We start from the raw sequence: 72,089 nt of genomic DNA, 5'->3' as shown, positions 1-72,089 counted from the left end.
GAGGGAGTGAAAGAAGAAAGGAAGAAGAGGTGCCGTAGTAAAGGGCTCCGGAATAATTTCGACCACCTGGGGATCTTTAACGTGCACTGACATCGCACAGCACACGGGCGCCTTAGCGTTTTTCTTCCATAAAAACGCAGCCGCCGCGGTCGGGTTCGAACCCGGGAACTCCGGATCAGTAGTCGAGCGGTCCGGTTGGGCCAAGGTTAAATTTCAGTGGTGGCCCGGGTCAAACTTTTGGAAATGACCCGGGCCAAGTTGAGAGGTCGCCGTATAGTATTGGGCACAGTCAGTTGTAGTTGGACATCCCTTTTGGTCCGAATCGGCCAAGGGCAAATTCCGGAGGTGGCCCGGGCCAAGTTTTGGCACTGGCTCGGACCGTATTTGGAGGTTGCCATCGGGTTGGGAACGATGAAATTCGTGGTTGGCCGGGCCAAATTGGAGGCAACCATGTGTTTTTGTGCTTCATTTCTCTTAACCTGGCGTCGCTGTTGCTAGGAAGCGGCACAAGAACGAACGTACGTACAGTGGTGACAAGATTCTTGCTCGGTGTTGGCGAGCGCATGACTGTTTTCGCGCTAATATGAGCACTTTTGATCTGGCAGCTCCGATAATAATTGGTTTTTGGGGAAAGGAAATGTCGCAGTATCTGTCTCATATATCGTTGGACACCGGAACCGCGCCGTAAGGGAAGGGATAAATGAGGGAGTGAAAGAAGAAGGGAAGAAGGAGGTGCCGTAGTGGAGGGCTCCGGAATAATTTCGACCACCTGGGGATCTTTAACGTGCACTGACATCGCACAGCACACGTGCGCCTTAGCGTTTTTCCTCCATAAAAACGCAGCCGCCGATGACGGGAGTAAGGAGGGAGAATCCGGGCTACGCCTTGTTTACTGGAATGTATGAAATGCATTGGCGCATTCCTTTATTGAGTAGAGTACACTCTCGTTGTACTTCCCTTAGCGGAGCTCTTACAGAAGCCAATGTGTCCATCGAGAAAAAGGAAGGCAAGAAAAAGGAAGTTGGGCTAGGGCGCCGCAGTGCGAGCAGCGCAATAATAATAATAAAAAACAGTTTGAACCTCAACGCTGTCGGAGCTGGTTCTACTTCGACTTAGCTCCGACAAGTCCAAATGAAGTCATAAAACTGATTTCATGCATTAAACTGTCAAGCCAGCTTAACCACACCACCTGGTGGGGTGGCAATCTTCTCCCAGCTTACCCAGTTTGTGCGGGGTCACTGTTTATAAGTGACCTCCACATCTTCCTGTCCTGGCCCGACTCCAATGTCAGCTTCTACCGAGGCTCCACCACCGGCAGTTCCCTCAACATCCTCTGCGGTCGTCTGTGTGCGCTGCTCCCTTTGATGTGCATCCCTGACACTTCTTCCGACATGCCCTTCATCAATTCTCATGGCGGCAACTCTGTGCGGTGCAAATAGTGTGTGCCCGAAACTTAAGGACGCGGCAGGTAAATATCGAGGACACCATAGAAATTCTGCACACTTGCTATCACCACAGGGTGAATTGTGTCCCCTAATCGCGAAGCGCCGCGGCGGCATGTCCTCCACAGACCCAATCGTTCATGAGGCACCTGTAATCATGAAGCTGTAATTCATTATTCGCAGAAAAAAGGGGCGGAAAGTCTGCAAGCTTTTCTGGAAAAGAGCCCAACCCTCTTTAACAGCACAGTTGCCTATTGGAGCTGCCCCCTCATTCTCCCCTTGTTCTTCGAATTCCAGAATCGATGAAAAACCCTTGTTGCCGGGATTTATCTGTGTATTACCAACAGTGAGATGTGGTAAACGCGCAAACTTACTTATCATCGCTGTAGTACGGGCAGTAGGCACAGCAGTACTTTCCCTGTGGGCTCTCGGGGTGCTTCTGCAGCCGGTGCTCCAACAAGAGGTCTTTCGTGGAGAATAGCTCGCCGCATGACTCGCAGTAGAGGGCTCGGTGTGGTACAGGCGCGCTGTCTTCAAGCTCTGAGAGCGGACAGAGCAGAGAAAAGCGTCTTTTAGAACAAACGCTTCGCTTTCGGCCCAGCGTGCCCTCTCAACTATAGGTTATCACAAGCAGAAAACAACAGATTATGAGCAATAGTTACGTAGCTGCCTTGTTTCTCTTTTTGTTCTTTGTTGTTTTGTTTTCACGAGGTATCGTCAGAGCAAATCTGTACTACTGTATTTACTTGCGTATAATGAAGACACTTTTTCCGAAAAAATGTGATTTTATGTAGGGGGGGGGGGGGTGCGTTTTTTATGTGGGGTAAATATTTACAAAAATTGTACTTTTGAGAACAATATTTATTTATTTTTATTTATTTATACAGAATACCCCTAAGGGCCCTCGAGAGGGTATTACATGGGGGGGGGGGGACACAGGCAAATGAACAGAATAAAACAAAACCACAAATATGAAACAACAAAAGCAAAAATAGGACACTTCGCATGACATAAGTAAGCAAAAGAATCAAAAGAATGGCAGCGCGGCAAAGAACGAAGATTACTGCAGTATTAAAATTATACAAACAGAACACTAATGCAATGAATCATTTAATAACATACCCTGCAATAACATACCATGAAAAAATAACAATGTATGCGAAGAGTTAAGCTGTATAGTTATTGAAGATATAAGATTAAAATATTTATCAGGATCAGTGGTGGTTGCGATATGTGAAGGCAGAGTGTTCCAGTCAGATATTGTGCGTGGTAAGAATGAATGCGCATAGTTAAATGTTCTGCACGTGAAACGCCTAACTTTAAAGGGGGGGGGGGGTGCGTTCATTACTTGATTGCGGTGACTGCGCGAGTAAATACGGTAGTAAGGACAAGCCATTACCGAGCAGGTCAGAAAAAACTTTAAAACCCTACTCCTCCCTCTAAACAAGCTTTAGCCTTCTAAGGTCACAACTAAGGAATTGCACTGTCCGTGTTCTGTCTCTTGAATGTTTACCATCACACCCCGGCAGTCCTACATCAGTAACCCTACACAAAGAAATGCAAAATACCTCCGCTCGCTTGATACTATCCAGTTACAACGAGACATTAATGGAGGGTTTGAAAATTTTCAGCACCGGCTACTCGTCGCAGAATAACTCACTTTTTTCTTTCTTACAGATTTGCAATAATTGCCGTCCAAACCTATTCATACATATTCCCCCACTCGTACAGTTTTAATGGGCCCCAGTGAAAACAGGAAAACTTCTCATCCATTCATGTTCGTTCTTTCCCGGGCCGATTCTTCGCAGGAATCGCCTACCACGGGCACCAGCTACAATCCCTGTGGATTGGGTTCTAATAACTTTCCTACGAGTGGCTGCCTTGCGTTTGTGATGTTTTGTTTTTTTCGTGTGACTTGTTATTTTATCGTGCTCCTAAAGACTGTTGCAGTCCAAGAACGAAGCAGCAAGCGCCCCTCGAAGGATGCCCTCAGCCAAAGGCGTCCACCTATTTTCATGACGTTGTGATTAATGGTGAAAAAGAGCACAAACTAAACGAAAACACAAGAGAAGGAAGACACCGCACACGTCGTGAATAATGCCCTTGGATCTGGTGGCAGGGCATCGCAGGGGGTGGCTTAATATGATCAATCGCGGCATCTTGAAAATCGGTCGACGCCATTGGCTGGAGGGCCTTGCCCCTTCGTTCTTGAGTAGTACCCGACTGTAGTTGCACTGGCGCTCTTTCTTATCACCTTTTGCGTGCTTGCTTGCTGGTTGAAGAAAGAAAACCTGCTTCAAATAGACTTGACCTTTATGTTACACTTTTGATTTAGGTGACGCGATTTTTAACAATAATTCAACCGACCATTCACATGTTTCAGAGATGCTTACATATGGTCAGAAAATGCACTCCGACTTCGTGAAACTACTCCAGATCAAAAGATATTGTATAAGTGAACCTTCTGGATTTCAGCACAATGTTTTGTTGATCACTGGACTCACGTGCTGGGCTCACTTCAAGACTTGCGCACTTTTTGTTGAGTATTGTTCTATTTCTCCAGAGGTTCTCTCAGTGCACCTCAAGAAAACTAAAGAAAACGCTTATTTGAAATCTGATAACACGTGTTTGCAGATAATAGATGGTTTTTCTTGAGCTTTGCTATGAAAACTTCAGCTCAAATTGTTCACGAACAGTTTTATTTTTAGTCTGATTACTTGCTGCCCTCCGAGGAATGAATTGTTTGCTGCCATAATATTAAACACAGACCAATGGTCCTTCAAGTTTGTATGAAATGGCTATTCCTACTATTATTGTCTAAACGAGCATATGGACAGATACATGTGGAAGGAAATAGAATCAATACGGGCATCCCGTTGAAACTGCACTAACGATGTGAACAGGGACAAGGATTGTATGCAAAAAATGATCGAAAACAAAGAAATTGTACAGCAGGCAGTTTGTCACAGTGAAACAATGAAAAGTTGTTCACACCACCAACAGTTAAATGGTATATCGTCAGAAATTTGCACATTGCATTTCATGCGTTGCACTTGAAAAACTTTGGTAATACAGCCAAGACAACAAAGTTGAAACAATCAAACATAGCATCTCTCTTGGGTGTCTGAAAACAGAAAAACAGCTTTTGTGCGGTACACGTACAGTTCAATCAGGATAGATAAGCTCGGTGGTGAACGCTATAATCGAAAGCCTAACACTGGTTTCTTGGATCGGTAAATGTTCACACAAACTAACCCACTGAGATGATCTTTTTGTTCTTGGTCTCTCCTAGACTAAAGTGACTGCATGCAAGAAGAACCAGCATCCATAGTAGTTAGCAGCTAGTGTGAGCTGATGAGTATATGTGCAGTGGTATGATGACACAAAAGTAGTACAAGCATACATTGCTCCAAATACATCACAAGACCGCATAAAACAGCTTCTTCATATAAGTGTGTGTGGATTAGGATGTACAGCCTTTCTCAAAACCATTCAGCCCGCGAGGTTTGCCCGTGGGCCTTGTTGTATGGTTGAACTTTTGTCCTCACCACTTCGAAGCTTATGCCTGCCAAGGCCGCTAGAGAGCTCCGCAACACGTCTCAGAAGTAAACCCTTTGGGCCGCATAGTTTTGTCGAAGGGTGTACTATGAAACAAATTCTAGTCAGGTGGTTCTTTTTTTTTTACAGCAACTACTCTTATTAATGGAAAATTCCCTGCTCTGCAAAAACGTGACGCACCACGTGAATAATGTCTCAGAGAACGCGACACTGACTTCTTTTTCCTGGATTATAACTAGTGCAGTCGTCACACAAGCAGACATTTCGTTGATTACGATAACGAGAGAAATTTCGGTGTGATATAAATTCGTTCATGTTTCTAACAGACAGAGAGTGCACAGAAAAAACACAATGAGACTACAGACATGTAATAAAGGAGTAATTATTCATTGGCATCCACCCAAGCGCAGCCACACGGCTACAAAGGAAAGCTATACAGCTTTCTCAGAAACTTTGCAGTTAAAGAAAAAAACAATCTGGTCCGGGGTTCGAACCCGGGACCACCGCTTCACCGGAGCAGTCGCTCTACACACTGAGCTAACCAGGACGGCAAGCTTATGGCAGCGCGAGAGCGACTTGATCAGAAACTCGAAGACGGAACAGTGTTGATGAAATGTTTAGGATAATCCCCCAATATGTAGCAGATTTGTAATAAGGGAGTACGGGTGCGCTTGGGTGGATGCCAATGAGTAATTACTCCCTTATTACAAATATACTCCACCTTGGGGAATCTGACCCACCAGACTACAGACATATTACTCTCGACAAAAATCCTACTTCTTAACCATATTCAATACACAACCACTTGGAGTAAAAGTCATCAGAATGAGTACGTTGCCCCAAATACCTGGGCAAGAACATACATGTATAGTGCCAACAGAGGTAGCAGTCGGAATTATAGGACGCTCTGTCGTAAACAACCAACTTGCACATGTTCTTGCGCTGAGAAAAGGTACTGTAATAAAAGTTCTGGCTGCTGTAGCATTAGTAGAGTCCTGCAAAATTTTTGTCTGGAACAGCTTTGGTGTAGTTATGGCCGAGAGAACATCTCGTTTCCCGCTCTGAAATGTTAAAACATTTTTTTTTGCCCACAGCGACCAGAGTTATGCAAGGTGCAAGAGCTTGTGGCCACTGAATTTAATAAACTGTCAACTGCCCAGTCAATGTTCATGACACAAACTGGTACATCAGGCAACCATGCTTTCAGCGGAGTGCCGCTGAAGCGGTCTGACGAGCAGGGCTGACGTAGTTATCTGAAATGCCAAAAGTACAGCTGCAGTTAATCAACAGTCCCTGTAATGCCCGTGTGTAATGCCAAATGACCCTGAGGGTATTAATAAATGAAATAAAATTTTTAATAGCACATGATGCAGAGTATTCAGCTACCTGGTGGCAAGCTTCAAAAAACCACAACGCGTTCTACAAGGAATCGACTAGTGCAAAGTTGTAGGCAAACTTCTTGACAGGTCAAAACATCATTTAACTGAGGCTGAATTGGCAATTAACAAAGATAAATTTCCTCTCCTTTTACTATTAACTTCAGTAAAAATTCTCGGTGTAAAAGGTTTACAGCTTGTTCAAAAATGTCCATTTTGTTCAAAGTAACTGTAGCGCGGTTACTTTTTTTTTAGCTTAAAATGAAACCGACAACTTAAAAAAATTTCACTTAACTATGCGCTTTCGCGTTAAAGACCCCCAGGTGGTCGAAATTATTCCGGAGCCCTCCATTACGGCGCCTCTTTCTTCCTTTCTCCTTTCACTCCCTCGTTTATCCCTTCCCTTACGGCGCGGTTCAGGTGTCCAACGATATACGAGACAGATACTGCGCCATTTCCTTTCCCCCCAAGAAACCAACCAACCAGTCAGTGTTGACGATGGAACGGGACGAGTGGACATCTTCTACGGTTTAGAGTCATTAACCAGAGGTCACGCCACCAGTGGACGCGATTAAGGACCTTCTGGGGGGCCATTTGATCGAAACAATACAGTAAGTTACATTCATAGATGCTAATTTTGCATGATAAATGAAATGATAGATCAATAACGGACTGAGTATAGATCCCTGCAGGACGCCTGATGTTACAGGGAGCGGTTGAGCTGTGAATAATTGAAACGAAGTGAGAGTGGTTAGTTTGGAATTCTTTAATCTATTCCAGAATATTAGGATGTAAGTTTTAAAGGACAGATTTTAATAATAGGCCTTCGCAAAGTCTTAAATTAATGCCTCGGCCTGCAGGTTACGGTACAGGTTAGCATTATCATCATCAGCCTGACTAGGCCCACTGCAAGGCAAATGCCTCTCCCATGTCTCTCCAATTAACCTTTGTTTTTTGCCAGCTGCGGCCACCGTATCCTTGCACACTTCCTAATCTCATCCGCCCACATAACTTTCTGCCACCCCCTGCGACGCTTGCCTTCTCTTGGAATTTAATCCGTTACTATTAATGACCAACGGTTACCTTGCCTTCGCATTACATGCCTTGCCCAAGCCCATTCCTTCCTCTTGATTTCGACTAGGACGTCATTAACCCGCGTTTGTTCTCTCGCCCACTCTGCCCGCTTCCGGTCTCTTAACGTTACACCTGCCATTTTCCTTTCCATGGCTCGCTGCGTTGTCCTTAACTTCAGCTGAACCCTTTTTGTTAGCCTCCACGTCTCTGCCGCGTAGGTCAGTACCGATAAGATACAACTGTTGTATACTTTTCTCTTGAGGAATACTGGTAAACTGCCATTCATGCAAATTGTTAGTGAAACGTCCATTGGGTTTCGGAGCAGAGCTCACTACGAACTGCATGTTGAGCCGTATGAAGGAAGTTGTTGAAATTAGAAAGTTTATGACATGGGAGTAGATGACTTTTTCCATGATTTTGAAAGACACGCTGGTTAAGGAGATGCAAGACCATAACCACTGTGCCACCGTGGCGGCCTGAAAGCCCCTTTCTTTTTGAAACAAGACAGTTTCACTATTATCGCTCAGTGATTATGGCACTTTGCTGCTGAACCGAAAGACGCGGGTGCGATCCCGGCTGCGTCGGTCGCATTTCGATGGAGGCGAAATGCTAGAGGCCCGTGTACTGTGCGATGTCAGTGCCCGTTAAAGAACCCAAGGTGGTCAAAATTTCCAGAGCCCTCCATTACGGCGTTCCTCATAGCCTGAATCGATTTGGGACGTTAAACCCCACAAAAACAAAAACAAAAACCTTTGCCCAAGGAAGGTATAGAGGAGGGAGGGAAAGAAGAACGAGAAAACTGATAATTGAATAATAATAATAATAATTGGTTTTTTGGGGAAAGGAAATGGCGCAGTATCTGTCTCATATATCGTTGGACACCTGAACCGCGCCGTAAGGGAAGGGATAAAGGAGGGAGTGAAAGAAGAAAGGGAGAAAGAGGTGCCGTAGTGGAGGGCTCCGGAATAATTTCGACCGCCTGGTGATCTTTAACGTGCACTGACATCGATTGCACAGCACACGGGCGCCTTAGCGTTTTTTCTCCATAAAAACGCAGCCGCCGCGGACGGGTTCAAAGTGACGTCTGAGTCACCTTGTGACCTTACATTCGCAATTTTGTGACGTTTTAATCACTCTTCCAAACCGTCGCTCCACGTTTGACGTCATTACCATTTCGACCAATCCGCATCTTCTCGCATGGAGAGCGCCGGCTTTGAATAGGAGCCCTCACGCTTTAGCTATTGTTACAGCTAATACTGCTTCCCTCTAGCAACAGCCAGACCCGTGGTCTATTCGTTTCAGCGCGTCGGGGCAAACAGCCGACGTAGCAGGATACCACTTTCCGCCGGTGCTTATCTCCTTATCGCCGGCGAGCTGGGGGCGAAAGTGATAGGTCACCACTCTCTCTCAACATCTCGCGAGCCCCGCCTTTATCTCCGCCAGCAGCCCCTTTCCCTTTTCCTTCCCTCTCACTCTCTTGTTCCGGCGCCGCGACCGCAGTCTTGGGTTTCACAAGAACGACACGTGCACGCTCGCTCTCCTGTGCTGATCTCGTGTTCGCTGTTTGTAGCGTGCGACTCCGGCGGCGAATAATCGGGGTGAGTACGAAGATGCAGCGAAGAAAAACAGATCTTGCTTCCCTGTTTTTTTTTTTTTCATTTAGTTTCCGAGACGCTTTGCTTGAAGGGGTAGTAATCGCTGGCTGCTCACGCTTGCCTCGCCTTAGTGCAGGGGGCGGTAATGGTTGATTCATGAACGCGGACGATAACCTGATCCTTCTCTACGGAACCGCAGTATTTACGCCAAATCTGATCGTGTGCAAACCAACGACAGCGTAGGTTCAAGTCGGGCTTGCCTTGGTGGCGATCTCGATTTTTTTGCGCACGGTGTGCTGCACAAACTTCAACGCCGACGAAGACGCACGCAGACAGGAGAGGAATGTATGCGTGTAATTAGTCTTTCACTCAATACACGTCTTTATCGACTAGGGGGCAATGCAGCGCTGAGATTAACGATGTCTTTATCTTGCTTAGCTGCGGTGTCTATCAGCTCTTTCAATCTGGATAATACTGCTCTGCGACCGGATATGCGAGCCGTGGCGTCAAGGCAGCATACGTCTGCAGTGTTGGAGCCGGTTAATTCTGAGACGAGACCAATATGACAAGGCCACGCCCCTTCGCAGAAGCCAGCATTTACAACTGCGCAGACCTTCGGGCCATCAGCTCTGCCTTTCTTGGCTTAGTGAACGAGTATGATGATCATGATACAAGAGGAAAAACAGCACAGGTGCTGTCATGCATGTTGTGTAATCGAAAAGGGTGTACAGTAGGAGAGAATGGGCTTGACTGCCGAAAAAAATTGTAAGGACGATTACGAGTCATCCCTAATGCGATGATGTGATATGCATAACTTCGCTGTGGTGCCTAGGGATGTCATTGGAAAGGCAGTGCTTGAAGCATCATGGTGTCCACTCCCACTCTTTTCTTTAGGACATGTAAACAAGAAAGTGTTTGAGGTATGCGTGAGAAGAGATGAAAGTTTAATGTTCTTTTTCCTTTTTTTTTGCATAGATGTGAAATGGATAAAATCAGTGTACAAAAAAAAAGGAGTGGGCAACGCATACTATCCAAAGCTGGCATTCCCTCCAGCATTAGACCAGATACCCATTTTCCTCCTGGTCATTGGGGTCCTGAAATCAGGACTCCACCCAAAATCTTTATTTTCGCCTCTCTATCCTAACTTTTTTGGAATAAATGTTTTCTACTACTAGTACTGCATTTTCCTCCTCTTGAACAGGCGCCTGGCTCGAGCAAATAAGCCGTGAATTCATTCCGAAGAAAGGAAAGTTAGCAAATGTAACTCTGTGGACACCTCAACCACGCCGTGAGAGGAGTGATGGAGGGAGGGAAAAAAATAAGCGGGAGCTCAGTGGTTAGAGCGCTCGGCTACTGATCCGGAGTTCCCGGGTTCGAACCCGACCGTGGCGGCTGCGTTTCGATGGAGGCGAACGCTAAGGCACCCGTGTGCTGTGCGATGTCAGTGCACGTTAAAGATCCACAGGTGGTCGAAATTATTCCGGAGCCCTCCACTACGGCACCTCTTTCTTCTCTCAGTTCCTCCTTTATTTTTTCCCTTACGGTGCGGTTCAGGTGTCCGCTGATATGTGAGACAGATACTGCGCCATTTCCTTTCCCCAAAAACTAATTTTCATTTTTTTTTTCTATTGCGAAATTTGAGCGCAGTTCTGTAGGTGTCTCAAGATCTGTAGGCTCACTGTTTTGCTTTGCAGGGTGGTCGACACTTCTAGCGACGATATTCGTTCAATAGTAGTATTAGTTGAAGATGACAACGAGAATAAGAAACACAAGGCATGAGTTCACGAACAACCCGATATTTATTTCGCACATAGCGGAACGTACAGGCGATTGAAGACAGGAAATCCTGCGAGGGAACGGGAAGGAAGCTTGCAAGTTCGCAGTGAAATATTGTCAGCTTTCCTTTTCGCTCTTTGCACAGGCGAAGGTCTCGGTGCAGGAGGCTCTCGGCGTTCTTTCTTCTCCTGCTCTTCCTTGGGAGGTGTGGATTTAGCTTGCGCCGCTCTGTCGTTGTTGCGCCGGGACCATATGTTCCAGCCATGGCTGTTGTCGTCCTTCGGGAGATCCGCGTCTACCGAGTCTCAAGAATTTTCCATACAAAGTCATCATCCGACCTAAAACCACGGTGGATCTGCAATCTGTGGCTCCACGCTCCTACGATCTCGAATTAGGGATCCAAGCAGCCCTCAACACCCCTTTACAAGAAAAGCCAACGCTGCGCGTTGTTAGCCAGCAGAACATTATAATGGTGTGTACTCACTGTGAGGAAGACGCGTTCCGTCTCGCCAAGCTTAATTGTCTGTACCTCGACGGCAAGAGTATAACGATCACCGCCTACGTTGCCTTGCCAGAGGATGTTTGCAGGGGTGTAATACATAATATCAAGCCTGAAGTGAGTAATGACTCTATCTTCCAAGACGTCTCCTCACCCAGCCATACAATCCTGGGAGCGCGCCGACTGGGCAAGACTACGTCGGCAGTCATCGTCTTCGCCGGGCAGAAGGTTCCCTTCACGGTCAACTACGGGTGGTCAGAGCGCCGCTGCTACATCTACCGTAAAACGAGGGCTGCTTGTATCAACTGTGGAACGCCAGGTCACCGAGCAGACGTCTGCCCGAAACCCAATTGGGCTGCTTGCCAAACCTGTGGAACGCCGAGTCCAGATGAGACGCACGAGTGTACACCCGTTTGCGCGCTGTGCAAGGGTCCACACAAGACTTACGCAAAAGACTGCAAGGAGAAATTCCAGAGACCGCTGAACAAGAACACTAGTACCGCGTCATCAAACGCGTCATCAACAACAAAACTTGAAGATCAAGAAGGCAGGAGCAGGACGAGGCAGAAGAGGCAGCCTACATCGCGACGGCGAGGAGTGTCGTCATCAGTCTCCCACTCTCGTTCCGCCTCTCGCGGCCGTTCGAGCTCAAGACGCCGGGCAACAGGCTCCAACCAGAACGCCACTCAAGTGGAGGCGGGTAAAGAACAAGGGCAGGAGAACCTCAACAAGCCCATCGGGGCGCTGAAGAAGACGTCCTCGGGCCAGCTTTCAGATTCGAAGGTGAGCTTTGCAGAATGGCCTCCCCTTCCCTCCTCCTCCCCTCAGAATAACACGGAGTTAGCAGCACTCAAAAACGAGATAGAAAGTCTGAAAAAACAAGTGACCGCTTTAACAATCCAAAACCAAGAGCTTAAGCGAGCAACTACTAACGCAATAACGCCGGTAGCTCAGCCGACTCCTGAAAACCAAAAACAGCAGGCAGTACCTAGCTCCCAGCCTGCCTTAGGCGAGGTCTACCAACAAATCATCCAAGAACTGAGGTCCTTCAAGGAGGAGTTTCAAGCTTTTCCAATTTATGTGAACGCTCAATTCCAAGACATTCGAAATCAGATTGCAAACAACCGACGATACACGGAGACGGCAATTTCTGGACTTCGGAAGGAACCTGCGTATAAAAGGCATAAGTCGAAATTCGCTCGTACAATGCACGTGGACGAACCATCCGATACGGATTCAACATGCCAGCCAAACCTAGAGTAAAGATCTGGCAGTGGAACTGCCGGGGATACAGGAGAAAGCAGGCTGCTCTTAATCTCCTTCTATCTCAGGAATCTGACCCACCGGCAGCTATCCTAATTCAAGAACCCCCCCTAATGCCTATGAAGCTCCAAGACTATGTGACTTATCAGCACGACCAGTTAACTGCCACGTTAGTGCACAAATTATACACTGCCATATTGCACGACACTTTCGAGCCGGATGTTGCGCACTGCTATATAACTATTCTTCCTCTCCAGAGAGGAGCGGCAAGCACGCACGTATTGAATGTATACAGCCCTCCAAAAGACAGGAACGCAAAATTGGGTTCCCTCATAAAGAAATTTCTGACCTTAGCGGGCCATGCCCCCTGCGTGATTGGAGGCGACTTCAACGCACCACACCCTTCATGGGGCTACCCGGCGGCGACACCGAAAGGCAGAAAACTAGAAGAAGTAGTGGCGCAAGAGGGGTTATCGATCCTCACCGATCCCACTTACCCTACGAGGCTGGGAAACAGTGTCAGTAGAGATACATGTCCTGACCTGACGTTCACCAAGAACATACCAAACGCCATTTGGAAGAATACCGAACAGCACCTGGGAAGCGATCACTTCATACTCTCTCTGGAGATAAGCACAAACGCGTGCAAGCGCAAAATAGGTATCGCAAGAGTTACGAACTGGGACAGGTGGAGAAAGGCCCAGGCATCTACTGCAAATACTATTACCGACCTAGAGGAATGGGTTAAAGATGAGGTGCACTCTTTGAAAGCCTTTACAAAAGAGGTCTGCACGACAGAAGATTGCCCAGCGGTCGATCCGCACCTTCTACATTTATGGGAAGCGAGGCACTCATTGACAAAGAGATGGCGCAGACAACGGCTTAACCGCAAACTCAAGAAAAAAATAGCGGAGATAAACAAAAAGGCAGAATCCTATGCCATATCCTTAACCAGACAGAACTGGCATTCGCTCTGCGATGGTATTCAGGGGAAGCTAGGTGTGTCAAAGACTTGGAAGCTCCTACGTGTCCTAATCGACCCCAGCAGCAGCAAGTCGGCCACTAAAGACAGGCTCACGAAGATCGTACACACCACCCCGGGTACGGACACAGAGTTGATCGAAAAGCTCAAGACCAGGTATCTGTGCACGGACCAAGTCGTGGAACAGCCGGAGTATCCTGGACTGCCAAATCCCAAGCTGGACCTCCCACTCACGAAAGAAGAAATCAAAGCAGAAATCGCGGCCATGAGAAAAAATGCAGCTCCAGGTCCAGATCAAATAACAGCGAAGCTCTTATTTAACCTCAGCGATGACACCATCACCGCGCTGGTGGAATGCTTCAACGAGCAGCATTGGGCTACAGGAACGTTACCAATATCCTGGAAGACAGCCGAGGTTCGGTTCATTCCGAAGGCGAACAAACCCCTTAAACTGGATAATCTACGACCGATATCGCTGACCTCGTGTTTGGGGAAGCTCATAGAGAGGGTCATCAACACGAGACTGAGTAGATACTTAGAAGAAAACAACCTCCTACCTAATACTCAATTCGGCTTTCGCCCTCACCTATCGACACGGGACGCCCTCTTGTACCTGTACAAAGACCTCCTTGAGACACCTCCCAAGTCACAGACAAGGGCCATCCTGGCACTTGATTTGAAAGGAGCGTTCGATAACGTTCTACATAAAAACATCCTGCAAAGCCTCGCCGATACCAACTGTGGCGCAAGAACCTACAACTATATCAAAAACTTCTTATCAGTCAGGCAAGCCACTATAAACTTCGGTGGAATAAAATCAGATCCCATCACTCTAGGCCCGAGGGGAACTCCGCAAGGGGCGGTACTGTCACCCCTCTTGTTCAATTTGGCTATGAAAGATCTACCAGGCCTTCTTTCCGAAATCCCCGGCGTCAAACACACATTATATGCGGATGATATCACTGTCTGGTGCAACTCGGGGAGTGACGCCGAGATCGAGGAGCGTCTTCAAGCAGCAGCCGACACGGTGGACCGGTACGCCAGGGAGAGAGGTCTCCAGTGTGCGCCGGAAAAGTCCGAGTTGCTAATCCTGAAGAACCCGAGGACACCCCTAGCGCAGAACATCTCGGTGTATATAGAGAACCACCCAGTACAGAAACCCACGGAGATCAAGATACTAGGGCAGTATATCCCGCAGGGGCGACAGAACACCACCACTATGAAGAAGCTTACAACATCCACCGAGCAAATCCTCCGCATGATACATCGTATCCGAAATAAACACCATGGCATGAAGGAAAGGGACACCATCCGCTTAGTGCAAGCTTTCGTGATCTCTCGGATAATGTACGGGACGGCATTCCTTAACCTCTCCAGGTCGGAAATTGAAAAGTTGGAGGTACTCATCAGGAAAGCCTACAAGACGGCACTGGGGCTACCAAACTCCACGCCAACAGCAAAGCTCATGGCTCTAGGAGTACATAATACCCTCAAAGAGATGTGGGAAGCACAATGGTTCTCACAACTGAATCGGCTCGCACTCACAAAACCCGGCAGAGAACTGCTCGATAAAATCCATGTTAATCTGCCCTATACAATTGACCAAAGGGAAGAGGTCCCACGCGATGTGAGAAGACGCATAAACGTGCACCCCATTCCGCGGAATATGCATCCCGCATATAACACCGAGAGGAGGAAAGCAAGAGGTGAATCCCTGCAGAAGAAATGGGACAAGCAAATTAACACCCTTTACGTGGACGCAGCAGGACCAAATAATGGAGTCATGACTATTGTGGTCTCAACGCCTTCAGGGTCGATGGTGAACTGCGCCTCGGTGAAAACATCTAACCCCACTCACGCAGAGGAGGCAGCTATTGCATTAGCTGTAGCATCTAACCCCAACGCCGTTGTGCTCACTGATTCCCAGAACGCCTGTCGAAACTTCAATAACGGATTAATTCACAAGTCAGGGTTGTCATTGCTGACTAAGCATCCACCCAACCAGGTCTCAGTAATCTGGTTCCCCGGTCACCTGGAACTACCAGGAGGAAACGAAGCCGCCCACAGGCATGCCCGAGCTCTTCTATACCGGACGTCTCCCCCTGATGACCATGAAGGGTGCCGCGACCTAATAGGCTTAGCAGTGTATGCTGACAATCTTGCGCCATACAGAACAGCCAGAAAGGAGTACCCAACACCACACAAATCCCTCAACAAGTTAGAAGAGAACACCCTTAGGAGACTACAAACCAACACCTACCCAACACCAGCTAAATTACACCAGTGGTACCCTACACTATACTCTCCACAGTGTCCACATTGTGGAGCGGTCGCTAACCTCTACCATATGGTGTGGGCATGCCAATATAATCCCTTAGTTGACCCCATTCCCAACCCCTCGGAGGAGCAGTGGGAGGCTATTCTGCTCAGCGATGATCCTGACCGTCAGCACTGGCTGGTGGGGAGGGCCAGCGCAGCAGCAGCAGCCAGTGGACTACCGGACTAGGCGGTCCACCCACATGTTCGGAGAACATTGAAGAAATAAAGACGTTTGTAATCAATCAATCAATCAATTTGCACAGGCGACTCTGTGAATCTGGCGTTGTTTATTCATCGCGCTTTTGCTCTGTCTTGAACCCTTCAGTTCACCGCGTTCCCTTTGTTTTATGCACTTTTTCTTTTTCGTAGGGATATATTTGTACCTGTCTTCGTTCTATACTTCGCTGTGTGCGAAATAAACGTCAGTACTTAGCACTTGACTTATGACTTGAAGTCTGTCGTGTATTTCTTGCTGTTCACCACAAAAAAAATATGCGCGTTACTAACCAGACGAATTGCTGTCACCACGATAACTCTTACCATGCTATCTTCCAGGCTCTCAGCAGTGGATCAGTGTCATCATGAGCAACCATCAAAGAGACCCGATTATCAGTGCCGAGTATTTTTGGCTCTAAATGTCTCTCTCGTTGCAAATTCTCATTGCTGCCCGTACCTGCGCTAACTGCGCAGTGTGTGTTTGATGGCGACCATGTGTGCCGACGGAACCGGCATTTCATTTCATTTATTGTTTCTTTAAAGTCCCGAAGGCATTACATAAGGGGGGGGGGCGGCATATTGGTTTGCAACGGCGGAAGTGTTGTGAACATGCATAAAAGAAAATCAAACGTACAAACAAGGGCTGTAATCATGTCAGCGTTCAACAGCATGCGGTACACCACTCTTCAAAGATATATTAAACAATATTCGCTACAAAGTGCGCAGAAGCGATCAAAATCTATACGAGATGAATAGATTTTAACTTAGCTAACTTAGTTCAAGAATAGCAGAATTTATACAGCCAACTGGAAATTACGACAAGCGATGGAAAGAATATTAAGGCTCGGTGATGACAAGTAAAGATGTCTGCGCTGATTGTCGAGCAAGAGCGAATGAATCATACCTTGGTTGAAGCTAAATTACAGTAGCGGGACTATACAGGCCATTCTCTATAAATAACAAATTATGACTTTATATTGTACTGTAAGGTCACAGGTTACTAAGGAAAGACGAATGTATCGGGTGACAAAGCAACAAGTAGAGTGATGGGCTTAAAAAAGTCGCAGGTGCAGAGCAGTCAGCGCTGGCTCAAGAGAGCAACTAGAAGGTGTGTTTATTAAGCAGTCTCTTACAAAAATGGTCTATAGACCGTCTATAGACTTCTTATAGACTCTATTGCCTTCCTATAGATATTTATTTTTGTCTTTTAATAGTCTATAGACTGTCAATAGACAAAAGTCTACTAAAAGTGTATGGCCATAAATCTACATTGCCTGTAGACTGTCTATAGGATGTATTGCCTACAGTCTGTTCTCTAGGGTTTGTCTGTAGCTTGTCTATAGACTTGATAGACACAAGTCTATGGACAGTCTGTAGACTATCTAGAGAAATTTTTGTAAGGGGTGTGCCAACATGGCTTCTGACGAAGATGAGAATGTAAAATCTAATGAACCTCAAACATTAATATAAAGAAGGCAGAATGAAATTCGAGGGAAACGCCGGCTAAAAGCATTTTAAAGTTAGGTAGGAAGAGGAAATGGACATTGGAAGGACACATAATGCAATGGAACTAACAACCTATTGCCTATAGAATGACAGTGTGGCTGGAAGTCATGCTATGTACTTTTTTGTGCTGTTTTTTTATTGTGCCGCTCCCGCCACACCCCTTTGATGGGCCTACAGTATATTTAAACAAAGAAATTAACAAATATATAAATAAGTAAGTAAACAAATAAGGAGAGGAACACGAAGCCAACGAGGGCTGAGGGTCAGTTCGAGCGAATAGGCTACGATGTTTACAGTGATAACGCATACCCACTGCTCTCGTAAAACAGAAATGATTGACGGGACATTGGCGGTAAAAGAAAGGAAGTAACTTCACACGAAGCCGTCCGCGATGGCAGAGAATTCGTAAGGTGAGAATAGCGTTAGTCTGAACTCTCCTGAGGATCTGTTCTTCTATCATGTCGAGTGAGTGAGGGAAGCTGGCCTAGGCCTTCCTGAACACCTAGTGTTCCGCCATCCGCTATTTGTATGTGTCGGCGTTTTCTGCTACCGTTCGATTTGACCAAAGGTATAAGCGAACCCGCATGTTAATTTTGGCGGCTAGTTGGTGAAACTGGAACAACTGATTTTCTTTGATACCCTCACGGACAGGTGTCCAGCGCGAGGTGCTTGCACTGTCCGACAGTGCGCTCATTATGGCCGGTGATGGCTGTGACTAATGCAAAGCTGCGTGCAGAACCACCCCGTCGACCACCATGGACTGCACGGAAGTGATGCAGAAATATATCGACGAGTTCGGAGATATCGATGAGCTGGCCGACGCTGAAGACACGATCATCTTAATGTTGGAAAAGCCACTGCCGGCCGGCCGACCTCTCCCGAAACAGCTTATTCTCGACACCGGGCGCTCAAAGATCACCACCGATCACAGAGGCCTCATCAAGCACCGCAGCTTTCTGGTCAAGCAGAACTTCCCTTCAGCACTCCTTGCCGGCTGTCCGGGACTCAAGTCTGCGAAAGGGTTTCTGAGCACCGTCCAGGACGTGCTCACCAGAACACATACGCTCGTTATAGTGCACAATAGGTAAGTCGTACGAAGTAGTCTTAACTTTTATGTAATATCGCATCCGGTTATCCTCGGTCAGAATTTAATTAATTTTACCTTCAGGGTATGCAGTGCATTATAGAGGGGAGGGACAGAAAACAAAATAATACAAGACAAAAGAGGGAAATCATGAAAAAAGTTGAACTAATATTACGAAAGACAAAACGTAACGAAAATTCATAAAAATGCATAAAAATATCGATGTTCCCCGAAATGTGACATAGTAGCGCAAATAGAAGTGAGAATATAAAAATAAAATGCACAACGAGCACCGTAATTACACATAAGATGTCAATCGTTACAATATCTCAAGAAATATAACCTTCAACAGCCCCTCCAAAATTGTCAGTGCGAGTTATGCTAGTAAGTGGTGCAGGTAAGTTATTCCATTCTTTGCTGGTCTCGGGAAGGAATGAATAGGAATAGCAGAATGTGTTGCGATGTAGAACGTTTACTTTTTGGTGGTGTTTAAGGCGAGATGAAATGTACTACGGTGGTGGTAGGGCCCAAAATGAACATAAGCATGAGTTGAGATAAAATATTTTATGATAAAGATTAACAGTGTGTCGACTTAACCAGGTGGCTTACGTGTGGAAGACCTTTTCCTAGTAGCAACGACCGAGGTCATCCCGACTGTGGAACAAAAAGAGAAATGAAAAACAGGCTGGTCCTCCGGAGGACCGAGTCTGTTAGATTCCAAATGGCATTACTCAGTACATCACCTAATTCTTTCACATGCTTTGGGGCTCATGATTCCCCGTGTTTTATCGGTCACATGAGCAGTATGGACCTTAAGAAAGCACTCTGTAAGGGATACATCGATCCGGTTCAAGGTGTATATTTCGGCCAAAGGAAAGACCTGCGAACAGCATCTATTGCAATGAATGAGCAGCTGGAAGTCCGAGAAAAAAAAACAACCAAAAACAACAGTCGTTGGCTGCCGTTTTGCTGTCAGCTTCTCAGTGTTGTGGTGACCAGCGATTGCCCTCCACTCTAAACACAAATACACCTATATGGGAGTAAAAAGGGGGTAAACTGTCCTCTAGCGAAAACCCTTCTGTAAAAAGGTGTGCGCTAGAGGACAGTTTTACTCCCTTTTTACTCCTTTTGTTTAGAGTGTATGCGTGCTCCTCTTCCGGACCCCTGTGCTTTACGCTGGTGCAGTGTTCTAAAATTTGAACCATCATCAAGCTCACCTCTCTGCTATAGCTTAGAGTGCGGATGTGCATCGGCGCCCAATCGGACGATCCCGTAGTCTGATTTTAAGCAATCGGAACTAAAAATGACGACACTCCTGTAGGAATATCCGCCGCAGTGGCTCAGTGGTTATGGCGCCCGGCTGCTGACCCAGAAGACGCGGGTTCGATCCCGGCCGTGGCGGTCGAATTTCGATGGATGCGAAATTGCAGAGGCCCGTGTACTGTGCGATGTCAGTGCACGTTAAAGAACCCCAGGTGGTCGAAATCTCCAGAGCCCGTCACTACGGCGTCTCTTAAACCCGAGTCGCTTTGGGACGTCAAAGCCCCGTAAACTCCTGCAGGAACCATATCGTGGACCTCACAGCCTGGTTCCCCACGGTTCGCGCACTCATCTTGTACCACAACCTGAACGTGCAGCTCATCGAGAAGGCGTACGTGCAAGTGAAGAGACCCTCGTCTTGCCTCGAGCGACTGTGCGGCACAACGCCCGGCATGGGAGCCGACGAGCTGAGCCTTGGTCCGTTCACGCTCACCACCCTCTTCGCCTGCTGCCCGGAGGTGAGTGCGTTTCGCGCGACACTTACTGATGCGAAAGCATTACTACGCTGAGTTGGCGCCGGAAGTGTCCGCAAGACGTGGACATTTTTCATCGTCTTTCCTTCACTCACCGCTATGGTGCAGCTGTCCCAGTTGCAGGCCCCGATGCAGTACGTCGTGAAGACAGCCAAACAGTTCAAGGAAGGCCAGTGGGATTACCCCCTGCCGGTGCTGAACAACTGCAGGGAACTCTCCTTGGGCGGCATCGCGCGGGTCCGAGGCGGCAGATACGCCATGTTGGCCACCACCGACGCGGAGACCATCGACATGGCCCTGGAGCAGTACCCAGACGTCGAGGAGATGCAGGTGGCTATGCCTCCTCTCCAGCAGGATTTAAAAGTTTAAATTGATTTAATTTTAGTTGACAAGGGCGTTCCTCACAGCCCGCGTTCATCTTTGACACGTTTAACCCCATATGCAATACCAGGGTTACAGTCTAATCGAATCAACTCGCGCTAGGACACATGTCCATGCAGGTACAATCTACAGCGAAAGTTCCCAGGCGAACGCCTCTGTAATCGTATAGTAAGTATCGTATAGTAAGTATCGTATAGTAAGTAATCGTATAGTAAGTAAGGCGCGCTGCCTTACGGTGATGCGGCGATTGATGCCGCTGGCTAGTTTTGGAATTAACATGTCGAGGAGACTCCCAGTCCCTCGCGGGATGGGGAGTGGGGGGGGGGGGGGGTCACGCGAGACTGAGTGCAAGCTGTTTCATTATCGCACGCTTGCGACCGCGGACCTTCATTGCGCTGGCCTATGAACTTTTGCACCAGGTAGTATATAACCCTTTCACTGTCACGCCTTATGTAAGTTGGGCGCAAAGAGACGTTTTTTTACGCACCACATGCTGTTACGGAGTAAACGCTTGTTGAAATGTTTTTTTTACATTACGCTGGTTACTGTTCGTGTGTCTACAGATCGTGGGTGTAACTATTAGCAAGATGACGACTTGCTTCACCCTCCACCCCCCTTATTCAATGCCCGCTTAGGTCGTTTAGGGTACGTAAATAAATAAGATGCATTCCGGGCACCATCACCGTTTTTAAAGTGGCCAGCTATGCCTTCTATGAGGATAAGTCGTTATCGCTGATTCTTTGGCCGGCTTGTCAATCCGTATGGTAGTGGCTGGAATGTCTGTGTCTAGTGACAGCTCTTGTATAAATTTGAATACGTACTTTTAATATGACCGTCATTTTAGCTCCATTTTGTGTTTGCACGTACTTTCTACAATGAACCTGGTCGGGAATGGTGTGTTTGTCTTGTTTACTATTGCTGTGCTGCATGTCATGGTATAGTCGACAAAAATGAAGGGATACGTTTCCGAGGGCTCGGTTGATAAGCTTTACCCAGTAGGGGGGTCTAAGCCTCTGTCATTTTATGACTTTTTCTGCAGGGTTGATATTCTCGGATGAGGGCGAGAATTTAATAACACCAGGCAAGGTCCTCCAACGCCTTCACGAGGCGTTGGATGAGATGTGAACGGTTCTCTTCACTCGGTGCAGGTGGCGACCCTGTCGTCCAGTGTCCTCGCCCGCATCACGAAGTTTCGTCGGCTGCAGCGGCTCGCCGTGATGTGCCATGAAAATGACGCCCTTTGCGACTTCGATCCCCACATGAGTGCCGTGCTTCAGGCGTTCTCGCTGACGCATCTAGTGCTAGTGTGCTTCGAAGGCGTCCGGCTGTCGACCATCGCGGGGACTTGCCGAAACCTCGAGAAGCTATCAATCTCGGGCAGCAAGTTTTTAAACGAGGACATTCCTCTCGACGCGTTTCCGAAGCTCACATCACTTAGCGTGGGCGACAGTGTCTCGGATCAGGCGTTCTTTAGTCTATTGCTAGCCGCGAAAGGATTGACTGAACTGTGCCTCGACTGCAAGTGTACAGTGTCTGCGTACATTAGAGGGCCTCTGGTTGAACCACGGCCCAGGCACGAGTCGCTGCAGAGGCTCTCTCTGGGCACGGATCTCTCGCTCAAAGCCTTGCACGCTACCCCCGAAGATCTGCACGCTACTATGAAATGTGCGCCGGCGCTCAAGAGACTCAGCACGGACAGCTACGACATTCGAATATTCGTGGGAAACTACTATCCGCGGGTTAAGGTGGCCTGGACGTCTTGCACCGTGTGCGCGGCCGAGTTCCCCAAGATGGATGCGCAGCAGGAAGAACTGTGGCGGACTGTTTTCTTGGGGAGGCCTGCTGCAGCTCTCTCGTCGTAGTAGTCCTGCAGCGGCTTTAGTTTAAGGGTGGATTGCACGACAGGTCAAGTCATGGTTTGCGCTTGCGGATACACATCACGTGACCCAGCGTCGCTCTTTTCTGTTGTCTGTCGCTTCGTCCCCTGGAAATTGTTGGCAGTACTGCAGAAAGTCATATCGTACCTGGGATCTTGGAAACATGACAGTCGCGATCACGATTTCGGAATGAGTTGGTGATCGCCATATTCTTATTCGACGAGTGTGCCGTTAGGCATGTAGTTTTGGAAAGGGACGGTTGGTGTTTAGGACAAAATTAGAAGGAATGAAGACGGGTTCCGCAAATAAACCCGCACAGTGAGTGATAACCGGATGCACAATTCTACTGAAGACATGCCTCCCTGATTAAGAGTTTGCTCAAAGAAGCCGCGGCTGGGCACTTTGACAAGCGTCGCACATCATAAGCGTTCGGCAAAGCACCACAATGTAGGCACTTGTCAGCCGTTGGAAGGTATTTTTCGGGCTACCAACCATGGACAGACCAATCGGATTTCGCTTTGTTCTGTGAATCCACCTTTTACGTTGCCCACACAGTATGTCCACGCAGAGCATCTTTGAGCTGCAGAGTGGCTGGTGAAGACAGGCCCAAGTTCCTCGTTCAACGAGTTTGTACTTTATTATATTGCGTTATTTTATCTTGCGGCTCAGCTTTGTCGGGTCGAGGATGACGTCATATAACACGTCGTATAGATTGCGGACAATTTTCTGTATTCAAGGAAACGTATTCGCTGGAGAGGGACGCCAGACTCAAGGTCTCTCGGGGGATCCTCAGAGCTCCTGGACAGTGGCCGGAACAGACATAGGGCCTTAAGATCGGATGGCGCTTTTGGCTCCTGAGGCACGTTTGAAAGGAAGAAGAGCTGCCGGTCTCACATGTCTAAGTGGTCTAGACATCAGGCAAGGCCGAACTTTCTCCCCAGCGCGGCGCCCTTATACGTTGCAGTCGCACAGCAAATGGTCCTGGAACTTTTGGAAAGCGCTGTAAGAATAAACGGTTGTGGGAGCCTTGTGGCTCGTTTTCACATTTGTCATTGATTTGGAGGTGATGATATGGTTTTAACAGCGGAAAGGCAGCTTGACTAAAAAGCGCCAAGGCAGAAGGTTTTTCGACCTACACAAGGTGGGTTCAAAGACCCATTTCTCAAGCATTTTACCACTGAGGAGTCGAGCACCAGGGCAAGAGAAAACATGCACTCGCTGGTTAACTAGTGCCTACCCGACAAAACTGTGTATAAAACAGTGAAATTTGCGCATACGAGGCAGATGCTGAAACAGCTGCGGTCACCGCTGCCATCGCTGTGGTCAAGTCAGTGACATTGAATTCCCCTGTGGTCACTAATGCTTCGCTGCTGACACCAAGGTTACAAATGAGCACTTTCATCATAGTCGTCTAGCATACCACCTTCCTTATCACAATCTAAGCCCCAACATTGCGCACCATACAGCCGTAAAATCCGCCCGAGGTCTGCTCAGACAGACCAACACCACAGGACTACTACTAGTTGGAATACACAACCAGATCGAGGAAATAATTGACGCACAGTTATCAAATATTGCAATCCGTGTGGTACGCAAAGACGCACCCACGCATACCAAAACTAACACGAACCCTCTCACATGTACACAGCCGAATCAGGCCCAAACTACTACCACGACAAATTAACCACCCACATTCTCGAGAACAAACGCAAAAAGACGGATAGAAGACCGCATTTATCACGCCGAATGACCTGTTAGAGTTCAGTGTGATGTCATTTGGACGCTGTTCCGCGCCAGCGACGTTCCAGTGGGTAATGGATAGAATACTAGTAGGCAGGCCTGAAGTTCCAGGTTTGCCTAATATACTTAGATGACATCGTTCTCTCCGCCTCGAACTCTGATGACCATCAGAAAAGGCTACCAATAGTGCTGGAAGCAACCAAGGCGTCCGGGCTAATCTTCAAAGGAGTGAAGTGCTAGTTCTATTATGAAGAGCTGTTATTATTAGCCCACATCCTAAGAAAGGATGGAGTACGTCCAGATCAAACCAGATTCCTCGGTTTGTGCGCGTATTATCGACGATTTGTCAAGAATTTTTCGCGCATCGTCGAACCTCGGACCCAGCTTACAAAGGCGGACGTGCCATTTAAGTGGGAAGCGTCGCAAGCAGAAGCTTTCAAGAAGCTTCAACGTTGTTTGCAGTCACCCCTTCCCCCACTTGTCCTCGGGCACTTTGATGAAAATGCTGAGGCTGAAATTCATACCGACGCAAGCAGCGTGTTGGGACCAGGAACTACCCTCATTCAGCGCATGCGTGCAGAGGGAGTAGACTACTCCGTTCTCAACACTATGCGAACAGAAGCCCTTCGCCTGCGAGAGGAGGGCTACACTGTAGTCATCAAGAGGATTCCTGCACAGGAAGGAATAACGGGGAACGAAAAGGCATACCAGGCAGCGCGTGCTCCAGCTCTTTCCACACCTTTGCCTGGATCCACACTCTTTTGCGCTTCTTGTGCCCCTGCTGACATTCGTCGTTGCCTCTTATGAATAATAGGGCCGAGACATGACACTGCGCGCAGCGTACTCCAGCACTGGGCCCTCCCAAGCAGCACACGTAATTGGCCAAATATTGGAACTGTATTGGCAAAGGCCGGACCTTCAAAGGACCAGGATGGATCCATCCTGTCGCAATATTGGGCCGATTACCTGTGCTGCTTGGGCTGAGCAACTATATCGTCGACAACCTACTACATTCCGAAGGGCAGAGGCGATGCTTCTTCGCCGAGCCCAGACTGGCCCATCGTCTGTCACCAGCAAAGTTGCACCTCATAAACCCCGCGCCCATACCCGACTCCTCAGTGCCAGGCATGCCCGACCAGAGGCACGGCCGAACATCTTCTGTGGCGTTGTCCTGTCTTTGACGCGGTGCGGAACGGAGCACTTCAGTCCCTGGGCGGGCGCTGACCTGGCACCATGCGGGAATGGATCGATCCGCGATCGCACACGGCGCCATCGGACCCACTTCGGCTTTGGCGGGCTTTTTCTTCAGTACTTCAAGGAAGAAGAAGGGCCTGGACGTTTCTTCGCGGAGCCGACCTCGGGACCCCCCCCCCCCCCCCCCCCCCCCTCGAGGAAGAAGCGGACACCCGTCCGCAGAGAATGACATGCCAGCTTGTTCAACGTAGAGGGAACGTAATAGACTCTGCGTCTTTTTCCATAGTTTGTGTACATTTAAGGACAATATAGGTTTCGTTCTTAAGTTGGTTAAATTTACTTTTAGTTTTAGCGCTTTACAGGACTGATCATAGAAATGTCGTCTGTAGATCACATAGTGGAGCATAGTTTTGAAACGGTGACAGGTTTAACGCTCTACTGAGTGATTTTTTATCAGTTGTTTCGCTATCTGTAGCATCACTAATATTTATCACACAGCGACATATAACCCTATTTATTTATAATAGCGTACTGGTACATTGCCGAACAAAAGTTGTTCCATATATTATTAAGAATTCTCCTAGTGACTGCTAAATTATTTTTCTGAAGTAGAAAGATGTAAAAGCTTTCATATGATGAGGCTGAGAAAGTATAGCATGCGACTTCATGCAAATATAGTTGATGTGGCTTTGTCATTAAAAAGTGTCGTCTGCTGCTACGTTCCGCTGCCACGTTTCGTTGACATCACGTTCACACCGACAAACATGGGATCTGTGATAAATAAAAGCTGGTGACGTAGCAGGAGCGTAATGGTTAAAGCCCTTCGCTGAAAATTACATCAAGCCACCGGTGTAGGCTCAGTGGTTATGGCGCTTGGCTGACCTTAAAGACGCGGATTCGATCCCGGCCGCAGCGGTCGAATTTCGATGGAGGCGAAATTCTAGAAGGCCCCGCCGCGGTGGCTCAGTGGTTAGGGCGCTCGACTACTGATCCGGAGTTCCCGGGTTCGAACCCGACCGCGGCGGCTGCGTTTTTATGGAGGAAAAACGGTAAGGCGCCCGTGTGCTGTGCGATGTCAGTGCACGTTAAAGATCCCCAGGTGGTCGAAATTATTTCCGGAGCCCTCCACTACGGCACCTCTCTCTTCCTTTCTTCTTTCACTCCCGCCTTTATCCCTTCCCTTACGGCGCGGTTCAGGTGTCCAACGATATATGAGACAGATACTGCACCATTTCCTTTCCCCCAAAACCAATTATTATTATTATTCTAGAAGACCTGATATTTTTTGATGTCAGTGCACGTTAAAGAACCCCAGGCGGTCGAAATTTCCGGAGCCCTTCACTACGGCATCCCTATATAGTCTGAGTCGCGCTGGGACGTTAAACTCCCATAAATCAAACCAAAATTACTTCACACACCTTCCAACCCAACAAAGCGCTATGCAAAAGCGAATACCTGTGTGCCACTGCAGGGAACTACCTGCAAATTTGGTTTGGTTTATTGGTTGATTGGGGTTCAACGTCCCAAAGCGACTCCGGCTATGAGGGACGCCGTAGTGAAATTTTAACTTGCACTGACATCGGACAATACACGGGCCTCTAGAATTTCGCCTTCATCGAAATTCGACCGCCATGGCCGGGATCGAACCCGCGTCTTTCGGGTCAGCAGCCGAGCGCCATAACCACTGAGCCACCGCGGCGGTGAACCTGGCAATTCAAAAAACTATTATGATGCAGGCAAGATAACGATAATATTGTTTAGATGCTCGCAAGGGAGTGGATACATGTTTGAAAATATGCTTTGTGCTTAGGGCTTGTCGGCAGTTCCTATTTGGCAGTTTCAGCAGCCTTGTAATGGCTTCATTCTTGGCTACACTATTTGCTCAGGCTACGTTGTGGATATATTGTGTTATAGTCAGTGGCGTAGCCAGAAATTTTGCTCGTGGGGGGGGGGGGGGCATGTTGCAGGGCGGCCTCCTCATAGAATTTGTGGAGGAATCAAACGTAAGAATAATAACTGCACTGCCATTGACAATGCCATTGTGTATTAGATAGCGCTACACACTGTCTAGACGAGTGAAATATGCATTCTTTAAATAAAAAAAAATGTATTCGTATGTCTTAAAAATCGTGGCAGACATAACTGACACCAATGGTTCTATGTTTTTGCGCATTTAATAAGTAAAGAAAATATCACACGAAGTCGAACTATATCGGTCTGGAACCAGCAAAGCAGTTCATGCCGCTGATATAAAAAACGCAAAGGCCATTGAATTATCAAGTAGAGGACAAATATTTTAATGAATGCTTGTCGTTCAAGAATTCTTACATTTTTGTACATAAGCAACGGCCAGGGAAAAAATCTCAATGACGCTGTCCTTCATTCCAGTTTACTGCGCAGCAGCAGCTGTCATCGGTCATTTACTGCGAGTAATTGCACCGAAATTTTATTCGCAACGGCGAGCACATGTATAAACGAGGAGTTCTGCAAAATATGCATTATAAGTGGTAAGATAGAATGGAGTGTTGGAAATGCAAATATACAACTTGATAAAGGACAACAAAGTGTCACTGGAAACAAAGCACTGTATGTATGCACAAAACCTCGCTACAAGATATTAAAATACACGTATGTCTCCATTAAATCTACGTATCCAAGCAAAAGTCACTGCATACAATGCGTCAAACGGGGCAAACAGACATCTTGCGCAATCGCAGATAGTAAACTTTGCGCACGGAAAGACAGATCATCCAGACAAGAACAAAACTATGATAGCAAAAGTCGCGATATGTACTTGGGCCATGTTGCGCTCGCGACAGCACCATATGGTTAGAATAATAGAGGAACAATGCAGAAAACAATACGAAAGTATGTATCTTTAGCTGCCTGCACACCGACAGCTACTCTGCACCCATAATTACAGAAGGGTATTCCTTTGATTCAAAAAACAAGTAAAAGCAGGTAGATAAAAAGGAAAGAAAAGGACAAACGGAAGCCACGAATGATGCCGCAAGTTGAAGTAACCAATATCGGAGTTTGTAGGTTGGGAAACACCGCGTGGGCAGGGCTTTCAATGAGCAAGGCCAATCAAAATCGGTTATTGATGTCCTGAAAGTTTTGGTATTCGCATGGTAATTTTGATCGTGATGCTTACTGTTACAATGAACGGCAAAAATTTCTGCGGTATGAACAGTCACACATTTTCGTAATCGCCCATTTATGCCCGTAATTGCCCGTTCGCGACACAATGTCTTTCCTAGTCTGAAAAAGGCATTGTGGGTGACAAAATCCAGAATGACTTCCAACGCCGGTGGTTGTTTTGGTCAGCGGTGTGTGACAGTTCGAAAACATTTCGGGGGGGGGGGGGGGGGGTGCTGAAGCCCCATAAGACCCCCCCCCCCCACCCCCACCCCCCCTGGCTACGCCCCTGGTTATTGTGTGTAAAGGACGCACGTTGTGAGTGTCCGCAGAGGAAGTCCCAGCTCATTAACTCCGCCATTTATTCCAAGGAGGAAAAAAAGCACTGAAATGTCCACGACTGGCCAGCTGGTGACACTCGAGTAGGCGTCCTGGAGGTCGCAGACAGTAGGGTCGTGTCGCGTGTGCTGGGCCAGGCAGAGGGAACACACAAAACGCGCGGCCGGTTGATGAATGTGGTACACACTGTGAGGGACAGCCTAGCGTGATAGAGGCGGCGTTAGCATTGATGGTTAAATAAAACTCGCGTGCCAAAGCTTTGGGGATGGTCAGGTAATACTGCGCGACCTGCACATCGGAATATAGCCCACGGCGTCCATTTTGATGAACATAAGGTGAGAACCTTGAGAACCTCATGGTTATCAGTTAGGTGTAGTGGCCTGACTGTTCACCAAGTGTGAATTGAAAAATCCTGAGAGTTGATATTGTCTTCACGAGTAGACGTAAGTATGAAATACGTTGCACGAAGGGCGTACCGCTTTCCAGGGCGTCTCATGGCGGTAGCTGCACTCGAGCCTTGGGGAGCCGTCAGCTGGTTTTCTTAGCTGAACACTGTTCCTGGTCTTCGTCAGAGCGCTACAACGCAGTATATATATATATATATATATATATATATATATATATATATATATATATATATATATATATATATATATATATATATATATATATATATATATATATATATATATATATATATATATATATATATATATATATTTCATCTTTATATTTCTCGAAACCAATGTTTTTTTTTCGACACATGACAAAAGAATGCAAGACAACAAAAGCATGGCTAAAATTAATCAGCGTTAGCTGATTGGCACCGTCTGCGTAAAATGTCTCCTACAAAGCAACCAAGTTGCCCACTTCTTGCGGGTGAATTTGTGGCGTCATAACAACTTGCCCTCCGGATTGTGACAAAACTGACCACCGTGGCAGGTGGCAGTTAAATTAATCATTGGTCGCTCCGGAAGAGCAACCTGAGTCACAGAATGCCCACTGGTAGCAGCATCTGCCATCGCAGGGCAGTGGCGCATCCCTTAACCGCTGCATCACTGCACCAATGCGCCAGGAGTGGTACGAGGACTCCCATGGATATATGACAGCAGAGTCGAGAATGACCAATTACGCATGAATGGGCATCAATTAAGCCACTGCGCTATCGCGTCGTACTTTTAAGGCGTGGCTTAAGTGTCCCATCTAAGTTTTAAAATTCGTTTTCCTCGTTGTGCTGTGCTGTGCTGTGCACGAACTTACAGCAAGTATTGAGCAAATGTGTGGCTGCTGCTGTCACGCTTATTGCAAAGCTGGATTGTACAAGAGCAAGTTGCCCTTTGCATACGCTTCTTTGACCTGGCTGCCAGATGACAGCGAGGTAGGGGTGTGTGTCTCTCACTGCAGCAATATATCTTCGCTGGATGTGGCTGCTGTGACGACCCTTTGTTTTCAATCTGACGCTGTGCGGCCCAAGCATGCACTGTAAACGGCGTAACACATTCTAGAGACGCTCTGGTTTACGCATGCGCTCTCCGGCGGCCGCACAAAGGCATTAAGGGGGGAACTGAAAGTTGTGCCAAAGTCCGGGGCGCGCCGGTAACGGGGTTCATGCTTAATGTGAAGTACTTTTTCGTTATAACAGGACTATAGCCACGTCACAAAAATAATCGTCCGAAACCTTCCGTGGCAGTCCACAGAACAAGCACGAACATTCGATTTCGGTGCATTCGTGTCTCAACAAAAATCCCGTTAGGCGTGAGATGATGCAATACTTGAAGATCAGGGCATACACACAGTGCATCACTAGCCTCCTCGCGGCCTCCTTACAGGTAAGGGAGAGAACGGCAGGCCCTTGAAACGGCGCCAGTGGTATGTGGGTCTGCTCTGCGTCATGCACGGCAGTCGCGCCGACCCAGTTGTGCATTCGCCAAGGTATTTATTCATTTATTTTCTTTCTTCACAGCTTTCATAACGGAGTGAGCAGTAAAAGTAGGCGGTAGGATGGTTAGACAGGATACCGGCCAGCTTTCTCAGGGAACAAAAACATATTTAGAAACGCCAAAGTATAAAAGCCTCTAAGCCAGCAGACGGATTATAAATGAGAGAGATATCAAAGCTAATCAATAAGCGCAAGTTAACCGACATAAGGAAGTGTAGCCTGGAGATAATGGAGCATGCTCTAAAGAACTAAGGTAGCCTAAACGCTGTCAAGAAGAAACTAGGTGTAGGCAAAAATGAGATGTATCAGCTAAGAGACATGAAGGGCGACGTCATTAGCGATATAGATAAAAGGATTAAAGCAACCGAAGACTTCTACAAAAATTTGTGCAGTGACCAGTGCAATAAGGACATTAATGAGGGAGATAGTGGCGTACAGCGATTGGACATCGCGCCAGAAACGAAAGAGGAAGTAAAGAAAGCCTTTGGACCGAAGGGGGAAAGTAGCTCGTGAGGCTCAGGTAACAGATCTTTTTAAGGACGGAGGGGAGGTTATGCTTAAAAAGTAGCAAACCTGTATACGCAGTGCCTTATCCTCGAGCGTACCAGAAACTGGGAAGAACACTAACATTAACTTAGTTTATAAGAAAGGGGAAGTCAAGGCCATGAAAAATTATAGCTCGATCAGCTTACTGTCCATTGCCTACAAGGTATTTACTAAAGTAATCGCCAACAGAACCAGACCCTCTTTAGACTTAAATCAATGAAACAACCAGGCTGGCTTTCTTAAAAATTACTCGACCGCATTCAAAGTATCAACCAGGCGATAGAGAGTTACGCAGAGCGGAATTAAGCCTTAGAGATAGCCTTCTTAGATTGCGAAAAAGCGCTTGAGTCAGCCGAAACCTAAGCGGTCATTACAGAATTAAGGTGTTTATAGAAGAGCTTTATGCAAAAGTACGGGAAAATATATATAAAAGCTGCAGTGCCACTACAGTCCTCCATACAGAGAGCAATAAAATTCCAAGCCAGGCAGGGAGACACTATCCCTCCAATGCAATTCACCACCTGTCTGCTGCAGTTATTCACAGACCTGGATTGAGAACAGTCAGGATAAGAGTCAATGAAGTATATTTTAGTAACCTGTGGTTCACTGATTACAGTGCCTTGCTAACACATTTAAGGGATGAACTGCAAATCATGGTCAGTGACATAGAAAGGGCAAATCAGATTGGGTCTAAAATTAATGATTATTATGCAGAACTAATATGCAGTATTGATGTGAAGGACGATTTTTACTAGTTAAAGTTAACGTACTAGATTCCAAAAGAAGGCAAGCGCAGCATGAGGTGGCCGAAAGTTATGTGGGCGGATGAGATAAAGAAGTTTGTGGAGTTTAAGTGACCTTGGCTGGCTCTGGACAGGGTTAATTGCAATGAGAATTCCAGGGTCTTGCAATGAGCGCAGTCTGGCTGACAGTGACGATGATTCGTTCAAGCACCCCGCAGAGTAGCATGCCAGCGATATTGAAACGCCGGCTAAATTCTCTGTCTCTTCATTAAAGTCTCTCTCTCTCTCTCAGGCTCCTAACCTGAAACATCGTGTATGCTGAAGGGTTTACAGTAATCTGGAGACAACAAATGAAACAACGTCAAGAATACAAAAGTAAACAAGAATATATATTTTGGACGGCAAACAATTAATAAATTGTGCATGAAAAACGTATATTGGCACACAAAAAAACTAGCATACAAAATAGCGGCAATGCGCGGATTTGACTTGCACATGAGTTAATATGAGTGCAAGAAGGCAGTCAATTTTTTAAATATAAACTGGTCGAGTTCACCGCCAGTACCTTCCGGATTGACTACTCCAACCGTTTATACCACGTGGCAACGCAGAAGGGTTATGCACGACTGTTCGACCCGACAGACTTCGAAAGCTTAGATTTTGAACCTTTGCTATGCGCAGGCATGACTGCACCGTTGGCTGCCTTCTCTCTACCCGGGCATAACTGCAGCGCACGTGGACAGCAATGGGCGTTATTCTACGCACTTTTCATCCAGCCAAGTGCAAGCTATGCTTATCGCTGATCGTTCTTGCTTGGCAGGAGGTGCTCTCTTGCGACTCGAAACTCCCGCGCAAGTGTTCGCCGCGGTCATGTCGACCATACGGAAAAAAAAGGAAGGTAAATGATTTTGTTGTAATAGCTGTCGGACCAACGCTTTTCAGAGCTAAGTCACTCTTCGGGGAAGTGATGAAACTGTGCCAGGGTGTGCGCTTGTTGCTGTGGCGAAAGAGCTCCCTTCGGAGAAAATTGCGGAAGGTGAGTGGACTCATGTTAAGGTAAGCAGACCAGTACGAGTAAGAATTCTTGCTTGGTGCGTATGTGTTTTATAGGTTGGTCATGATAGTCAACGTCCTTGGCGTGGCAGTAACTTAGCATTGCTAAAAAGAAAGAGAAAAATAGTACATCGAAGAACACGACATAAAGCTCAAAAAGCGTAAAAGATGCGATCGTAATAGATCATTTCATCAGCGGACGTGGCACTTCTCGTCCTTGTGACGCGCCCTCTATTTAAAGACTCGTGGCGTGCTCAAAACAAAGTATTAAAGCACGAACTGCACATTCCACCGCCTAAAATCGGGAAGAGTAACTTGACTTTTTTAGATTCTACAAGTTTCATGTAAATTGATTCGGTTTCTACCAAACAGACCCATGTTTTCTTACCTTTATAATTCGACGGCATTCATTAAAGTATAAACAGAGTCATTTTCTCAATCCTAACAAAAGATTGTCTAACATAAAACTTCTGTTTCAATTACGGCATTCAAAGCCATGGTCATAACATGCTGCATTTAGGGGTAAAAGAATTGTTTACAGCGAAATGACATCGTATGCGCTCCTGAGCTGCATACTGTGAAATGAAATTTGTGTATGGAAGTTGGTTAATATGGCCCCAACCGTTCCTTTATTCAGACGGTGGACGCGTATTGTCACACGTTGAAAGTTTGCAGGGAGTCAATACCAGAGAAGACAGCAAAGTTGGCAAGTATGTGGTTGCTAGATATGGTTGATTTATTGTTAAATAGTCGAAAAAATAATAACTTTTGTAAATTAGCTGAGCCGCTAAACTGATATTAGATATAGTATTAACGTTGTACTTTCTTGCTCATTTTTTAATGCTTGAAATGGCATTGGTTCACAGTGGGGTTTGTTCAGTGGTTAGGTGGTAAAGGAAGAATACTGTAAATGAATATGACGAAGGAGTAAGATCGGATTCTTTTTCACATGTTGCGAAAGCGTTTTATATATTTATCATTGATGGGGAGTCTTGGAGCAGGTCCTTTAATTAGAGAGTAGTATTCAGTGCATGTTCACCTAGCTATAACCTGGTGTTGTTAACAGCTTTTAAAAATAGCTTTTGAATTAGAAGAACGCTTTCTTCGGCTTAACGTTTTCAATGGTGGTGTACATCAGACCATAACTAAGTCGTGCTAACGAGCAGCTTGCTTAACTAATATTGAACAGTCAATGTCGTCCTAACTGTTAAAGTTCCTGTAGCGATTGTCCATGTCTATCGAGGTTTCTTCCCTATGAGTTTGTCGTTATCGCACTGCAGTCATATCCAAACAAAGTAACCAACTTATCCAAAAGCTCGTTCTACTGAAGTTACAATTTTACTCCTGAATTATTGAATGGTTTGCAGCTCAACGTACACAAAACCTTTATCATTTTTCAGATCTTCGAAAGTACGTTCTTGTAACCGCTGCAAACCTGCAAACTTCTTAGCAATGCGTGGTCGAAACAAAAACTGTGCTGCCGGAGAGGGCACTATAGCCACGCCTACAGCGTGCGTAACATAGCGTTGCGCCTGTAACAAGCTCTGCCCCCTCGTCGCGGCTACCCGGGTGCCGCAAAAAGGGCACGTCACAACCACGCCACTTTGTGACGCGCGTTCGTAAGCTTGGGCAGCAATTTTTACGGCCACGCGGTTTCGGTTTCTGCTATGTGCGGCCACCCAATTCCTTGCGCTGTAACGGTGATGAGAATGGAATTTTCGAAAACCGAAATACTAATATAGATATTGATTACTGTCTTCCATTTTTGTTTAGAAGTATCACCACTACGTTTAACGTTTCGTTATCTGATGGCACTGTTTTTTGCCACATGATCATGGACGAAACAGCCGCAAGTTATTAAAACATCTTCTCTTATGAGTTTAAGCTGAGGGAATCTAGGACAGTAGCGGTCAAATAAGTGTGAAAATTGGGGCGGATAAATATCCCTCGCCATAGCATGGTGAGGATAGCATGATGTAGATAGCATGATGAGGACCAAAGCATGATGAGACGGTCGAGCTAAACACACGCTGCCATAAGCTTAGGCATGTCCACAAGAAACTAATATTTCACAGCACTTGCTTCAACTTTTGCTTTTAATTTCAGCTTTATGAATGCGCTGTGACGCCCACGCAGAACAAGGTAATAATTTTTATTTTAATTTGTTAATGCGTTAATTGCTTTACTTCTACACCTTACACAGTTTTCTTACCTCAGTGTTAAAGGCGATAACGGGAGTATTACTTTGAGACTCAACGCTAGAGGAAATGGCAGACTTGGTGTGCTTAGAGCTTAAGGAATGATTTACTGTTGCAATGTCGTTGTGAATGTGACTGGAAATGTCTGTTGATCAAAAAAATCTGAAATTTTGTAGCATTTCACTAAAATTATTTACAGGCAGACAACAGAATGGGAGCATGTTGGAGCTAAGGAAGCAAACAATTATTCAAGAAACGCAGCAGCAGCATTGACACAGCATACAACTTTATAGTGCAAGAATATACATCTAATATACATGTCGACTGCAGACTAATAAAGTCGACAAATGTACGATCGAACTAAAGAGAAAGAGTAACATGAAGAAAAAGCAATTTCACCCCATACCTAAGGCCATTTATGGTGGCAGAAGGGAAAGCCTTTCTCAAACAATTCAAGAACGAAAGGACTAGCTCTCGTCTGTGTATAGAAGAGGAACTAAGAATTACGTCAAATTTTTTAACTGAAGCTATAGTAAGACTTCTTTATTGTGCCTAAAGGGGCCGAAGGCAAAGTGGGAAGTCACGATATGAACTGATATAGCTGGTAACTCGGCCAGTAGTAAGGCACTTCGAGACACAGTTGATCGGCGAGTTGGTTTGGAGGTGTTGTTTAGTGTTATATGCTTAGTGGTATACGCTTGAGAATCCCTAATAGAGAGTTCAATTAAAAAAGGCCCTTTAGTTCATCTATGCGACTTCATTATGACCGCGCTTAAGGGTTGTCCAAAATGGGGGATTAATTCCCTGGAAAGGTTTTGGACTAACATTGGTCATGGTTCTATTAAGGGTGAACATACTGCAGTGAATTTATTTCCTTGTCTTCAGTGAAAATATCACTCGGTGAATGTAATTCTATCAATATTTGAGTATTATCCGCATAGAGGTGTACTGAGTATGGAATAAATTCTTGCCTTAATGTATCTTGATAGGTTGCAATCCTGCATTTAGAAATAGGCCTGCCCTCTTCTGTTGGTGAGAGAGCTCTGGGCGTTTTGGTAAGTAGGAAACAGATAAATTTCTTTTTGAATTCTTTCGTTTAAGTGATTGAAATAGCTTCCTTCAGTATTCATGTGCTTTGAAGCGCAGTTAAACGAGTTACAGCTTTTTTTAATTTTTAATTGGTTTTTGGGGAAAGGAAATGGCGCAGTATCTGTCTCATATATCTTTGGACACCTGAACCGCGCCGTAAGGGAAGGGAGAAAGGAGGGAGTGAAAGAAGAAAGGAAGACTAGGTGCCGTAGTGGAGGGCTCCGGAATAATTTCGACCACTGGAAGTTTCTGATTTCCGCACAATATAATAGCTAGAGCGATGATTGAACCATGACATACATTGTTGCATTTTGTGTTTGTTCTAGGACTCGAGCAAATATATGCTCTCTGGAAAGCGACCAGCTATTCAAAATGCAAGTGTTATAGACAATTGATAGTTTCACTGTTTATTGAAACCATCAATTACCCCTTCGATTCATCGACTCAATCACACTATAATCCCTTCTTTTCACATCCGGACCTGGCAGTAACATGGCATGAGCTTAGGTAAGAACCTTTCAGTAAATTTTACTTCCTCAGCATTAGCTCTCTGTTTCGCAACCAAGTAGCACCGAGAAAGAATTTTCAATGTCACGGAAATATCACAGAATGTCATTGAAGTTTCTCTAGGGAATAGTAGGGAGGCATCATAACAAGCTAACAGCAACGCAAAATCCTCACCCAGTGATCTCGACTTACCGATGCATTAAAAAAAATTTAATAATAACGTTTTTCTGGAGAACTTGTTTTCCTTGGCTATCCTACAGTTTGCTTCTGTTGAATACCTTCAGGTATTTTGTTTAAGGTGAAATTCACTGCTGTCATGGTAAGCTGTTCTCTGTCGAATAAAGTAGAATATTTGTTTCCCTGTAAAAGCTTGAACGCCTTAAAGTTTTTCCCTATAGCGCCATCCTTTTAAGCCGCTTCATCTTGAGAACTTTCGCTGGTTTATTGCGTTAGCATTAGAACCTGCACTTTCTGAAAACATGTTCGTATGGCGTCACGTGATTCTGCAACCCACCAGGAAGCATCCAGCCACTGCCCTCCACAACATTTACTCCCACCGTTCTCCACCCTACAGAATCCTCCACCCACCACCAAACGACCCATCTTTACACACTAGAAGCTCACCCGCCACCAACCACTCCCTCCTCCCACTACCAGCCACCCTGACCCACTACCCCGCAACCTTGACGTGAACGTCCAGAAGTTTCCAACCGCCACCCACCATGTACCAACACACCGCCACCCATAGGCTCACTTCAACCCTCCAGACGCCTCCACCCGCGAGAAGCCCAAGCAGCACTGAAACGTGAAGCGAAGGCTAAATAGAATTCAGAGCCGCAACGGGAAGACGATCGCTGTAGCAGCGAAATGTGCAACCAGAACGGCTAACGCCGATTAGTCGCATCACCTCGTATGATCGCCTGTGTATTTTTACTTTCTCGAATGCAGGCTAATTCATGCGGGTACAATTGTGTTGACTCAATGACTTACATTAGAAATAGAAATAAAATAATTGACTTGAATTTACAATTCAAGGTTAGTTTAAAGTGAATGAAAGCGCATAGATGCAATTAAAAATGACAATAATTTTGTTGAAATCAGTCTCTTTAACCTCACCACGGTAAATACGTCCTTTCTTTGTTTCTGAAAGAGTTTGGCCAGGTCGCAGTTGATTGCTAGACTTGTAAAACAAGCCTCGACACAGCAGACTTAAACAGTTTTCTAGGCGTATAGAACATGCCTTTTAGCTAATTCTTATAGTTTATAAATTGGTAAGTCTGAGCTTATTCCTTGCCTAAAATCACAAACAAGCTCTATCTTTTTCTTTTGCAGAAGTGCCTCCATGAAAACAATTTAACATCAGTCCCTATCGAACTCGCAGTAGACGCTGCTTCAATCGCCCGCTTTACAGCCATAAACTTTGGTTGGAACTGAAAAACAACTGAGAGCACTGCAGTCTGCTGCATTGGAGAGATGCAAAAGCAAAAGTCACCCTAAGTCGCGTGACTTTTTGATGACGTCAACTGTTTTGCAAGTCATCCTATGTCACGTTACACTTTGTTATATCAGGTAAGTTCGTTATGTCCAGATTCTAGTTATGACATAGTACGACATGTCGTCATATCGAGTTTCTAGTTACGAAATAATTCGATACTTCATTATATCTGGTTTCTAGTTACGTCATACTGCGCTATTTAGTTATATCCGGTATTACAAGTCATCCTATGTCACGTTACAGTTAATTTCGATTTCTAGTTACGACATTTTTCGATACTTTGTTAGATCCGGTATGTTGGTTATATCCGGTTTATAGTTACGACATACTGCGAGATTCGTTAATTCTGGTCCTTATTAACTATATTTACGACTTACTACATCGGCATTAATTTTATAGCCTTTAACGCACTTACGTCACGACTATGACACCACTCGACTTCCGGTGCCATGGTTTGCGGACAACTTCCGGTGACCGATTCTGTGGATTTTTCGTCTCGTGAGCCATATAATGCTGTCGCATTAATAAAAAATGTACTGTCATTAAAACTCCATTTGTAATTTTCGACTCTTGCAAAAGGTAGCAAAAGAACCATTTGCATTTCTCTGTGCAGGAATATTGAAACCACAGCTCAGGTGGTTTGCTTTGAACTAGCGAAGTTCGTATCAGAGGCCTTCAACAGATGCCCACGTCGATGTGTATTATTTTATGCCGTAGCACACAAAATTGCCAGCGTTTAGGACATTTCTGCTTTCAACTAGGCATCGAATCCTGCCTTCTCTTTGCCCTACGTGGGACATCACGCAGCCCAATCTCAGGTAGCGTGTAAACGGAAGAGCCATTTTAGCGTGTCAACGGGAAACAGCACGTCAGTGTGCAAGGTGACCACAGAAGCATCTAGTCCTTAATCTCCGCGACAGCCATGTTGAATTTATGGTAGCACCCTTTGTAAGCCATGAAACTCGCGAATAGGGAGGTTGAGTGAATTCATTCTTGCTGTCATCACACGCGCACTGAAAGAAAGCCCACTTTCTTATCCACAGAAGGAGCCGGCCCGGGTCCACAGTGGTTACCCGGCTGCTGACCCGAATGAAGCGGGTGCTATGTCGGGCGCGGCGGTGGCATTGCGATGGAGGCGAAATGCTAGAGGCCCGTGTACAGTGTGACGTCAGTGCACGTTAAAGAGCCCGAGGGGGTCGAAATCTCCAGAGCCCTTCACTACGGCGCCCCTCATAGCCTGAGTTCCTTTGAGAGGATAAACCCCCAAAATACACATCCATAGCAGGTGGTACATGGATGCTGCTGGTGTTACGCGAAAGTAAGAATTAATGCACTTCCCTTCAAACGGCCGCTGCTTAGCAGCAGTGCTTCACAACGTACAACACAATGAAACGCTGCGCAAACTTGGCTAGCTCTGCGCGCCTCTGAAGGAGATAATTAGCTCTTGGCAACAGCCCTTGTTCATGTATTTACTGTGAAGTGCCCACCGATATTCGAATACCTACTATATCGATGGATGAGGTGATTAATGGAGCACATATTAATGAAAACAACAAACTATAAGATAATAATAAACGTTTGGGAAACAGTCGGCACGGGCTAGGGGCCTGTTGACGTCTGCAAGTTTGATTTGAAAGTATTAAAGTCCCCACGAAACATACGAAGACAGAATGTTGTCAAACGGCTGCAAAGACACATCATTCGGACGACGGGGTGCAGATTACATGACGAATGTCGCAATTTAACGAGAGCAACGCTTATATGCTGAGACGGGAATGGATACCCTTCTGAAAACGTGTTTTCCGCTCAAGGTTTGGGAGTTTCAGCAGCCTTGTAGTGTCTTCTTTCGAGGCTATATTATTTGTTCAGGCTACGTGGGGTACACGCTGTGTGTAGAAGAGCGCACGTTGAGAGCTTTCGGAGAGGAGGTCACGGTTAATTTACTACGCCATTAATTTCATGAAGAAAAAAAAAGCCACTGAAGTGTCCACGATTGGCCAGCTGGTCACACTCAAAGAAGCGCCCGCGAATTGGCAGGCCAGGGGACGAAGTCACGTGTCCTGGGAACAGCACAAGGCAGACAAACAAGGCACAACTTGGGTGATGAATAAGGGAGAGCCATGGAGCGAGACAGCTGGTGCTGCATACGGTCAAATGAGAACGCTTGTGCCAAAGCCTTGCGGATACTTCGGCACAGCGGCGCGACTCACGCGTAAGAGTATCACCCACGTTTTCCAGTTTGCTGAAGGTAAGGTGAAAACCTTGAGCTCATCAGGGGTAATTAGTGAACGGAAGTGGCCTAACTACTCACCAAGCGTGAACTGAAAGGTGTGGCCATTTTTCTGTACAGCTGAACAGAGCACCGTCGATGATAAGCATTTCCATCGCAAATCTTCCGTGGCACAGCACGGACTGCAGGTTTAGTTGAAAGCGTTCATGTCGCTGGGCTGGTTTCTTGACAAGATGCCAGTTTGGCGTGAGAACATCGGGATATGCATCGTGGAGAGAACGGAAGATCTTTGAAACGGCTGCGGCGGCGTGTGGGTCTACGCTGCTATGGTTCGATCTAGTGCAGTCACAAGACATCGACATCGAGTTTTTGTTTTTTGTGAAAACTGATTGTATAGCTTTTCTGTCTATGCTAATGTTTGTCGTGCAGCAAAAAGGTTCATTTATTGCTCGCATAGCAAGAAATTCTGGACAAAAGCATTTTTCAACGAGGAAGAGTTTACGAACGCCATTTTTTTTTCCATATAGTATTGTGCCTTTGCTCTTCTGTTATATGTGTTAGCCTGTTGGCCATAGCTAGGTTCCGAGCTCGTCTTCTCACGCTTTCCATCAACAGTTCTTTCCTGCCCCCGGATGTTCTCCGTTTATTCGGCGGGCTCATGCCTTCGGAACTTCACGACAGCGCAGGTGGTGTCTGTCTCGTTCTCTGTCCCGTCTTCCAAAAGCACTGCTACTACTTGTCCGTCAGGAAACAAATATTTGCTGAAAAGAGGTGCAGTGCCCTGTAAGCGCGGTTTGGGTACTCAGCCCATGGTTGCAGTGACTTCGGGAAAATGTTCTGGCCCGATCTTCAAGCCAAGGCTGGTTCTAGGATAGGGAGTAAGTGAATCTGCCTGCATCACATAACCGGGACGGAAAAAGGGGTATGAAATTTAATGGTGCGCCCTACTCGAGACAAGCTTTACTGGCAATGAAAGGAAGGGTACCAGGGCTGGAGTCCCTTTAACTATGTCACTCGGCTAATGGTTTGGCCGCTAGGTTGCCGCCTTGCACGTTGCCCACAGCCATGCTCACAGCGCGGTGTTTCGTTCCGTCGCTCGAACAGCTGGCGCCATACACGAAAGCTTGTTGAAAGCAGACGCGCCTTAACAACTCGCCTTAGTCGAAGAAACCATTTTTTCCGTGGCGCATCAACTCTGAAAATGCACATTTAACTTAGAAATATGCCTTCAATAAAAAGTGTTTCTGATATACTACATTTTGAGCAGAAACAAATAACCACTTAGGAAGAGAAAACATGCCTCGAATCTGTAGCCGTGGTTTCATTGTAAAGAATAGTTGTTTAGGAGTATAGTTTGGACGACACTGCCGGTACAAATAAAGCTAGTTGCTTACTTTAAATCAGCTGCGAAGGATTATTTGCATGCCTATTTCTAATTCATAGCTGAGCTATGAGTATGTTACCATTTCTACTATACCGTTAACAAAATTTAGCACCCTCTCCATTTAATGCAACCGGAAATTTCTGCCATCTCCTTTGAACATACTAAATTATGCATTGTCATTTTTTGCATGACACAAATTTATAACAGCGGTATGCTTGTTTATTTCTGTTATTGATAGTGCTCGATATGAACCCATGTACTTGTGATGGATAGTTTTTGCTTGTTGGTCGACTGCAACTTAATTGTGAAACGTGCTTGCTTGGATCCGCGACTACCTAATTGATGTGGTTTGAATAACTGCTTTGTAATTTGCATGACATTGTATCAATTAGTTAAGAAAACAAGCCGTTCCTCTCACAAAGGATGGCTCTGGTACAGCTGTGGTGTAGTTTAGGGTATATTTTGACACTGCTATATTATGTGATATGTGGCGCACGGTATTCCCCACAAAAGGTAATTCTTGCCGCGACATGTAGGAGAAGATGTGGTGGCAAAAGAGTATTTTGAGTTGCCCTGTTTTCAGGCGCTTGAATGCGGATCAATATTCCTTGACTCCGGCTCTAGAAGGGTCGGTGTGAAGACGTTAGACATACCGGAATTTTCGGCTTAAGAGCATAAAGGTCATTTGAGATCAGTTCTTATGCTTGATTGGGAGGTATTGCTTTGCGCAGGCCCCAGTGCACTGCTGCCAGAATTCCCGACACCCGGGCATAACTGCAGCGCGCGTGGACAGGAATGGGTGTTATTCGACGCATTTTTCATCAAGCCAACTGCAAGCTATGCTTATTGCTGATCGCTCTTGCTTGGCAGGATGTGCTCGCTTGCGACTCCAAACTGCCGCGTAAGTGTTCGCCAAGGTGATGTAGACCATGCGGAAGAAAAAAAAAGCTAAATGATTTTGCTGTTACAGCGCTCGGACCAAGGCTGTTCAGAGCTAAGACGCAATTTGGGGAGGTGATGAAACACTGTAACGAAGAGATTGCTGCTGCGGCGAAGGAGTTCCCTTCCGAGAAACTTCGAAAGGTGAGTGGACTCATGCTAAGGTACTATACGGATGCAGTATGACTACAAATTCTTGCTCGCGACTTAGTGGCTGCGCTTTTTTTGGCTAGGGTGGTCTATGCCCTTTGAGCGGCAAGAAAATAAACGATGCTGAAAAGAAAATTCGAACAACACAACAAAAAGCTCGCAAAGCGTGCAAGAAACGATCGCAGTAGATCACTGCAGTAGCGGACGCGGCGTTGCGTACTCTTGTGACGCGCCTGTATTTAAAAACTCGCGGCGTGCTCAAGGAAGTGTCAAAGCAAGAACTGTAGAATTTCAAAAAAAGCTTTCATTTCAAAGCTAAGTAGCTTAATAAAAAATGCACTCGCTCTCGTGGTGGAGAGTAGATGTAAGCTTGAAATGTGTTGCAGTACCGGCGTAGTACATTCTGAGACTGAACCTCGTTGCAAAGTCTCGTCTCGGGCAAATACAACCATCCGCACGAAGTGTCGCTCGGGCGACTTCTGGGATCACTATCAGTCACTTTAATCACTACCTACCACCACCGTCGCCACCATCGCTGTTTCAAAGATGTTCCGCGTAGCGCCGAAGGATGGCGCCACGGTTCCGCAGGAGGCTGGATTCACTGGATAAGTTATTCTACACTATTCAAGTTGACGACAGGCGTGTGAATTCGTCCTTCGCTCACACGTGCTGAGGACTGCTCGTGTCCCGCTCGGGGCGCAGTACAGAGCGTGACTCCATCGAGCCGTGCGCTGGCTTCGCACTTCACAAAAATAGAAATACGCCGTTGATGACGTATGCGCTGCTCCGGCTGCAGCCCAGCATGTGGGCACAATGGGGCGTGGGGAAAGTTTAGCCAAAGTTCGTTTAGATTCGGCCACATGTCTTACCTTGCATTCGGAGCCGTGCTTTCCCAGAGTTCTAGCGCCAAGGTAACCCGCGGCGTGCAAAAAACAGGAGCTAAAGGTTTTGATGCTTAAAAACTATCGAAATTAAGTGAACTACACGTCCTAGCACAGTTCAAGCGGTAAAGTTCAACGTTTAAATAGTACTATGCGTGCGGTAAAGAGGCTCATATTGCTGCGACTTAGACGACAGCACGTTCTCAGATGACAGACAACCAGGCTGGCGCAGAACTCGAAACATTTGTGAGGCTAACTTGAGCCCATGACAAAACAATTCGGTGGCTACGCAAGTGCGTGCGATGGTTGTTGGAATATGAATTGCTGCCGTTATCGGCCGCGCTCAGTTTGTAGGTGAGAGTAAACTTTCGAGATAAGGCTTCTAAACAACCCACAACAATCTCGAATGCCGTAGCATTTGTCTCCTGTGCTCATTATCGTTCCAGATCGCTCTGCTTGTAATAAGGAAAGAACAACACTATACGGCATTATTTATATGGGGTTAATTGCAGATAAACAGGAGAGCCTTTTTCCAATGCAGCACAGACGCTAAACAATGAATGATGACCATGATGATGCACATGAGAGTTTATTCATTCACGCAAGTTCTGCGAAACTGTCGTCGCCAGCAACTCCCGGGTGCTTTGATAGCGTCTAGAATTTTTCTTACAAGTCCATTGCAGAGAGAAACTTTCTGCAGCGTACAGTCGCTCGTTTAACTTGTTCTTTTAGGCCCAACCAGTTCCATGTGAATTTTATTTCGTGTCTACTGAGCAGAATCACTTATTCTTACCTGTGTAATCAGGTGGCAGACCGTAAGGTAAAATAATGCAATTTTATTATTCCAAATTAATAATGTTTAACGTGATACTCATGTTTGAATTACGGCATGCATATTTATTGTTATAACATGCCGCATAGAGAGGTGCATGAATAGTTCATAGAGAAAGAAAACGATGTGCACTAATGAGTAGCATTGTGTAAAAATGGAACAGTTTGATGAAATTCAATTAATATGGCCCATAACGTTTTTCTTCAGGCAATTTATGCATATTGTCATATGCTGAGCATCTGCAAGGAGTCAATACCAGAGAAAACATCTGTGCTGGCAAGTATATGATTGTTAGATATAGTTGACTGCTTGTCAGATAGTTAAAAAATCTTTTGTGCATTGGGTGAGAAGCTAAAACTGAAATTAGACATACGGTTACCTTCGCACATTCTGGCACATTATTTAGACTTGAAATGCTTAGAAGTTGGATGGACTCGCTTCCTGGAAGGCATCGCTGATTCTTCTTTTTGGACGGGGCTTGGTTAGGTGGTACCAAGGAAGAAAACCCTAAATAAGTCTGACGAAGTACTAATGAACTCTCTTTGGCATATCACAAAAGCATTTTAACTGTTTACCATTAAATGCACCCCACACCCTTTTTAATGGTCATATTCTAGAGCAACCGGTCTGTAGAGGTGGTCTTTTTGAATGTTCGAGCGAAATTTAGAAGCTCTGCGAGTACCCTAAAATTTACGATTAATTTTTAAAAATTTCTGCCCGGAGTAGCTCGCAACCGATTCAGCCCGCGTTCTTAGCAGTATGACCACTGTGATCATTAATCTTGCCATATTTTATGGCCGCATACGTGGCCGTTGGGATAAAAAGAGTTAAAACTTGATTCGGCCGTTCATCATCTTGGCCATAGTCCAGTCGATTAAGTCAAGACAATAAAGTGAACTAAGCAGCACTACTGCTTGCCGGGTAAGAAAAGTAGGAATATCACGCGCTGCTGCCAAAAAGGCGTTTGTAGATGATGGCCCTTTTTGACAGCAAATGTCCAGGAATCATAACTGAACGGGCGGATAGATGGACAAGTAGGTGCCGGAATGAATCGACAACTCGAGAAATGAATGAATGAATGAATCGAGAAATTTGCGCATTAGCATTAGTGCGCACTTTGGCTGACTATTGTTCGATCTCAGAGTCATGTACCATTGAAGGAATTATGGCCCTTCAAGAATCTCACCATGCTGGCTCAGCGGTAGTTGCGTTAGGTCATGTCAGTTCTAAGCAGAGGTGGGCATTTGATCTCAAATATCTGGACCTCACCTCAACCTTAAAAAGAATTTGCCGACCTCACTCAACCTTATCAGTTGAGGTTCAGGTATCCTTAGACACCCTCACCTAACTTTTCCTGAGGCCACTGCTGACCTCATTCAACCTCACCTCAACCTCAAATTCTGAGGTTGAGGTCGGCTGCTCGACCTCAAAAAACAAACGAAAAACAAAACAAAAAGCGATTAAGAAGTTTTTCAGTTAAAAACAATTCTGAGAATCCTGTGAGACAGGAAAGTAAAAATGATGATGGTATTATTTAAAAAGGTCTGTACAGACACTTTTGATGTGCACGCAATAGGAGAAACTTATAATCTGGGATGGACCCTCGGAGAGTATATGGCCTGCGGGCAGGGGTGTCTCATACGCGGTTACCACCAGTACATCGGCCAGCACTTTATATGTGTCAATATTTGGCAACCTGCTTCGTCTATACTTGTTTGTATTGAAAGCATCTCGCTCATTCACACACGAACCGACAATTCACAAACACAGACCTACACCATCTACCCGAAATTGGGAGGAGGGGGGAGGTATTCACGATACTTTTTTCAGGCTTGAGAATAGTTGCCGAATACAAAGAAACCGGTCGTCGATATACTTTCCAATGCGACTGTTATGTAGACACATATCAGTATATTTAGATTTTCTAGCTCTATCCGGCATAGCGAGAATGCTCTTTCCAGTCCTTCGAAAACACTTAAGCTGCGACTGTAGTACACCAACAGAGGCACGTTGTATTTATGTCTGTGTAGAAGCGATCGGCTTCTTTTATTATTGCGAAAGCATTAGATAGCTCACTTTCAAAGTCAATCCGCAAAAAAACTGTCCGCAAGAAACGGCACCATACGACGTCACGAGCCGACGAGTCACGCGACGAAGACGATGACGTCATTCAATTAATTAATACTAGTTAATATAATTAGGTAAAGTTAAAGTCAATTAGTATAATTAGTGATGCCATTATATGAGTGTGACGCCATACCAGGTCACGTGACAGCGATGTATTGTGCCATCAAACCTAGTCACGTCACGATGCTGTAATAAGACATCACACCTGCTCACGTGACAACGATGTAATTTCTCGTCATACCAGGCCCTCATCCACCCCCAATTCAAGATCCATATGGATCCCACATTATTTCACATGCGCGCATGACACATTACAAAGAGTGCCGACAGCCTGGTCCACATTAATGACATTCGGATTGTCCAGCAGGTAAACGCGACAGTTCTCATCATGTATGACAGACTGCAAAGATCATGCAACGACACATAGCTTTGACTCTCGAGATGACGGCGATGATGATGATGCTAACAATGTATCCTTATGAGCCCAGGGAAGTATGATACACCGCTACAAATTTAAAGGTTGACAGAATATTGATTAAATATTGTACATTACCCAGCAACCAAAGACAATTATTGTGCGGGAAAATAGGAATACCTGCAGCAAATAATTAGGAATGATGATGCTGATGTTCCGGGGAGGTCAAGACCCTCCCCTGTTTCCGCCACTTCCCTCCAGGTGGCGATGGTAACTGTTTCGAAATCCTGGGAATTCTCCGATGACGCGGTGAACCCGCGGCATTTTGAAAGAAAGGGCTAAATTATACGTCTTCGAACACTGTGCCAACTATTAAAATCACGCGGGTCAAAACAACTGGCCTAGAGTGGGCAGCGTGAGCTGCTCTCTCTGTCAAGAGCACCATGGCGCTCCGCTCAAATTTCCCCGCAGCGAAATCTTTTTCCCAGCCCCCCTCCCCAGCCCCCACCCCGGGGAAAAAGAACCCCGCCTAAGCACTCATACGCCTCAACAGAATTCTGGGTTCCATTTCGTCAACCAGTCTGAGACAAGCTGCTTTAAGTCAATCACTTGTTTTCCTTCAAAACTGAACTAATCAATGGCACGCCGGCATCCTCGGCGTTTTTTACCCGCGGGCACCGCTTGAGCATTCTGCGAAGCCGTTTAAAGTGAACGATGGGTAAGCAGAACATTCAGTTGGGCGCTGTTTCAGTTGGGGTGTTGTTCGAGCTGTTTTACAAAAGAACGATGTGTCTGTGAAAAATAGTTAAAGGAAAGGTAACGTGTAGTGCCCGGTCGTCTGCAAGGCAGGCCACCAACCTAACTGATCCCATACAAGAAAAGAAACAAATAAAATGATTAGAGACTGAACAGACAGACTATGCCGCCACCTCACCCGGGGCTTACCCGGAAGGAGGCAGTGTTATACAGACAGTTACAGACGGGATCCCTGCTCACCCCGGTGCTAGCTAAGCACGCGTGTCCGAGTGTGCACGCGAGTGACGTGTGTAAACTGTGCGCGAAGGAGAGAGCCACCGCGGCTCACATCCTCTGGGACTGAAGTGTAAATCCGCGAGAAGCCAGCGAGAAGACGACGATCCCGCCGCAGCTAGAGGCTGCAACGAGGAGCTATCCCCCCCCCCCCCCCCCCTTGCGGGTATGTGCCATCGTGTGAGGTCAACAACAACAACAACAACAACAACAACAACAACAACAACAACAACAACAACAACAACAACAACAACAACAACAACAACAACAACAGCAGCTATGATCAAGAGAGACAACTCAAGGCCGTCCAGCAGGTCTCGGCAGCTCTAGAAAGGCAGTGACCGAGCGACACCGAGGAGAAGGTGGGAAGCACCTTCAGGAAAGGGGCGGCGGCCCTCTCGGACCCGCGGCAGTAGCGAGGGACCAAGACCTCGAGGAGCACAACGCACGAGGCAGACGTAGTGGCCGCGCCGCGGTAAAAGCTTGTCCTCCCTGCGTGGAGGGAGCCTAACCGATTCTGCAGTCATTTTCAATAAAGTTGTTCTCTCTCTCTCTCTCAACATACAAACAAAAGTCGCACACTAAAAACAGAAGCGAACAACAGTGTGCCCCATTAAACGCCATATTAGAAGGTTTGAAAGGGTGACTCAGCACCGCTGCTCCAGCTCAGGTGCTTCAGTATCGATGGCAGATGCCGGGGCTAGCAAAAATCTTTTCCTTCCTTTTTACTATTATTTTAATAAAACCACTACCACCACCACCACCACTGCGCGAGCATGTAATCAGTTCCATTCACACATCTATATTAAAAAATGGGAAGGAATCAGCTACCACATCAACATACATTCATTATAGTTTTGCATTTTTTCGCCGCTGTAACACACCGCTATGCTGGTGCGTTCACTTCGTGCTGCGGTGTTTCGGCATAATAAGTGAATATCCGAGAAGGGATAAGGAACCGGACGTCAAAAGAGAGGTTATTCGGAAGGATAAAAAGTTAAATTATTTTTGCATCTGCTTGTACTGCGGAACGGGAACATACAGAATTAATGTGAGATTTGAAAGGGGAAGCCACCGATCAAAAGCTTCGACGGTGTTACAGGTTTTTCTGGCTTCGTGCTTTCTTAATGAAATCAGCAGGTGTCTTTGTTAGAAACCACCTGAATCGCATTCTCTCGCCTGTGCCGACTACTCCAGTTTCTGTTAAGTCAGGTAGTAATGTTCAGCAGGATCCCCTTTATTCGACTGCAAGGCAAGAGCCATGACGTCATCGCCGGCAACGAGCATGAACACGAAGCAGTCTTGCTTGGGGCCATCCGCGCTGCGACGAATTTATTGCGTGCTTGTTGGACTGAACTTATTGGTTTGCGGCCTCAAACAAAGCTACCGCGTGTCAACGTGAGTTACGTGCTTTGCGCGCTCCTGGGAGTTTGAGCCGACCGGCGCGCAGTCAGCTACGGGTGCTACGCCAGCGGGGCAAGGGGGAGGGAAGAAGCGTGCTGTGATAGTAACACTCCTTCCGGGAAGACCAGAGGGGTGCGTCTTCCTGTAGGCTTGGACTGAACGGACATTACAGCGCAGCACCGGAAGCTAAGAGGGAACTGTGGCATCTGATTGTCGAAACAGGGGAAACCGAACACCACGCGTTATTGCATGAACACTGCGGTGATGCGCTGCAACGCCGCTTCGGAAGCGGCACTCGTCGGAGCAAGACGTGGCAACTGCAAAAAGTCTCGACCTCAAAATTTGGATATCACTGAATGACGACCTCACTCAACCTCACTCACGCGTGAGGTTGAGGTCTGATTTGCTGGCCTCACTCACAAAATTTCGAGCCGTCGCCGACCTCACCTCAACCTCACCTCACGACGTGAGGTTGAGGTCATTTTGAGGTTGAGGTCGACCTCATGAGGTTGTCCACCTTTGGTCCTAAGCGATGAAATCGAATCCCGGACACACAGCGAAATGTCGATTCAGGCGGAATGCATCTAAGGCTGGTCGAAATTAACCCAAAGTCCTCCAGTAAGGACTATATCACAGCCTAAATGCAGCTACGGAGAGAGAGAGAGAGAGAGAGAGAGAGAGAGAGAGAGAGAGAGAGAGAGAGAGAGAGAGAGAGGTTTATTTATATGAAAGGCAGAGAGGTTGGCGTGAAAAATAAATATCTGGCCTGCTACTCTGCTCTGGGGGACGGGAAGAGGAGATAAATGAAGGTCACGATGGGGGACGATGATGATGGGAGGAGGCAGATGAAAAACTACTTTAAAAGAAAGGCACACTTTCTGACATCACAAACGCGAGACAAGGTCTGTGTCGCTCAAAAAGCGTGAGAGCGCTCGCGTTGCCTTTACAGTTCTAAAACTATCTGGCCAAGCGCCGAGGATCAAATCCTCAGAGAGGAGCGATGTGTCCATAGGCTTCAGAGCAGATGCGAATATGAGTCTTTCACGTGCATACGCAGGACACGCCACTAAAACATGTTCTATAGTCTCTAGCACACCACATGTGGTACATTCCGGGGAGTCCGCTTGTGCTATTAAGTGCAAGTATTTGCGCCTGAATGCCACGTTTAAACGTAGTCTACGGATAACGCATGCAATAGGGCGATGTATTCCGCGAGGAACTGAAAAGGTCATCGTAGGATCTAGCCGTTTAAGGCGGATATGGCGGGTGTCTGGCAGGGCCCAGTACTTAGCCGTCGCCCTCCTCATCAATTCCGAAAGGAGACAAGTTGTGTCCACTATAGAGAACGGTACAGCTGTACGCAGGCCACTGCTGAGGGCGCTCCTTGCTTCAGCGTCGGCGGTCTCATTTCCATCGAGTCCGCAGTGTCCGGGGATCCACTGAAACACTATACGGTGGCCGTTTCCCTGAGCAAATGATACGAGGCTAATGATATCAAGAGCCAGAGCTTGGTAGGCTGTGTGGCGTAGGAAGCATCCTAAAATGTGTAGCGCAGGTTTACACTCGGTGAAAATGCACCACTCCTGAGGCGGTTCTCCGCAGATGGGGCGAATTGATTCCCGAAGGCCCACAAGCTCTGCAGCGGTTGAAGTAGACTTGTGTCCCAAAATGAATCTGCGGGTCGTCTGTTGTGCATGGATTGCGAAAGCTGCTGTTGATGCATTTGGAGACGCAGATCCATCCGTGTAGACGTGCACACATTTGTGGTATTCTGACCAGATGTAGGCAAGTGCGAGTTCCTTCAGTCCGCTAACCGGCATCGCAGACTTCTTGATTATGCCTGGGAAATGCAGGCAGACTGAAGGCTGAGCCATTACCCATGGGGGCTGCAAGGAATGATGCGGCAGGTTATAGTCTATGGCAATTCGGAGCGATGGAAGCGCAGTGCGCGTGCAAAACTGCTGTCCGGTCGCTCATCAAAAATCTTCGTCAGCGGGTGACAGCGGTGCCGTGTAAGCGCACGTAAATATACACGAAGTGGTTCGTGTGACAGGTAGACCGATATTGGGCACGCACGAGATTCCTCAATCGTGCCTTTGTTCGAGGCACAACGTGGTAATCCGAGGAATATCTTGAGCGCCTGTGCTTGGACACTCTCTAATGTCCGCAAGCAGGAAATACTCATGTTAGAGAGTACAGGAAGGCTGTAACGAATGTATCCAATAAAGAGGGTATAGTAAAGTCGAAGCAAGGAGCGCTCCGTTGGGCCCCATTTAATGCCTGCCACAAAGCGAAGCACATGGCAAAAAAGAGTGAGTCTTTTCTTTAGCATGTTTATATGCCTCGACCATGACAGATCGCGGTCAATGATAATGCCCAAAAATCTGTGGTGGGAGACGTATGGTATTGCAACCCCTTGAAGAGTTACCGGGTAGTGGCAGACAGACTTGCGCGTGAATGCGACCACAGCACATTTTTCAGCTGCCAAGTGCAAACCCTGACGCCGTAGGTACCTTGAAGTAGATGACACGGCACGTTGTAATCTCGCACGCATTTGCGGACGTGTCGAACCCGACGCCCAGATGCAGCTATCATCAGCATAGGCACTGATGTGAATGTTAGTGGGAAGTTCATTCACCAGTCCAATCAATGCCACGTTAAATAGGGTTGGGCTAAGAACTCCTCCCTGAGGAACTCCACGGCAAACCTGATGACGGGCAATTTCCCCATCAGGCGTAGACATGTAAACAGACCGGCCGTTGAGGTAGCTCCCAATCCACGAATACATCCGGCCGCCAACGCCAATGTCGTCAAGGGCATCAAGGATGGCGTCATGAAGTACATTATCGTAGGCCCCTTTGATGTCCAAGAAGACAGCAGCGACGAGTCGGCGACTACGTTTTTCATGTTCCACTGTCGATATGAGGTCGATTACGCTGTCAATCGAAGAACGGCCCCTCCGGAACCCGGTCATCATATCCGGATAGAGAGCATTCTGCTCTAAAAACCATTCGAGCCGCGCCAGCACCTTTCGCTCCATAACTTTGCCGACGCAGCTTGCTAGTGCAACTGGCCGGTAGGTATGAGGTAAGCTCATAAGGAGGTTTGCCATGTTTCAAAAGTGCAACCAGGCGGCTGATCTTCCAGTGTTCTGGAACGATTAGAGCAGCTTCTAGTTCAGGCATCGTGAATAGCATGTCGTAGTGGTCATCTGGTGAAGGGGGTACAAAAGCCTCCAAACTGGTTGATGGTACCATAGTTGTGCCCACAACCATTTTGCAGAATTCTTCTGCTACCTCTACATTATTACAGAATGTTAAATACCACGCACCATACCGGACCATACCGTACCATACCATGCTATAACACCATGCCGTACCATACCATACCGTACCGTGTGCCATACTAACATTCTTTATGGGCAAAATGCCCGCAGCGCCGCTAGGGAATTACAGAGGGGGGCACAAAAGATCATAAAACAAATCAACATCTTTGCGGCTGAATACATCTTCTGGTAATACGTTCCAACCGTTCGTGTACGCGGAAAAAAATGATTGTTTAAAGAAATAAGTGCGGCATTGGTATGAACGAATCTTACATTTATGGTCATTCGAGAAGGAACATAATGCGTTTTCTGTCAGTAATTAGAAGCAGTGATCCCTGTTCGATTGTAAAAAAATGCTAGGTAATAATTTGAGTCTCATTTTTTTTTGCGGCGTTCATTTGAAGGGCACCAGTAGTGTTCACGTTTAATATTGGTAGCGCTGAGAAATCGATAAAACTTCCCCGTAACAAACCGAGCAGCAGGAGATTGTATATGCTCAAGTGCGTCAACATGCACACGATGAAATGGGTCCCATACAGGGCAGGCATACTCTAATATCGGTCACGCATATGCCTGACACGCAGCCTGCTTTACTTCCATAGAAACGTACTTTAAATTCCGTTCCAAAATGAAGAAAGAGCTCTTCATGTCTTACTGGCTATATTATGTATATGCGGAGCCCACCTTCCATCTTAAGAAATATTTACACCCAGATATTAGCAACTCGCTTAATTTTTATTATTTGATTATTCAAGATATATCTATTAGAAAGTTTGTTGCGTTTATTTGCGAAGCTTACTTGAACATACTTTTGTTGCTTAAAAACGGAGAATTTTCCCGACACCACAGTTCTATTAGGAAGATATCGTCCTGGAGCTGTGTGGAACCCGTCGCATTTGTCACAACACAATACAAAACAAAATCGTCGGCATACAGTCGCATTTTAGAGATTACTCCATTAGAGATATCATTAACAAAAAGAAGAAAAGGCAGCGGATCCAAAACAGACCCCTGGGGGACGCCAGATGTAACCGAGGCCAAACTCGATCTAGTGCCATTTAATACTACCTTCTGCTTCTGTGAAGTTAAATAACTTGCAATCCATGCGGTAATAGTGTAATCAGTGTTAAGATTTTCTAGTTTCCGTACAAAGAGCGAACGCGGGACCGTGTAGAAAGCCTTCTGAAAATTTAAACACAAACAAGCCACCTGACCATTGCCATCAATCGCAGAAGCTATACCATGGTAGAATTCTATTAATTGAGTAGTGCATGCAAATCCTCTTCTAAATTCATGTTGGCGAGGCTTTATAAACTCAATGGCAGAGAGGAGTTGCATTAGTGCCTAATAAAATATGTGTGCACGTATTTTATAACATATCGGTGTGAGGAAAATAGGCCGCTAGTTAGACACGTCAGATTTTTCCCCGCGTTTAAACACTGCTACTATATTGGCTACTTTCCAGTCACCTGGAAGCTTGCCCTATTTAAGAGATTTGCTATAAATTAGAAAAATATACTGAGACACTGCTATAGAGCAATGCTTTAAAACTCTTGGCGATATACCATCTGGATCTGTAGCCTTGGACTCGTCTATGTTATTGAGAAGCTGAAGTATTCCTTCGTGTGAAAGAACAAAAGGAGACATGGGTGGGCAATCATTTCTACGTGGTTGGGTCTGAACTGTTTTCGGAGAGCGGGAAACGGATTTGAAGAAGTTGTTAAATATCGTAGCTTTTTCACTGCCTTCTGTTACGATCAAGCCAGGCTGAGCTTATCATTACTGTACGCTTCATAAATTGATAGAAAGCTTTTTTATTGCTGCACAAAAAGTCAGAGGCCAACCGTTCGAAGTATTTCTTCCGAGATTCTCTCGTTTTTGATTTGAAAACTGCCTTCGGTTCTTTAGTTTATGAAAAAGGTGCTGTGATTTAGTTCTGCAGTAAAATTTCGCAGCACTTGCTTCAAGGGTTGCTTTTGCATTTCAGATTACCTACTGCATTCAGACACACATGAAAAACAGGGTAATTATTTTTATTTGTGCTTGTTAATGCGGTAATCGCTTTCTTCTGAGCATTTCAGAGCCTTCTTACCTATGTGTGACACTCGAAAAATGGAGTGTCATTTTGGTGCTCAACGCTAGAGGAAAGAACAGCCTTGGATTACAATGAGCTGAAAAAAAATATTCACTGATGAAATTTTGATGCGAATATAACTGTCGACGTTGGTTGATTGCCCATTATGAAGTTTCAAATTGTAGTATTGTACCATAACGATTGCCAGATAGACAACATAATAGGATCATGTTTAAACGGATGTAACAAGCAGTTAATAATGAAAAGCAGTACCGGCATAGCCAGGGAATACAACTTTATACTGACAGATATTTAATCAAATATAATCGTATGTGTTGACTGGCGCCTAATGAAGCCAACAAACGTACGACCGAAGTAAAAAACAATGTCATGAAAGATAAACAATTCCGCCTCTTCCTCCAGAAAGTCTATTTCAGACCATTCATGCTGGAAGAAGAGAAAGCTTTAGCCTTTTCTCAAAAATTTAAAAAACAAAGTAACTGGCTCTGTTCAGCGTGCACAACAAGGCACACAAAGATTTTTGCAAAGTTTGTCAACTGTAATTATAGTGGGAGTTTCCTATTGTGCCTGAGGGCACCGGAGACCGAAACGCAAAGTCACAGTATTAACTTATATAGCTGGTATGCTCGGCTAGTGGAAAAAAAAACTTCGAGACAGAGTTGATCACTGAGTTGGTTTGGAGGCGTTGCTAGTGGGAAATGTTTGCGGAAATCCTAAATAGGCATTGGATTTCAAAAGAAAAGAGCTTGACTTCATCCATGCGGCTTCCTTATGATAGCCCTAATAGATTGACTATACAGGAGGACAGATTCCATTGAAATGTTTGGGGCTAACGTTGGTGATGGTTCTATCTAGGGTGAATATATTACAGTGAGGCTAGTGCCTTGTATGCAATGAAAATATGACGCAGCTAGCTCGCGATCACTTGGTGAATTCAATTTTAACAAGATGTGACTATTGAGCACATAGAGGTGTTTTGAAGGTGCAATATATTCTTACTTCAATATATTTGGACAGACTGGAATCTTATACTCGGCAGTGGGGCTGCCTTATTCCCTAGGCGAAAAAATGCAGAAGATTTCGGTAAGTAGACAAATTAAGCAATTTTCTTTGAATCGCATCGTTCAAAACGCTTGAAATTGCTCTCTTCAGAACTCCCGTGCTTTGATGCATCCGCTGGAGGGAGTTAAACGTGTTACAGCTAGAAGTTGCTAATTACCCATCTATATAACAGCTTGGGCTACGATGGGATCACGGCAAGCATTATTTCTTTTCATGCAATGTCCTAGGATTCGCTATTATATATGTTCTCAGAATTATGACCTACTTTCCTAAACGCGTCTGACTGTCAGATGATTGTTGCACCGTTTATTGAAACCAGCCATTATTCCTTCGACTCGCTCCTTCTCTGATTTTTGTCTTTTTACATCGGTACCGGGCCGTAAGGTGGCACTATATTAGTTAGGTATTTTCAAATAATTTTACTTCTTCAGAATTAGCTCTCTGTATCGCATTCCACCAAACCTGACAAAAAATGTTTCACACTCATGGAGAGATAACAGGATGTCGTTGAACTTTCTCTACGGCGGAGGAGCAATAGAGCAGCACTAGCTCAAAGCAACAGAAAGCCTCTCCCAATGATTACGACTTACTCCTTTATTTAAAAAAAAATGGGAAGATTTGGATAATACTGTTTTTAGTGGAGAATTTGCCTCGCTTCACTACTCCATGTTTTGTTTGTGTTGAATACTTTGCAGTATTTTGTTTCAGGTGGCGTTCATTGCCGCAACGCTATGCTGAGTAGAATAGTTGAATAGTTTTTTTAATAGTTGTTTTAAGTAGAATAGTTGTTTTCCAATAAAAGCTTCAACTCCTTCAATTCCTTTTTTCTAGTGCTATCCTACTGGTCTGCTTCATCCAGAATACTTTCTCCCGTTTTTCTTATTCAAGTCGAGAGTAATTCTTGAGGACACAATTTCGTGGTCTCAATGATTTGAATAAGAAACAAAATTGTTCACTTCAGCCCACAATTCTAGGGTAGTTTAAAATGAATGAATGCACATCGATTCCATAAAAATGATCAAAAATTTCTTTACCATCAGGCACTTCCAACCTCACCGTTGCGAATACTTTCTTTTTGCATTTCCGCTGAAAGCATTTCGGGAGGCCGAAGTTTTACTTGGCTGCCAGGCTTGTTTGACAAGCCTGGACACAACTGACAAACTTTTAGGGCTATAGAAAATGCCTTTTAGCTAGCTCTTTAGCTTCCAAATTGATCAGTCTGAGTTTATTTCCTGCCTCACATCATAAACAAGTTGTTCGTTATTTCTTTGCAGAATTGCCTCCATGAAAAGAATCTGACATCAGTCCCTTACGAAGTCACCCTGGACGCCACTACAGTCGCCTACTTTACAGCCCTAAACTTCGGTTGGAATTGACGAAAAAATACAGGACGCAAAAAAAAAATGTACTGCATTACGTTACTTGTAATTTTCGACTCTAGCAAAATGTAGCAAAAGGGCCACTTCTATTTCTTAGCTTTGAGAAGGTCTTAGCAGGATAACACTTTCTCACAACATACCTGAAAATAATGTACATTTTGTTGTGCGATTACGGTTAATCCTGCAGGCTCAGGCCGTGAAACCTTAATAATTATTCTGGCTGACAAGCAGACAACTTGTAGCTTGATTTGTCTTGAGGGAATGAACATAGCTTGGCTTTTTAAACTCCGCTCGCACATACCTTGCTTTCTTTCAGCGTTCACAAGTATAAGAACATTATGAAAGGTGGCGTCTTCTGTATAATTGCTGTTCTGAAAGGGACACTAAAGGGGAATACTATGTCAGGCTCAGCTGATTGGTAAGCGCCAGGATGAAAACTATTCAGTCTTTTTTTTTTACGGAAAACATCGCTTTTACAAGCCAGGTGTTTGTCTAAAAGCAAAGTAAATATGGTGCCACTACTTGTGGACCCGTACAACAGCGGCTGGGGATGCATTTACGCGCTTTCTTGTGCAACGCTGTTTCGCCGTCAATGGGCAATTGCTGTCGAAATAGGAAGAAAGTAGCTCTGTGAGCGTAACAAAGAATGCCAAAGGCTGCATAATTAAAACAGCAAAAAATCTGCTCGCGGTTTAGCATTGTTAAGCACGGAATATAGTGCTTTGGTTATGAAACATCTTTGCTGACTTAAAGAGGACACGGGCCGGCGAAGATGGTGAATGGCGGCCTCAGGTGGTCAGGAGCCCTAGTCTGGGTCGCTGTAAGTGCCAGCCGCCTCGGGAGGACGGCAGGCAAGGATCGCTTGGTTCCGACCGTCGAGCACCCGAGGAGGAACACCTCCCAAGCCTCTTTTTTGGGGGTGGGATGGGGAGGGAGGTGGGGACTAGACTGTACCACCCACACCATGTGGGATAGAGAGCAACGGCTGTCTTCACTGTGAGGTCACGGTCGGGCTCTATGATTTAGCTCGTCATCTAGGGATGAAAAAAAAAACAACTGCGAAAGCAGTTTTTTGCAAGTGGACACCACGGCGACGTACCCGAAAGCGTGAATAAGGTGTAGACTGACCCTGGGAGCCAGTCATGCGCTTTTTTTCCCCCTCAAAGTCAACGGGTCTACAATGTTGCCCATGCCTGAGCCAATCAACCCAATGAACGCCGGCGACCTATTGCTCCAGTGGCCCGCTTCTGCCAAAACATTGTTGATGCAAACTAAAGCAGCGCACATCTCTCTGTCACTACCGCCACGTAGCTCGAAGTGCGGTTGAGGTGTCCGCGGACACAGGGAGCCAGTTATGCGCGTTTCCTTTCCTTTCGTGACTTTTGCGCACAGATGGCGTTGAAGACGACAACGGGCAATGCACAGCGCGAAAATGGGTCGCAGTTTAACACGAGGCGTGATCGGATGCGCCGCAGGTTCGAAACCCCGTCGCGGCAACATGTTTTGTTTGTGCGGGTATCTCAGAAGCTTCAGGCAGACATCGGCTTTTCCAGGATTGCTAGTGAAGTATTGCTTTCGCACTGAGAACAGACAGCGGAGGGAAAAGCTACACATAACAAGACAGCCTATATAATAGTAAAGAGAAAGTAAGCTGTCCTCTAACGCACTACCTCTTGAGGCAATGTATCCTGCTGAAGCCCTGGGACAGAGTTACATCACTAAAAATAGTGAGCACTTAAGGTTGTAAACGGAAAGAAATTCTGTCTTCAGTACATGCGAAGTACTATCGCAGTTATGAAGATTTTAGCCCAGCTTTTAGCCCGCTCTATCTATCTAACATCCAGACCTCCGGTGCTGCGCTTTAAAACTTCCTCCCATGGCCAACTGCCTCACGTTACTATGATTTGAAATGGCATACGCCTTGGTTGGCAAGATGCATCATCATAATCATCATCATCACCATCATCAGCCTGACTACACCCACTGCAGGGCTAAGGCCTCTCCCATGTCTCTCCAATTAACGTTACTGTCCTTTGCCAGTTGCGGCCACCGTATTCCCGAAAACTTCTTATTCCTATCCGCCCACCTAACTTTCTGCCACCCCCTGCTACGCTTGCCTTCTCTTGGAATCCACTCCGTCACCCTTAAGGGCCAGCGGTTGTCTTGCCTTCCCATCACATTTGTTCGCGTTTGTTCCCTCACCCACTCCGCCCGCTTCCGGTCTCTTAAAGTTACAGCTATCATTTTTCTTTCCATGGCTCGCTGTGTTGTCCTTAATTTAAGCTGAACTCTTTTCGTTAGCCTCCACGTTTCTGCCCCGTAGGTGAGTGCCGGTAAGATACAGCTGTCGTACACTTTTCTGTTGAGGGATATTGGTAAACGGCCATTCATGAACTGAGAGAAACTGCCATATGCACTCTACCCCATTCTTATCCTTCTAGTTCCTTCCTTCTCATGATCGAGATCAGCGGTCACTACCTGCGTTTTTATGGAGGAAAAACGCTAAGGCGCCGGTGTGCTGTGCGATGTCAGTGCACGTTAAAGATCCCCAGGTGGTCGAAATTATTCCGGAGCCCTCCACTACGGTACCTAATTCTTCCTTTCTTCTCTCACTCCCTCCTCTATCCCTTCCCTTACGGCGCGGTTCAGGTGTCCAACGATATATGAGACAGATACTGCGCCATTTCCTTTCCCTAAAAAACCAATTATTATTATTATTACCTGCTCATTAACCATTTCGTATATTTAGTGTGACAAATCGACTCCGAGACTTGGATAGTATACCCTGCCCCTTTACTCCCCTTTTACTCCCATACAGGCTTATTCGTGTTTAGAGTGAAAACGGAAAAAACGAGCGCTGAATCTTTTGTATCGAATTCTGCGCAATCAGGCTGCACGCAGCCGTTGTACGCAGCAAGTTCAGAACCGCAAGTTCTCAATGGCATTCGCGTTCCCTTGTGCTTGGTACGCGTCTGGTGAAGCAGCTTCGGTCTCACTTGATCTGTCGCATCGGCTACTTTGTACAGGATGCGAGCATTCTGAAACTGCAAAGTGTCTTTCTTTTTTTTTAGTGCGCGCTCATGCAGACACGCGCATGCATGTGCACCGTGAACATGGGAAGCGCGGCGGAAGCATGTTGTTTTCCATGTTTTCCATGTTTTACATGTTGTTTTTCATGTTTTCGACGCGTGGACGGGCGGATATGAGTTTAGAACTTCTGAAAATATCTGAGAACTACCACGTGCATGTGCCGTTACCTCTTATTGGAAACTCGAAGAAAAAAAAAGTGTTCCAGCGTGGGTAATCGTGGGTATGCGTAGGGAAGGACGCTGCCAGGAATCTCCAAACTATTGCGGTACGATTACTTTATAAACTCGACAGCAAGAGCAAGCCATCGAGGAAAAGCCATGTGCATTGTCATACTAATTCAGAACTTGTGGACAGGGCTGCAGTGTCACACGCTGAACTGTGAAATGAAAATGATCACAACTGGAGTTAAATAGGGAGTATGAGCTCGTAGCATGACACTAATGTGACTATGGTATGTAAGGACGTAAAGTAAAATAATTACGATGAAATGAAAATTGGGGAAATTGGTTCGGAATGAAACCCATGCCCATTGGGTTGCAGTGACACTATTCTTAGGTCATTGAGGCACGTTCGTTCGACTCGGTTAAGAGGAGATCTTGTGTGCCTCGTGGTGCATCACGTGGTCTAGTATGCCTGCTTATGTATGCTAATGACTGTGCATTTTAAAAGATGTACCAATATTGAATAAGAGCAGCAAATAACCATGAATGCGGTCACGTCATACTCTAAAAGCGGTGCCAAGTTGTGCCCTTAATTTTGTGGGGCTTTATACAGCCTATCTTCCTTTTCAGAGACAATGCTTGAGAATAAGAGGGTAGGAATCTCCCTTTGTATTCCGAAATTATAGGGTGAAAATTGTGGTAGGCACACTGTTCGCATTCGTGTATCCTCGCCTGTAAAGTAGGTTGCTTATACGAGACGATAATGCGGGTCACAGACTCCCATGGGCTCCTGAGTTCCTATCGACGCTTTGCAGGTCTATGCATATCTTAGCCGCGAGTCGGTTGGCTATAGGGAGGTTGATGAATTCATTTTCTCTGTCATATCCCACGCGCACTGTAAAAACCTGCTTCCTTTTTTATAGCCGGTGATATATGAATGCTGCTGGTGTGACACGAAAGTTTGGTTTAGTTTAGTTTAGGGGGGTTTAACGTCCCAAAGCGACTCAGGCTATGAGAGACGCCGTAGTGAAGGGCTCCGGAAATTTTGACCACCTGGGGTTCTTTAACGTGCACTGACATCGCACAGCACACAGGCCTCTAGAATTTCGCCTCCATCGAAATTCGACTGCCGCGGCCGGGATCGAACCCGCGTCTTTCGGGCCGGCAGCCGAGCGCCATAACCACTCAGCCACCGCGGCGGCTGGTGTGACACGAAAGTAATAATTACGGCATTTGTCCCCAAACTGCTACTTCGTAGCAGTGTTTCACACAGTACATATGTGCAACATTCTGGGACAAAATTTTGGGTATTGAAATATTGTGTGGTTGTGGCATGGAAATATTAAAGGTATTGGACCATTCTTCCGATGTATGGCAGAATCTTCCTTTTAAAGTTTTTCCATCACTCGCATCGAGCAGTTAAGACTACCATAGAAAACCAACGGGGAACGTTTCTGACGAGAGCAAAAACGTGAATAGCAAAAAATGCAAGCCTGCCGGTGACAGATCTACTGATAAATTGATTGTTATAGTGAAATCTTACACAATATATGATATATGATAAAACTGCGTTCATAAAGTGGTTCCCGTTAAAAAACGCTTTTTGTCCAGAATTGTTAAGTATCAACACAGCAAAACATGGCTAGCTGCGTGCCACTAAAGGAGGTTGCTAGTTCGTGCAACAATGCTTGTTCATGAATTAATTGTGAAGTGCCCACCGATGTTTAAATACTTACTATATTGATGGACGGGATGATTAATAGAGCAGAGAGTAATGAGTAACGAGAGTTATGTTTGGAAAACAGTCAGCAAGGGCTAGAGGCCTGTTGACGTTTAATAATAATAATAATAATAATAATAATAATAATAATAATAATAATAATAATAATAATAATAATAATAATAATAATAATAATAATAATAATAATAATAATAATAATAATAATAATAATAATAATAATAATAATAATGATAATAATAATTGGTTTTGGGGGAAAGGAAATGGCGCAGTATCTGTCTCATATATCGTTGGACACCTGAACCGCGCCGTAAGGGAGGGGATAAAGGAGAGAGTGAAAGAAGAAAGGAAGAGATAGGCGCCGTAGTGGAGGGCTCCGGACTAATTTCGACCACCTGAGGATCTTTAACGTGCACTGACATCGCACAGCACACGGGCGCCTTAGCGTTTTTCCTCCATAAAAACGCAGCCGCCGCTTTTGCAAGTTTGGTTTGAAAGTAGTAAAGTTCCGATGAAACATAAAAAACAGCAGATATTGTCAAACAGTTGCAAATACACTTCATTCGGACGACTGGGTGCAGATTACCTGATGAATGCCTCAATGTAACGACAGCAGCGTTTAGATGCTCAGACGGGAGTGGATACGCGTTTTAAAACATGCTTTCCGCTCACGGTTTGGCAGTTGTTTCTATTTTCAAAGTTTCAGCAGCCTTATATTGTATTCATTCTAGGGCACAGTATTTGTTCAGGCTGCGTGGGGGATACGCTGTGTGTGAAAGGATGCACGCTGAGAGCCTTCGGAGAGGAAGTCCCGGCTAATTTACTGCGCCATTAATTTGATGGAAAAAAAAATCCAATGAAGTGTCAATGTCTACTCAGCTGGTCATACTCAAAGAAGCGTCCGCGAATTGGCAGGCCAGAGGGACGAAGTCAGGTGTCCTGGCTCAGCACATGGCACACAAACAAGGCATAACTTGAGTGATGGATAGGAAAGAGCCGTGGAGAGAGACAGCTGGTGCTGCAAATGGTAAAATGAGAACGTTGTTGCCAAAGCCTTGTGGATACTTTGGCAGTGTGGTGCGACTCGCACATCAGTGTTCCCCACGGCTGCCAGTTTTCAGAAGGTAAGGTGAACACCTTAAACACCCCAGGGTTATTTGGTTAACGGAATGGACCTAACTATTCACGAAGTGTGAATCTAAAGGTGCCGCCCCTTTTCAGTTCAGCTGAACAGAGCCACATAAGATATTTGTATAACCATTAGCACTGTAAGTCTTCTCTGGCAGCACACGGACCGCGACTTTAGCTCTAGAAGTTCTTGTCGGTGGGTTGGTTTCTTGACAAGAAGCCAGTTTGGTGTGAGAACGTCGGGGTATGCATGAAGGAGAGAACGGATGCTCTTTGAAACGGCTTTAGCGGTGTGTAGCTCTGCGCTGCTCTGGCTCATGCAGTGTAGTCGTGCCGACGGCCTTGGCGTTTTGAAGGCACAGTCAAAAACTGCTAGCATTTTAGCATTTTGTACCAGGCGTGGTACGCGGGGCCTTGCTGGGTCGTACAGTCTTTGTCAATAGTGTAGATCGTAAGATGCTTGCTCATGCCCTTTGCTGTGTGACTCTTCAAGCGTCACCAGCGTTCCCAATCCTTGAAGGTAAGAGAAACACTCGTCCTCATCATCTTTCCGGAGGTGTGGACTTTTACGGATTTTACACAGCTCTGTTATGGCTTAGAAGCCGGTGCCCTGGGCTACTACTGCTGACTGCACTGTTGTGTCATTGCAGTTGTACCGGTAGTGCTGCCGAGATTTCTGCCAGCCAGCGTGGCTTCCATGTAAGAGGCAGGTTTTATGGTTTTATGGGGTTTGACGTCCCAAAGCGACTCAGGCTATGAGGGACGCCGTAGTGGAGGGCTCCGGAAATTTCGACCGCCTGGGGTTCTTTAACGTGCACTGACATCGCACAGTACACGGGCCTCTAGAATTTCGCCTCCATTGAAATTCGACCAGTCGCGGCCGGGATCGAACCCACGTCTTTCGGGCCAGCAACCGAGCGCCATAACCACTCAGCCACCGCTGCGGCCCAAGAGGCAGGTCAGACGAATAAAGTGGACTGCGGAGTAAACGAAAAGAGCTTTATGTACACTATTTACAACGTAGCAGTACAATGTTACGTCACGGGGGCCGACAGCGTAACGGCTTTTGGAGACGGCGCTCGGCCGGTGACGGACGGCTAATGCTCGGTGAGTGAGTGTTTATCTTCCCCTACAAAGATTTCTTTGGACAGTCTATAGACTGTCCATAGACTTCTGCCTATACACTCTATAGACTATCGACAATTGCTAGAGAACAGTCTATAGACAATACAAATCCTATCGACAGTCTATAGACAAGGTAGGGATTTATGTCCGTACACTTCTAGTAGACTTTTGTCCATAGACAGTGTATAGACTATGGCTATACAAAAAGAAATATCTATAGGAAGGCAATAGAGTCTGTAAGAAGTCTATAGACTATCTATAGACCATTTTAAAAGGGTTTGCTGCCCATCCGAACTCCGGGCAAGCCTTTATAACTTCGGTGGTTGACAGAAGGTTGCATCTGCCGCTCAAGGGTAGTTCCGCTACAGCGAGATAAAGTAAACGGAACTCTGAAAGTACCGCACTCAGCGAGTGGCGTGCGGCAACATAAAAGCTGTTGTTGCCGGATGTGGTCGAGCGGGCCAACCGCGTTGTCGGCTAGGCGAAGAGAACGCCAACCAGCGCATTCATCTTTTTTTGTACAGATAATGATGAATCGAAGTGTCCGTCAATAAAAACTGGCAGCGAATTTAAATGAGGGTCAACGAAAGCCTTCAAAGCGTACCCTGACAGTTGCGTAACCTTCCCTTTCTTAAGCGTGCGCTCTTAACGCAAGAAGCAGGCAGGCATTTGCGGGCCTACTAAGGTGGCGTGCTACGGCCGCATACGGCGACATCATTTGTGTTGATCTTATTCAAGTAAGGCTAGTTCTAACGCATGACGCACTACAGCTTTGTAATGTGTCGTTCTCTCAAGCCTTTCGGCGCCCGCTCCCAACGTAAGAAGCAGTAAAACACGTTCTGAGACAAGTTAGTGCATAGCTTGAATAGATGAAGCGCACAAAAGACAGTACACAAAGAATACCACTAGACAGGCGTTCGTCACCGCCCCCGGGTACGTACAGGCGAGATGGGGGCGCTCACAGGGCAGCGAGATGTGCCTGTGCTGCGCCGACCAACACAGCGCCCGTAGGATGCCAATGGAACGAACTTTTGCTGAAAATGTCCTGTCACAGCAGTACATTCCGGCCTGTGTACACAGTAGCGTGCGGAGAGACGCCAATGATTGCAGCGTGGCACTCCGCTTTTTCATGAACGCAATCTTGAGCGCGGATTGAGAGAGGCAGTAAATATTTGCTGAAAAAAGGTGCGATGGCCTGTGGGCGCGGTTTTGGTCGTAAGCACAGTGCTGCAGTCACTTGGAAAAAATGTTCTGGCCCGATAATCGAGCCAAAGCTGGTTCTCCGATGGGGAGTAGGTCAAGCTGCCTGCATCACATAACCAATAGGCAAAAGGGGCTGTGAAATTTAATGGGACACTCTACTTGTCAACAGATTTTCTTGGCAATAAAAGCAAAGGTAACAGGACCGTGGCCTTTTTAACTATGTCTATCCGCCAACTATTTGGCCGCTGGGTGGCCGCTTTGAACGCTGCTCACAGGGCTCAAAGCGTGATGCTTCGTTCCGTCGCTGGAACGGCTGGCGCCATCTCAGTAAGCACCTTGAAAGCGTACGCTCCTAAACAACTCGTTTTAGACTAAGAAACCGTTTCTTTTTCTTGACGCACCAAGTTTGAAAATGCACTGGAACCTAGAAATATGTATTGAATAAGAAGTGCTTCTGATATTATGCTTTACAACGCCAAGAAAAGTCTCGTAATATAGTTTGAACTTTGGCCTGCATTCTCAGTGCACATAAAGCTAGTTGCTAACTTTAAGTCAGCTGCAAAGGCGTATTTGCACACCTATTTCTAATTAATATCAGACCATTTCTACTAAACGGTTAACGGCATTTAGCATACCCTTTATTTAATGCAACCTAAAATTCTGCACCCTCCCCTGAACAGACGGGCTTAGGCGTTTTTCATTTTGTCGCGTGACGCAAATTTACAACAATTATATGTTTGTTTGTTATGCCTCTTGGTAACTGCGCTTGATTTCACATCGTGCACTTTGATGCAAAGTTTTTGCTTGCTGGTCGAGTGCAACTAAATTCTGAAACGTGGTCGAAATTATTCCGGAGCCCTCCACTACGGCACCTCTCTCTTCCTTTCTTCTTTCACTCCCTCCTTTACCCTTCCCTTACGGCGCGGTTCAGGTGTCCAACGATATATGAGACAGATACTGCGCCATTTCCTTTCCCCCCAAAACCAATTATTATTATTATTATTATTATTATTATTATTATTATTTTGCGTAAATTCGCGATTGGGCAGTGAATGCGGGTGCGATAACTGATTTGTATGTTGCATGGGATTGTATAAATTAGGTAACGACAGGAACAGCAGAAATAAAACCAGCCGTTCCTAACACAAAAAAAGGGCTAAGGTTAGGCTTGGTTAGGTTTTGGGGATGTTATGGCTCTGTGCTCTGGCTGCTGCTATGCATGTGATGCTGTATGTGATATGTAGAGTACGGCATTGCTCCCAAAAGGGAAATTCTTGTTGCTAAAAGCCGGAGAAGATGTGGTGGAATATTACATCTTTTTGGTTACAGGCGCGAAAACAGACACAACACAAGGTAGAAAGACGGGACGGAGCGCCACTCACAACTGATTGATTTGAAGGCAACACGGACAAATATATACCATCGTACACGCAAGGAATGCGATCATATTCAAGGTTGATAAGATAGCGAACGAGTGAAAAAATTGTTCTATCTGGAAAAAGAGTATTGTGAGTACCATCAGCTGCTCTGTTTTCAGGTGCTTGTGTGAGGTAAGAATAATAATAATAATTGGTTTTGATAGAAAGGAAATGGCGCAGTATCTGTCTCATATATCGTTGGACACCTGAACCGCGCCGTAAGAAAAGGCATAAAGGAGGGAGTGAAAGAAGAAATGAAGAGGGAGGTGCCGTAGTGGAGGGCTCCGGAATAATTTCGACCACCTGGGGATCTTTAACATGCACTGACATCGCACAGCACACGGGCGTCTTAGCGTTTTTCCTCCATAAAAACGCAGCCGCCGCGGTCGGGTTCGAACCCGGGAACTCCGGATCAGTAGCCGAGCGCCCTAGCCACTGAGCCACCGCGGCGGGTCATGTGAGGATAGATATTCCTTGACTCCGGATCTAGACGGGTCTGTGTGAAATGTTAGACGTAGCTGAATTTCCGTTCTACGAGACACAATTAGGGGCCCTTGATATCGTTTTCCATGCTCAACTGGGAGGTTTTGCTACCTGCAGGCACCAGTGCACCGTTGCCAGCCTTCCCGACAACCGGCATTATTGCAACGCACTTGGACTGGAATGAGTGTTATTCGACGCATTTTTAATGAGGCCAGCTGCAAGCTATGCTTATTGCTGATCGCTCTTGCTTGGCAGCAAGTGCTCGCTTGCGACTCCAAACTCCCGCGTAAGTATTCGCCAAGGTGATGTAGACCATGCGGAAGAAAAAAAAGCTAAATGATTTTGCTGTTACAGCGCTCGGACCAAGGCTGTTTAGAGCTAAGGCGCTGTTTGGAGAGGCGATGAAACACTGTCATGGAGAGTTTGCTGCGGCGGCGAGGGAGTTCCCTTCCGAGAAATTTCGGAAGGTGAGTGGACTCATGCTAAGGTACTTTGTGGATGCAGTATGACTACAAATTCTTGCTCGGGACTTTTTTGACAGGTTGGCTTACGCCCTTTTGGGCGGGAGAAAATTGAACACTGCTAACAAGATAATTCGAATCACGCAACGAAAAGCTTGCAAAGCGTGCAAAAAGCAATTGCAGTAGGTCATTACATCAGCGGACGCAGTGGAACTTGCTCATGTGACGCGCTCATGTGATTCGGAACTTGCTCATGTGATTCAAGGACTCGCGGCGTGTTCAAGGAAGTATCAAAGCAAGAACTGCGAAATTAAAAAAAATATTCGCGCTGAGCAACTTGATAAAAAAAGTAGAGGAGACAGTTAGGAGACAGCGCCCGTCCTGTCTGGTCTTTCTTTGTGGTTTGTCTCAACATTAGCGCTGTTTTTACTCTTGTTACACAAAGAGACAGTTAGGCTGCGCCTTAAGGGCATCACGCGTGATGGGTTAATTCGAATATATGTAGAAGACCGTTCTCTACTTCATTTGCAGATCCCAGGGAGTCCTCACACTCCTCCTGTCGCAGTGGTGCGGCGGTTAAGCGAAGCGCCACTGCCCTGCGATGGCAGGTGCTACCAGTGGGGGGCGTTGTCCGACCCAGGTTACTCTTCTCGAGTGACCGGTAATTAATTTAACTGGCGCCTGCCACGGTGGGCAGTATGCTCAGTATCCGGTGGGCTAGTTTTGATGACGCCGCAAGGTCACGTGACCTAGGTGACCCGCCGGCCTCCTGGGTTGCTCCCTGGACACCTGCCAGAGCCATGCTATTGATTTTTCGGTTACAAAGCCGACAACACTGACGCCGGATTTTCTGCGTAACGGGACATTTAAAGTTACTCGCGTTAAAATGCTCTCTTTCTCGGGGTCGGGAGCAGGTGTAAGCTTCATATGCTTTGCAGTTCCAGCGTAGCCTTTTCTTGAGACTTTTCTTCGAAAAATTCTCGTCTCGGCCAAAGAGAACTCTCTCCTGCAGCGTCGGCAGGGTGGAAGGGTGTGACTTCCATGATCACTACCTGCCGCCACCCTCACTATTTAGAAAACGCTCAGCGCTGCGCGTGTAGATGGCGCCATGGTTCCGCAGGAGGCTAGAGTCACTGTACAAGTGACTCTACCTGCTGGCGCGAAGCTCAAAACATTTTTTAGGCTAATTTGAGCCCACAAACAGAAAGAATTCGGTAGCTGTGCAAGTGCATTAGATGTTTGTTGGGACAAGAATTCCGCCCGTTATCAGCCACGCCCAATTTGTTGGTGAGAGCAAACTTTCGAGATAAGGCGCCTAAACAACCTACAAGAATCTCATATATAGTAGCAACTCCCCTTGGTGCTCACTATCGTTGCAGGTCTATCTGCTTACGATAAACAGAGAACACACAAAAACGACACTCTGCAGATAAATTTATATTGGGTTCATTGCAGATAAATAGGAGAATCCTTTGTACTGCAGTGTAGACGTTGTTCATTGAATGATGACCATGATGGTGCACAGGATAGTTGCGTCATTTAGGCGGCTTCTACGAAAGTGTTGTCTTCAGCAGCTCCAGGATTTCTTGATAACTTTGAGAATTTTTTCTCAGAAGTCGAATTGACACACACGCACAAAAAAAAATTACGTAGCCTTCGATTGCTAAGTTTAACTTGCTCCGTTACCTCCAACCAGTTTCATGTGAATTGATTTGCTATCTACTGAGTCGAAATATTTCCTCTTACCTGTTTAATCCAGAGGAACCTGCACCGTAAAACAATACAATTTTTTGAAACGGAGCTAAAGAAAGTTTAACGTCATGCTCCTGTTTGAATTTCGGCATGAAAAAAGATGGTAATAACATGCTGCATAGACAGGTGCACAAATAGGTTATAGCAAAAGAAAAGTGTACGCAGTCCTAAGCAACATTGTGCAGAATTAGAACAGTTAGGTGAAAGTCAATTAATGTGGCCCCAAACGTTTTTTTCTCCAGTTCCTGCATGCCTTTTGTCAGATGCTGAACGTCTGCAAGGAGACAATACCAGAGAAAACAACTGAGTTGGCAAGTATACGATTGTTACATACAGTTGATTGATTGTTAGATAATTAGAAATAAAAACAACTTCGTAGGATTGGGTGGGCAGCTGAAACTGAAATTAGATATACGGTTAACTTCATACATTGGGGCACCTTCCTTAGGCTTGAAATGTTTAGAAGCTGGAAGGAGTGCGCTTCCTGGAAGGCATTGCAGTGTTCTTTCGGGACGGGGCTTGGTGAGCGGTTAGGTTGTATTAAGAATGAATCCATAAATCAGTGTTACAAAGTAGTAAACAACTCTATTTGACATATCACAAATACATTTTAAGTATTTAGCATTAAGGGAACCCTGCAGTGATTTTGAAGGTTATATTCCAGGGCAACAGATCTGTAGAGGAGGTATTTGTGAATATTCGAGAGAAATTGAAAAGCTCTGCGCTGACACTACATTTTAAACATAAATTTTAAAAATTGCTGCTCACAGTAGCTCGCAACACATTAGGTCAACATCCCATCACGCGTTCTTACCAGTCCGTATACCCCGATGACGTAAACGGGTAATGTGGGTGAGCTTTTTAATTCGGCGTGCCAAGGTACCGTGGGTGGCAAGGGGTAGATGGGGCGCCGAAGGAGCTATCCCGAACCATTTCTTTAGTTTTCTTTCTGGCACGTCCGCGGGTATGAGTTAAAGGGGCGAAGAGAAGCATAATCTTAATCGCCGATATCTTCGGTGTAGAAGCAGCTATAAGGGGATACAACTCAAGAAACAAACGGCTTTTCCCCGTCATAGGACCTCCTCCAGCGAATGGCGTCGGCTGATTCACATGAATGATAGCGGGAAAATGAAGGAAGCAGGAGATGAAAGAGGATACTCCTCTCTGTGTGTTGTAGCTCCGCTCCGTGCAGTTTCACAACGCTCTACATCAGGCATGCGTCTCTAGTCGTGAACAGCACTTTCTAGTGGAGCCCTGGTCTCCACCCGTAAGCAACGCTATTTCAATCCCTGCCACTCCTTACAAAAATTTCTTCAGTCAGTCTATAGACTGTCCATAAACTTCTGTCTATAAAATATATAGACTCTCTATAGATAAACCCTAGAGAAGAGTTTATAGGCAATACAAATCCCTTTACACTGTCCATAGACAATCTATATATTTATGGCCATACTCTTTTAGTAGACGTTTGCCTATGGAAAATCTAGGCTATGAACAGAATAAAATAAATATCTATAGAGCAACAATAGATTTTATAAGAAATCAGTAGACTGTCT

At 46.0% G+C, this 72,089-nt stretch overlaps 2 protein-coding genes and 2 long non-coding RNA genes across 4 annotated transcripts in view; 3 read left to right on the top strand and 1 right to left on the bottom strand.

The window, feature by feature from the left end:
* Positions 1–2,141, bottom strand: part of LOC144105622 (uncharacterized) — a 3,890-nt gene extending 1,749 nt beyond the window's left edge. Inside the window, exon 1 of the mRNA XM_077638741.1 lies at positions 1,817–2,141. The gene's annotated coding sequence lies outside the window, so the exon portion shown is untranslated. The remainder of the gene's footprint in view (positions 1–1,816) is intronic.
* Positions 2,142–8,906: 6,765 nt separating this feature from the next.
* LOC144104564 (uncharacterized) lies at positions 8,907–23,784 on the top strand. Its single transcript, XM_077637654.1, has 5 exons — positions 8,907–9,048; positions 18,343–18,690; positions 20,252–20,468; positions 20,592–20,813; positions 22,013–23,784. The coding sequence occupies exons 2-5, from the start codon at positions 18,362–18,364 to the stop codon at positions 22,724–22,726; spliced, it is 1,482 nt and encodes a 493-aa protein (XP_077493780.1). The 5' UTR covers positions 8,907–9,048; positions 18,343–18,361; the 3' UTR covers positions 22,727–23,784.
* A 19,311-nt stretch (positions 23,785–43,095) lies between these two features.
* LOC144103725 (uncharacterized) lies at positions 43,096–45,426 on the top strand. Its single transcript, XR_013308318.1, has 3 exons — positions 43,096–43,237; positions 43,307–43,419; positions 45,346–45,426. It is a non-coding gene; the product is annotated as an uncharacterized LOC144103725 (long non-coding RNA).
* A 23,026-nt stretch (positions 45,427–68,452) lies between these two features.
* LOC144104463 (uncharacterized) lies at positions 68,453–70,844 on the top strand. Its single transcript, XR_013308543.1, has 3 exons — positions 68,453–68,606; positions 68,675–68,787; positions 70,776–70,844. It is a non-coding gene; the product is annotated as an uncharacterized LOC144104463 (long non-coding RNA).
* The last annotated feature ends 1,245 nt before the right edge of the window (positions 70,845–72,089 follow it).

Source organism: Amblyomma americanum, chromosome 9 (assembly GCF_052857255.1).
Source record: "Amblyomma americanum isolate KBUSLIRL-KWMA chromosome 9, ASM5285725v1, whole genome shotgun sequence".
Classification (NCBI taxonomy): domain Eukaryota; kingdom Metazoa; phylum Arthropoda; class Arachnida; order Ixodida; family Ixodidae; genus Amblyomma; species Amblyomma americanum.
The sequence above is the reverse complement of the archived record's forward strand: the minus strand, read 5'-3'. Positions and strand labels throughout refer to the sequence as shown.

Excerpts from the sequence above, each read along its gene's own strand:
- LOC144104564 (XM_077637654.1), top strand. The coding sequence starts at position 18,362 with ATGGACTGCACGGAAGTGATGCAGAAATATATCGACGAGTTCGGAGAT. Across the intron at positions 20,469-20,591 it reads TCTTCGCCTGCTGCCCGGAG|CTGTCCCAGTTGCAGGCCCC; the intron begins GTGAGTGCGTTT and ends GCTATGGTGCAG. Across the intron at positions 20,814-22,012 it reads CAGACGTCGAGGAGATGCAG|GTGGCGACCCTGTCGTCCAG; the intron begins GTGGCTATGCCT and ends CACTCGGTGCAG.